The sequence below is a fragment of the Pongo pygmaeus genome, chromosome 4 (genome assembly GCF_028885625.2).
Source record: "Pongo pygmaeus isolate AG05252 chromosome 4, NHGRI_mPonPyg2-v2.0_pri, whole genome shotgun sequence".
NCBI classification, from domain to species: domain Eukaryota; kingdom Metazoa; phylum Chordata; class Mammalia; order Primates; family Hominidae; genus Pongo; species Pongo pygmaeus.
In genome coordinates, this window is record NC_072377.2 from 90,857,869 (window position 1) to 90,929,957 (window position 72,089).

Consider the following 72,089-nt stretch of genomic DNA (forward strand, 5'->3'; position numbering starts at 1 on the left):
AGAAGAGTAAAAGAACATATCAAAAGTGACTCCAACAATCCTTTCAAAATAAGGATGCCTACAGAATACTACTAGAACCTACTGAGAGAAATGGAGAGGTTGAGAAATGTGGCCTTGGATAAGAATGGGGTGGGACTTTATTTTTTTATTTACTATAATTCAAAGCAATGACTATGAGCACTCAACCCTTCCCTAAATTGCCATCAATGAAAAAAAAAAAAAAAAAATTATTCTAGTTCTGAGGAGCTTTTAATGTAGTTTGACAAAAATGCAATACAGACTGTTAAATGAAATGAAAAGAAACAAAACTAAATGTGAAAACTGTGATAATGAATTAAATGCTGTTTTTTTTAATCACTGATATAACCTAAAATAAAGGACTAACACAGGAAATGGGGGCAGTGGATTAAAATGTCACAAATGGAAAGCAGGATGCTGAATGTTGAGTTATGCATTGAGAGATTAGAGATAGAGAAGGAAGAACTGAGGTGGAGCCAGCCATAGCAGAATCTGCTGAGCTATCACAGTGGGCCATGTGGCTAGGGAAGCTACACAAGTAAATGTGATCTTAAGTGGAAGGAACAAGCAGTGGAAAAAAGCCTGCCTTAAAGTGAGATTTGCAACACACAATCCTAGAATCACAAACTAGCGAATAATCTAGAGGCAACCTTACAGTACTACTTTCCTTGTTTGCTAACACAGTATTATCTTATACTTACTATGTGCTTACTCTAGTACTATTCTCCATAGAGATGGAGGTCTTGTCAACACTTTCTGTACTATTTTTTAAAATAATTACTGTATTCAACACTTTCCCTTGAAAAATGCCACTTGTTTGAGTTGCTATAGAAAGTTGTACACTTAAGAAAAAAATTTAGTAAACTATAAGTGAGTAGAATTCTACTTTGAAACCTACACAGTTCTCTAAGTGGGGTGAGAGGAATAAAGGTAGTGGAGAACAAAGTACTTTCAAAAATTTGACCTACTGCCTGTAATCTCAGCATTTTGGGAGGCCAAGGCAGGCGGATCATTTGAGGTCAGGAGTTCAAGACTAGCCTGGCCAACATGGTAAAACCCTATTTCTACTAAAAATACAAAAAGTATCCAGGTGGTAGTGGCACACACCTGTAATCCCAGCTACTCAGGAGGCTGAGGCAGGAGAATCACTTGAGCTTGGGAGGCAGAAGTTGCAGTGAGCCAAGATCGTGCCACTGCACTCACTCCAGCTTGGGCGACAGAGTGAGACTCCATCTCAAAAAAAAAAAAGAAAAGGAAAAGAAAACATTTAAGCTACTATGCAAACAAGCACAGAAATAGAATTCTACAAAGTGAAGGGAATGAGCACATAGTTAATCAATAAAGGTGATGAGTTTTGCAAAGCATAGAGTAGAGCTTCAGTACTAATATTTCAGGTTTGACAATAGCTAGTAACAATGTGGTCTCCACTGGAATACACAGTTAACTTTTTTAGTATTGTAGAGTGTATCACAATGTTTATGTTTGGAAAGTGCCTGAGTTCAAATCCTGGCTTCTCTACTCATTACTTTAAAGACAAGAAATTTATGTAATTGCTCTGTTTTCATCTGTGAAATGGAGGAAATATTATTATCTGCCTCATCCAGTTATTTTTAGGATTAAGATACTATTTGTGAATCACTTAGCACATTGACTGGCCCGTAGCAAGAGCTTATTAAGTACAATATAATTGCTATTAGGAGAATTTTTTCTTCCCTGCCTAAATAAGGACTACTGGCAAATACCCAATTAATATTATTTCTGAAATGTAAATGATATGTATAGTAATAAGTCCTTTGATTATTGGATTGCCAGTCACTGATATTTTGAGGTTCTTTCTAATTTCCTCTTTCAATCCCTTAGAAAGACTTTTTAGGCCTTATAGAGATTTAACATTTCCTTCAAACCATGAGTTGTTTGGCTATAATATATTCCACAAGTTTAACTGAGCACCTGCCATATTCCAGGAACTAAAGCAGTAATATTGTTTTACATATAATTTTTCTACATGTACCAAAACAATAAATTCCTTGGTAATAACCAAAAAGTTAATTTAAAATTAAAATGAATGGTTTAAAGAATGCAACTAAAAACTATAAAACTTTGTAAGAGATTAACTATTCTCTCTTTCATTGTCAAGACACCAATTTACCTATTTAGATTTCTTTTAATAATATGTATGGAATTTCAGGTTATAACATCATAGCACCAACAGGTAGATTATTACAGTCATATGTGTCTTAAGCAGTAAGACTGTATTGCATCAAGGAATTTCGCATATGTGGAAATATAAGCCACATAGATCCATAATTTAAGAAATACCAAGACATTTATCAGTGCCTCCTTTCACCAGTATAACATTGTGCTATTGTTTGCATGTAAAATTATCACCCACCAACAGTTTGAAAAACCCTTTCAGTTGTATCCAACAAAGTATTCCGTTGGAAAAGAAATGACATGCAAAGAATGTTCAGTATATATTGGATAGTAAGATGTAGGAATGAGAAAGTGTGGAAATGCATGAACTGTGATATATTTCCTTATTTATTCCTGTCACTTAAATTCCCCAACTATTCTCTCAAACTTAATCACAAAACATATCCTGACCTTTAGCAACTTTCAAGGCTGAAATGTTAACCAACATTTTGCAAAATTCTTTAAACACTTCCTCTGGAAAACACACAGCTCAAAGTGCTAAAACTGTCTTCTATAATAACCACAACAGGATCGTAACAAACCTGCTTTTAAAAACCAAATAAAGTCTTCCGTGGGGGCGGTTCACCACTTCCCCTTTTTTAACATGCAGGAACTAATTTAGCTGAGAAGATAAAAGCAAGAGCTGCCTACATATGTACAAGGAAACTAGATCCTAGAACATAAAATGCCTCGGGGGCAGGGTGGTCTGGGCAGTTTTCAGTAAAAAGAGCTTTCTCTGACTTAGAATGTCACAAATGGAAGGCAAGGAGTCAGAAACATGTATGTATTTGAATTGAAGCAGACAGAAGAAGGGACAGAGGCACCCAAAATTACTTTCAATTGTAACTGTTTATGTGTTTTCCAATTATGTAATTTTATGCCTATTTTCAATTTAATGTCAATATAAAGATACTTAAGAATTCAAGACTAAGATGAAGGGCTACTCTCAAACCACCACAGTATCAGAAAAGTAAAGAGCCTAGAGTTTCTGTCAGAGGACCATACCCTCCCCTCGTTTCATAGGAAGAACTCATGAAATACTATCTCTTCCATAAACCCTTCACTCTTTCAGAATGGTAGTCATTTATTACCATCCTAGGAGGTCTAAACATGCATGTAGGATATGGCCTTCTCACCAGAAATCCCATAAAGTACATTCAGTTTGTTACTCATGTATAACTTCCCAACTTCATTTTTGTACTTATTCAACTTACTGGGTATCTACTTGATTATACGTCTGTGGGATATATTCAATTGACTCTGGTATATTATAAACTGCAAGAGTATAGGGCACAAGCCTCATTAGCTCAACATGTATATTTGCTAACAGTATCTTCATGTAATAAATGTTCTGTAGTTTTTAATATAATGACAAGAATAGAGGGATATACAAATACATAAAGGGTAGACTCTGGCCATCCATCCTTCGCTCTTACTGAGAGGTTTTATGAGATTATCACCCAACAGAGTGTGTCCCATCAGTTTTTCCATAGACTTTAAAATTTTTTTTTGCAAATATATGAGAGTCAAAAGCAATAAGTACTATTATCCTTTAAATACAAGAAAAAAATGTGGTCAAAATGTGTCTTCATTTGTGATGCTTACGTGTTTGAATACTATTTGGTGACATTATTTACTCCTCTATTACTGTCACGCAAATTATTTTTGAAAGGTGAAATTTAAGTACCAAATTAGGAGAAAATGTACATGCAAAATTTGATCATGTGAGAACATACATGCCTAGGCAGAAATAGGAAGTCAATTACATATATTGTCCGAATTTTCCCCTTTCTTAAAATTCCATATATATTCAGAACCCATGACTTCTTATTGACATATCAATGTAATATATCATCATGTTTTCCTTCTATCTTCTTCATAAAATTTTTTCTGTATGGGATTCCATTGTATCAAATCATTGGGTTTTTAATCTATATATTTAATTTCCTCAGTACTCACTCTATAGAAATACATTTGTCTTTTAATTGGTGTTTTAGGGCATAATTTCTTAACCCAGGAAATTTTGGAATCTTTCAAACTGTGTCAGCTTTCTGTTATTGATATATCTATTTGGCTTTAGATATGAGTCTATGGCTTGCCTAAGTATTTTTGAACAGGTAAAAAAGTGAAGGAAAAAAACGCAATCAATTGGTTGTTTTATGCAGCTAAACAGCCACTTTAACTCTCCCGTTCTGATAAAGGGGGTCATAAATTGTGACCCTCCACAATTTAAAACATGACAAAATCAGACTATTTTATTTGGTCTTAACATTTTTATTGTCTTGGCTACATCAATATCAATGACAATGAGAAAAATTGGGCAATTCTTTTCTTTCCCCAGTCTCATTCCTTCCCTGTTGTTGGAGGGAGACTTCTAGAGAAGTAAAGAACTGTCAACTTGGGCACCTTCCAGGGCTATAAAAGGGACCACCCATTAAAGAATAATGTTCTCCCTCTCTCATTCTGGTAAATTCTAAGCAAGAGAAAACAATTTCTACTCTGCACAAAAACAGGTCTTGCTGTTTTTTTAAATGGCCACAAATTCTCCCTCTCCCCACATCCATGTTTTTTTCCCGTAACTTTGTAGATCCTCCCATTAATAGAGGTAGCCTTTTTCTCCACTTCTTAAATCTAGGTTGGCCATGTGACTTGCGTTACTCAAGGATACTTACTTCAGCAAGTGACACAAGGAGAGGGTTGAAAATTGCTTTGCACTTTGGGACTTACCTTCTGGTTGTTCTGGGAACCCATCAGCTGCCATGTATATAAGTCCTTCTGAATAAGCATGCTGGAGGCTGAGAATAGGCTTGCTGGAGGATGGGATGTGAACAGTTGTGCTAGCTGATGAGAGACATGTCACCTAGGCTGTCCTATCACCCCACATAACAAGGAGCTAACTACCTGACATGTGAAACTGTGCCCCAATCAAGCTGACAACTGACATCAGACACAGAAGTGAGAACCCATAAGCTGCAATCAGGAGCAAAGTGACCAGATAATCCCAGCCCAAATCACCAACACAGAATCATAAGCTAAATAAACAGCTGTTTTAAGCCACTAAGTTTTGTTCTAGTTTGTAATTCAGTAAAAGCCTACTGGTACACTGACTCCACATGAAGGAAACTAGGATTTGTTTATTAAAGAAAATTTATTTTTCAATATGGGTTTGAACTTTGCTACTCCTGATCATTAATATTTGTCTTTGGGAGAGGTACATATGTTTGCTCTTAGGATGTTATAGTTTAATAAATGTCTGTAGTTCACATTTCTTTAATTGTCCAAAAGAAAATTCAGCATGGAAGAGGGCGGTTCCAAGATGGCCAAATAGGAACAGCTCCACTCTAGAGCTCCCAGCGTGAGCAACACAGAAGACGTGTGATTTCTGCATTTCCAATTGAGGTACCAGGTTCATCTCACTGGGGCTTGTCAGACAGAGGGTGTAGGACAGTGGGTGCAGCACAGTGAGTGTAAGCCAAAGCAGGACGAGGCATCGCCTCACCTGGGATGTGCAAGTGGTCAGGGAATTTCCTTTCCTAGCCATGGGAAGCTGTGACAGATGGCACCTGGAAAATCAGGTCACTCCCACCCTCATACTGCGCTTTTCCAACAGTCTTAGCAAACAGCACACCAGGACATTATATCCTGCGCCTGACTCAGAGGGTCCCATGCCCACGGAGCCTCACTCATTGCTAGCACAGCAGTCTGAAATCAAACTGCAAGGCGGCAGCAAGGCTGGGTGAGGGGCGCCTGCCATTGCTGAGGCTTGAGTAGGTAAACAAAGCGTCCAGGAAGCTTGAACTGGGTGGAGCCCACCGCAGCTCAAGGAGGACTGCCTGCCTCTGTAGACTCCACCTCTGGGGGCAGGGCATAGCCAAACAAATGGCAGCAAAAACCTCTGCAGACTTAAATGTCCCTGTCTGACAGCTTTGAGGAGAGCAGTGGTTCTCCCAGCACAGAGTTTGAGATCTGAGAACAGTCAGACTGCCTCCTCAAGTGGGTCCCTGACCCCCGAGGAGCCTAACTGGGAGGCACCCTCCAGTAGGGGCAGACTGACACCTCACATGGCCAGGTACCCCTCTGAGATGAAGCTTCCAGAGGAACGATCAGGCAGCAACATTTGATGTTCAGCAATATTCGCTGTTCTGCAGCCTCCGCTGCTGGTACCCAGGCAAACAGGGTCTGGAGTGGACCTCCAGCAAACTCCAACAGATCTGCAGCTGAGGGTCCTGACTGTTAGAAAGAAAACTAACAAAAGAAAAGGACATCCACACCAAAACCCCATCTGTACATCACCATCATCAAAGACCAAAAGTAGATAAAACCACAAAGATGGGGAGAAAACAGAGCAGAAAAGCTGAAAATTCTAAAAATCAGAGTGCCTCTCCCCCTCCAAAGGAATGCAGCTCCTCGCCAGCAGCAGAACAAAGCTGGATGGAGAATGACTTTGACGAGTTGAGAGAAGAAGACTTCAGTCGATCAAACTTCTCCGAGCTAAAGGAGGAAGTTCGAACCTGTCACAAAGAAGCTAAAAACCTTGCAAAAAGATTAGATGAATGGCTAACTAGAATAACCAGTGTAGAGAAGTCCTTAAATGACCTGATAGAGCTGAAAACCATGGCATGAGAACTACATGATGAATGCACAAGCTTCAGTAGCCGATACGATCAACTGGAAGAAAGGGTTATCAGTGATTGAAGATCAAATGAATAAAATGAACCAAGAAGAGAAGTTTAGAGAAAAATGAGTAAAAAGAAATGAACAAAGCCTCCAAGAAATATGGGACTATGTGAAAAGACCAAATCTACATCTGATTGGTGTACCTGAAAGTGACGGGGAGAAGGGAACCAAGTTGGAAAACACTGCAGGATATTATCCACGAGTACTTCCCCAAACTAGCAAGGCAGGCCAACATTCAAATTCAAGAAATACAGAGAACACCACAAAGATACTCTCAAGAAGAGCAACTCCAAGACACATAATTGTCAGGTTCACCAAAGTTGAAATGAAAGAAAAAATGTTAAGGGCAGTCAGAGAGAAAGGTCAGTTTACCCACAAAGGGAAGCCCATCAGACTAACAGTGGATCTCTCGGCAGGAACTCTACAAGCCAGAAGAGAGTGGGGGCCAATATTCAACATTCTTAAAGAAAAGAATTTTCAACCCAGAATTTCATCTCCAGCCAAACTAAGCTTCATAAGTGAAGGAGAAATAAAATCCTTTACAGACAAGCAAATGCTGAAAGATTTTGTCACTACCAGGCCTGCTCTGCAAGAGCTCCTGAAGGAAGCATTAAACATGGAAAGGAACAACTGGTACCAACCACTGCAAAAACATGCCAAACTGTAAAGATCTTCGATGCTAGGAAGAAACTGCATCAACTAACGAGCAAAATAACCAGCTAACATCATGACAGGATCAAATTCATACATAACAATATTAACCGCAAATGTAAATGGGCTAAATGCTCCAATTAAAAGACACAGACTGGCAAACTGGATAAAGAGTCAAGAGCCATCAGTGTTCTGTATTCAGGAGACCCATCTCAGGTGCAGAGACACACTGAGGCTCAAAATAAAGGGATGGAGGAAGATCTACCAAGCAAATGGAAAACAAAAAAAGGCAGGGGTTACAATCCTAGTCTCTGATAAAATAGACTTTAAACCAACAAAGATCAAAATAGACAAAGAAGGCCATTACATAATGGTAAAGGGATCAATTCAACAAGAAGAGCTAACTATCCTAAATATATATGCACCCAATACAGGAGTACCCAGATTCATAAAGCAAGTCCTTAGAGACCTACAAAGAGACTTAGACTCCCACATAATAATAATGGGAGACTTTAACACCCCACTGTCAACATTAGACAGATCGATGAAACAGAAAGTTAACAAGGATATCCAGGAATTGAACTCAGCTCTGCACCAAGTGGACCTAATAGACATCTACAGAACTCTCCACCCCAAATCAACAAAATATAGATTCTTCTTAGCACCACATCACACTTATTCCAAAATTGACCACACAATTGGAAGTAAAGCACTCCTCAGTTTATGTAAAAGAACAGAAATTATAACAAACTGTCTCTCAGACCACAGTGCAATCAAACTAGAACTCAGGATTAAGAAACTCACTCAAAACTGCTCAACTACATGGAAACTGAACAACCTGCTCCCGAATGACTACTGGGTACATAACAAAATGAAGGCAGAAATAAAGATGTTCTTTGAAATCAATGAGAACAAAGACACAACATACCAGAATCTCTGGGACACATTTAAAGCAGTGTGTAGAGGGAAATTTTAGCACTAAATTCTCATAAGAGAAAGCAGGAAAGATCTAAAATTGACACTCTAACATCACAATGAAAAGAACTAGAGAAGCAAGCGCAAACACATTCAAAGCTAGCAGAAGACAAGAAATAACTAAGATCAGAGCAGAACTGAAGGAGATAGAGACACAAAAATCCTTCAAAAAATCAATGAATCCAGGAGCTGGTTTTTTGAAAAGATGAACAAAATTGATAGACCGCTAGCAAGACTAATAAAGAAGAAAAGAGAGAAGAATCAAATAGATGCAATAAAAAATGATAAAAGGTATATCACCACCGATCCCACAGAAATACAAACTACCATCAGAGAATACTATAAACACGTCTATGCAAATAAACTAGAAAATCTAGAAGAAATGGATAAATTCCTGGACACATACACCCTCCCAAGACTAAACCAGGAAGAAGTGGAATCCCTGAATAGACCAATAACAGGCTCTGAAAGTGAGGCCATAATTAATAGCCTACCAACCAAAAAAAGTCCAGGACCAGATAGATTTACAGCCGAATTCTACTAGAGGTACAAGGAGGAGCTGGTACCATTCCTTCTGAAACTATTCCAATAAATAGAAAAAGAAGGAATCCTCCCTAACTCATTTTATGAGGCCAGCATCATCCTGATATGAAAGCCTAGCAGAGACACAACAAAAAAAGAGAATTTTAGACTGGTATCCCTGATGAACATTGATGGAAAAATCCTCAATGAAATACTGGCAAACTGAATCCAGCAGCACATCAAAAAGCTTATCCACCACAATCAGGTGGGCTTCATCCCTGGGATGCAAGGCTGGTTCAACATATGCAAATCAATAAACGTAATCCAGCATATAAACAGAACCAAAGACAAAAACGATATGATTATCTCAATAGATACAGAAAAGGCCTTTGACAAAATTCAACAGTCCTTCATGCTAAAAACTCCCAATAAATTAGGTATTGATGGGATGTATCTCAAAATAATAAGAGCTATTTATGACAAACCCACAGCCAATATCATACTGAATGGACAAAAACTGGAAGCATTCCCTTTGAAAACTGGCACAAGACAGGGTTGCCCTCTCTCACCACTCCTATTTAACATAGTGTTGGAAGTTCTGGCCAGGGCAATCAGGCAGGAGAAAGAAATAAAGAGTATTCAATTAGGAAAAGAGGAAGTCAAATTGTCCCTGTTCACAGATGACATGATTGTATATTTAGGAAACCCCATCGTCTCAGCCCGAAATCTCCTTAAGCTGATAAGCAACTTCAGCAAAGTCTCAGGATACAAAATCAATGTGCAAAAATCACACGCATTCTTATACACCAATAACAGACTAACAGAGAGCCAAATCCTGAGTGAACTCCCATTCACAATTGCTTCAAAGTGAATAAAATACCTAGGAATCCAACTTACAAGGGATGTGAAGGACCTCTTCAAGGAGAATTACAAACAACTGCTCAATGAAATAAAAGAGGACACAAGCAGATGGAAGAACATTCCATGCTCATGGGTAGGAAGAATTAATATTGTGAAAAATGGCCATACTGCCCAAGGTAATTTACAGATTCAATGCCATGCCCATCAAGCTACCAATGACTTTCTTCACAGAATTGGAAAAAACTACTTTAAAGTTCATATGGAACCAAAAAAGAGCCCACATTGCCAAGACAATCCTAAGCCAAAAGAACAAAGCTGGAGGCATCACACTACCTGACTTCAAACTATACTACAAGGCTACCATAACAAAAACATCATGGTACTGGTACCAAAACAGAGATATAGACCAATGGAACAGAACAGAGCCCTCAGAAATAATACCACACACCTACTACCATCTGATCTTTGACAAACGTGACAACAACAAGAAATGGGGAAAGGATTCCCTATTTAATAAATGGTGCTGGGAAAACTGGCTAGCCATATGTAGAAAGCTGAAACTGGATCCCTTCCTTACACCTTATACAAAAATTAATTCAAGATGGATTAAAGACTTACATGTTAGACCTAAAACCATAAAAACCCTAGAAGAAAACCTAGGCAATACCATTCAGGACATAGGCATGGGCAAGAACTTCATGTCTAAAATGCCAAAAGCAATGGGAACAAAAGCCAAAATTGACAAATGGGATCTAATTAAACTAAAGAGCTTCTGCACAGCAAAAAAAACTACCATCAGAGTGAACAGGCAGCCTACAGAATGGGAGAAAATTTTTGCAATCTACTCATCTGACAAAGGGCTAATATCCAGAATCTACAAAGAACTCAAACTTACAAGAAAAAAATAAACAACCCCATCAGAAAGTGGGCAAAGGATATGAACAAACACTTCTTAAAAGAAGACATTTATGCAGCCAACAGACACATGAAAAAATGCTCATCATCGCTGGCCATCAGAGAAAAGCAAATCAAAACCACAATGAGATACCATCTCACACCAGTTAGAATGGCAATCATTAAAAAGTCAGGAAACAACAGGTGCTGGAGAGGATGTGGAGAAATAAGAACACTTTTACACTGTTGGTGGGACTGTAAACTAGTTCAACCATTGTGGAAGACAGTATGGCGATCCCTCAAGGATCTAGAACTAGAAATACCATTTGATCCAGCCATCCCATTACTGGGTATATACCCAAAGGATTATAAATCATGCTGCTATAAAGACACATGCACACGTATGTTCATTGCAGCACTATTCACAATAACGAATACTTGGAACCAACCCAAATGTCCATCAATGATAGACTGAATTAAGAAAATGTGGCACATATACACCATGGAATACTATGCAGCCATAAAAAAGGATGAGTTCTTGTCCTTTGCAGGGACACAGATGAAGCTGGGAACCGTCATTCTCAGCAAACTATCGCAAGGACAAAAAACAAAACACCGCATGTTCTCACTCATAGGTGGGAATTGAGCAATGAGAACACTTGGACATAGGAATGGGAGCATCACACACCGGGGCCTGTTGTGGGGTGGGGGTAGAGGGAGGGATAGCATTAGGAGATATACCTAATGCTAAATGACGAGTTAATGGGTGCAGCACACCAACATGGCACATGTATACATGTGTAACAAACCAGCACGTTGTGCACATGTACCCTAGAACTTAAAGTATAATAATAATAATAAAAAAAAGAAAATTCAGCATGGAAAATGCATCTACCTTGGACCAAAGAATAAGAAAACTGGTGGCCACAATACAGGCTTAGGTTTCAACTATCTCTGACCATCCTAAGGACCCTAGAAGCTCTTCTCCAGATGTGCTCTTCTCAGACTGCACAAATGTAGGAAGAAGGAGTTGGACACAGAACAGGAGCCTTCCTGCAAGTGGGATGGCAATTCATGAGAGAGGTGGTTGGAGATGATCACAAAGAGAATTGAAGGAGATGCTGGAAAGAGGGCAAGTAGAATCAACTAGGACTTGGGAAATTCTTATTAAATTTACCTTGTGAATTACTTAGGTACATTTTCTCTGGTTCTCTGGGAAAAGTCCTATTTAACATGGTTTTAAACATTTCCTCTTCTACCTTATAATTCCCTTTTGAAATTATTATAAACATGGTGTGATAACCATGAAAGGACTGCTAAGAGAAGCTGGAAAATAATGCATGTCCCTGAAGAAGACTCAGGAGAGACAGCTAGCTAGACAACTCTCTTCACTCCTCCTCCACCAAACAATAGAGGAGGCTGACTTCTAAAAGAAGCAGGACGATATTCGGGTTTCAAAACCTAGAAATATACAAAGGTGCCTGGAGTCAAGAATTATTCAGAAGATACTTCATAAACAAAATCTCTTTTAAGCAAGCTCCAGTTGTACTCCTGAAATAATCACTTTGAAAGGATTCCTGGTTGCAAGTTGGAGATGTTAGTGGAAATGAAATACTAAACCACTATGTAGCTAATTTCATCTTTTGAAGTTCCTTAAATAAGGGTCCCCTTTTCTCCTGAAACACTATTTTCCTTCTAGTCTTATTGGTATTTCTAAACACACACCTTCTGGTAGACTGCAAGCCATCCAAATGAAAGAGTTATGTGCCAGCCATTAATGAATACCCCAAGCACCCAAAACTACACATTACTTTGATTAGTTGTTCAATATTCTTTTGATTTATTTTAATAAAGTGATGGGTAAATTCTTGAATATTTACACAATCAACAGATAATTAAATTAGATGAATTAAATTAATAAGAAAATGGATTTTACTTCGAGAGTAGAGAGAACTATTAAGAGGTTTCAGATATAGTGAGTAAAATCTAGAAAAAAATGAAGTAAGAGGTGGCTTGTTAAAATAAGCCTCAAACCACTATCTTAGTTGAGGTGTCATTAGTTCAGAAAAGGATCACACAAACACTTAGCTTAATAGCTTATAGGCTTATGAACTTTATTCACTTTAGTAAGAAAAAAAAATCTACCTTTGAAAACAATTTTTAACTATTTCCCCAATGTTAATTTAAAGGCTTTCATGTACAGTTAATTTTCTACACTAATATAATATATCCAAGACAAAGAAGAACCAGGAGGCACTAAGCTGAAAAAGACAATTCTCAACTATTTCAAAGGGAGACCAAAGGGATAGTTTCTACATAAACATTAATTTCATTCAGTTGATCGCAATATGATATTTTACCTCTCACTTTTCCTCCTCCTTGGAATTTTTGCTCCATCCTTCTTCATGCTTTGGGTAGAATCCGAGCCTATCACAAGATTATTAGGAAGGGTTTTGAAAATTCATGCCTCTAGATGAGAGGGGGAGAGAATCTTTCAAAGTCTCAATATTAATTCAGAATCTTATTAATTCTGAATCTGAATTAAGTCGTTTAAAAATACTTATATACGTAGCAATCATTTCAGGTTCTTAACAATAAAAACAAAGGCTAAATTATCTTTCTCAAACAATCTGTAAGATACAGAAACTGATTGGTGCTTATGCATTTTCCTGTCTCTCTAAAATTATAACTTCCCAAACCTTCTGATTTTGTCCCAGAAAGGTAAATTCAAAGGCCTAGTCTCTTGCCCTTGGCATTAATTTGGGAGATGATGCAGACATCTTCTCAAACATATATTCCTTTCTAACATGGCACAAGGCAGATTTAAATGGGTACAACTTCAAAGCTGAGCAAAAAAATTAAACGTTCATACTACAGATTGAACATCTAAAGAGATTTTAGGGAAAGTTCCCTTTGAAAATTCTGCCCTTGAGAGATAGTTCGCTTTTCATCACACATTTAGATTTTCATATTTGCTACTTTCACAGAGCATTCTGAAACTATTTCTCCTCTTGTGGTTGTACTTTAACACTAGATCTAATAGCAGAAACCACTTTTTTAAGCTTATCTTAAGCAAGAGCGCAATCTGAATAAGTTAATTTTATTTCTCTCCTGTTGGGGAAGTTCAGTCCAAATATCTATAAACAGATTTCTAAGTTACCTCTCTCATATTTAGATTCAAACAGTTCATCCATCACAAATACAGATTTGAAAATTATGTCCACAAATCCTTTAAAGAAGTTTATTACATTCCATTTTGAATGGCTGCAATTTGTTGGAACAGGAAGCAGGAAAACTAAACATGTTTGCATATACACTGAAAAATTACATAATCTGAAAGTTCTATTTTACTGGCAGTTTAATAACACATTATACCACATTGCTTCTGCAGGAACTATGAAATGTAGCATTTCATAAAATGCTGAAGTTTTCTGAAATAATAACTTTAGATAATAGCTTTAACATTTTGAATAACACTAGCCATAGTCTAGCACCTTGCCCTCTGCTATGTTAGTTAAAGACCACAATTTCTCCTAAAGTGGCTTTAATGACATCAGCTGAAATTGTGGTGAAAAAAGAGAAAAGGAAACAAGAAGAAAGGAAAGAAGAAAAGCAAATAACAGTGAAATAAATAAATAAATAAATAATTCCTGGTTTAACGATGTAAGAACAGTTCTGAATTTCCAACTGAAGCGTCTCCAAAGTTAACATAGAACAAAGAAACAAAACTCTGTTACATAGAAACATCTTTTATATTGATGCTATGAAGTAAAAACTAGAAGCCACATGAAGGTAAACTATAACCAATCGCAGAATCACCAACTGCCTCTACTACATTAAAAAGCATTTATTAAATACACTATAGATGACATGGAATGGTCTTAAGAGACATCTGTGAAAGACAGTATCACTTCAGGATGGTTTGCGATAAGCAAATTCCAGTTAGCTGATATGAGTTATTTCAGACAGGAAAAACATATTGAAAAGCTGTAGCATTAAGAGTCAACAGTATTATCTACAAGAAAGATGCTCTGAAAAGTCAGATTTTTAAGACTTAGCTCTTGCAGTTTATGAAATGGTAAGAAAGGATTTAATTTAAAAAAAAAAATGTTTATGACAGCTTGAAAGTCAATTGAAAGAACTAGAATTTATGTAGAGTTCCCCGAAGGGTATTTTGTTTATCTATTTCTGGGATACATGACCTTCAAACTTGTTTTTAGCCATGGAGCCACTTATTCAAATGAAAAAAATTAGCTCTGATCTCTAGAGCTGCCTTACTGTTGCATAATCTTCCAGTTTCAGACCATGTGCATCCTTAAAATCCCTAATTAAAATTCTCGTCAGAATAGTGGGAGAAAAAAATGACGTGAGGAAAAAGAGAGAGGTCATGGCAATCTTGACTGTCATTGTTGCTGACAATCTTAAATGTCTCTGGCGACAATCTAACCCAAACCCCACTTTCAATTCCTTGTTCCACTTCTCCACTCCATTCTAGCTAATCACACCTGAGGCTGCAACCAAGATTTTTTTATTTTCTGGAATGGCAAAATCTCAGAAGTCTTTATTTTTCTTATCATTTTCTCTGGCCACAGCACCCTTTCCAGATAACTCTGCCATTCCCCACACTAGTGTTTCTGCCTTATGGATACAATTATTTCTTCAATGTCTAAACTTCCCTGATGCATCACTGCTATCCATAACCTAAATAGACCTCATAAATCACTTAAACCAGTGCTTTTGAATCATTTGCATAGCATGATAGAGAAAATAATATTTTAATTAATTTTAACATTTTATTTTAATATTTTAAATGCTCAAGGCTACTTATGCCAGTGGAGGTAACTAGCCTGAGAGTTCTGGCTCCTCTTGCCATGCTCAGCCCTTAGAGGGCTAAGAGGAGCTTTATCTCAGTATCTCAGTGTGCTACAGCTACAAAAGACATTGTGAGTTTTTGTGGAGGAAAATTTTGGGAAGCTCTGACTTAAACTACTTTTTACTAGGACCCCCAACTCCCTTGCCTCCTTATTCTCCCAAACAACCTGCCCTCAGTGCTAGAGCAACATATTCAACTATGGATTTCTTCTGCTCTTCAACATAAATTCTTGAGCATTATGGGGAAAAGTCACATGGTAAGGGGGACTGGTATCAACACAAGGTCTTGGTCTCTAACTTTGGATAGGTTCTGAAGATCAGCTGGCAATCTTTTGGTGAGCTCCTAAGCAACTCCATCTCCAATGCCATGTAACAGCCTTTTAACCTTCACCATTCTCTTGAAGATCTTAATCCTAAACCCTCAAAGACTCTTAGGCCCCCCCCTTCACAAAAAAATAGAGGGTATTAGGTAAGTGTTCTTTCAGCTCTTGCTCTCTCCCAGAAAGGCTTGTACCTGAATCCAGGAACTCCATCTTCTCTCAGGATTCAGTGAAGGCTTACCCAAATGCAGGCTAATTCCTCCTACATGCTCTCTAGATCCTACTTTTCTCTGAATTCCTTGAGGAAGCCTTCCCATAAATTATCACTTCATTTACTGAATTTAAACCCAGCCTGTCTATAAGCTGTTTCTTAGTCTGATAATTATGTTAAAATCTTTCTTAATTCTACATTTCCCTATTTCTCTTCATCCCACCATAGCCAAGCTTTGTGAAAGGAGCAGGTGACATTCATTATCCTCTTCACCTCCTATTTACTCCTGAAATGGAAATGTTTTGCCTCCCTTCAGTTCACTGAATCTGCTCCTGTCAAAATCACTAATAACCTCCTAATTTCTCAACCCATTGGACGCCTTCCAGTCTTTAGCCTCCCGAACCCAACTTTGGCCTTCAAGACTTTTGACTCACTTTTCAAACTCTCACCCTGCTTGCTTTCTGTGCTGTGGTTCTTTTCTAATTTTCCTTCTATTTCTCCAGATGCTCCTTTTCAAAATCTGTTGTGAGTCCCTCTTTTTCTACCACCACTCTTTTTTTAAAACTTAATATGCTCCAGATTTTATTATAAGCCATGTCTTCTCACTTTAAATACTTTCTCTGCAGTTCTTATCTAACCTCCTAGTTGCAAATGCCCACTATAGGCAGGTTAAAACTTTTACTTCTCTGTCTCTATCATTAGAATGTAAACATGTTGAGGGTAGGGAATTTTTCTTATCCCTCATTGTATTTTTAGCATCTAGCACATATTATGTGATCAGTATATATTTGTGGAATGAGTGAAGGAATTTTACATCTATATTTTTATCCCAGATGTTACTTTTAAGCTCCAGGATAGTTATCACATTGCCTACTTTCTGTTTCCATTCATATGTTCCTCACATGTCTCAAGTACATATTTCAGCCCAACCTCATCACACTTCTATATGTTCCTTATGGTGTTCAGATAACAGTCACAAAGTGGGTGAGTAAGACACAGTGATCACCCAGCATTCTTACCGTGATGTAGTTTGTGGTTCTCTGCTATAAGAATTAACAGCTTGAAATGGAAAGTATAATGCAAGAATAATATTTCAGAATTTATTGATTCATACAAGGATACAAACATAACTCTTGAAAATATATCTAGGGCTTATTAATCTTGTAGTTTGGCCATACACTCACATCTTCCTCTATTTGAACCTCTTGAAACTAATTTCAGCCTTCTGATTTGATTTTTAATCTGTTTAGAAGAACTGTCATATTTTCTCAACTCCTTCTGTTCCTTTACAAAAAATAGATGAGCTGCCAGTTCCTTCTGGAGGCCTTGGGTTTTGTCTTCCTCTCCCGTGTCTGGAGTGAATCCGCATACTACCTGTTCAAAGCTCTGAAGGCCTGCCTGGCTCATAGAATGTATCACCTACTGTAGGAACTACCTGTTGGTTTCTTTGTTTCCTGTACTACTTAATGAGCTTCTAGAGGACCAGAAGGTTATTCTGTTCTTATATTCCGTATGCCCAGAGACAAGGATAGTGGCTGGCACAGAGTAAGTCCTTAATTAATAAATTTGGGTAAATAATGCTGGCAAGATGAGGGTTTTGATAATGGGATTGAGTAGAAAGAATAAAATTATACACAGTTGAATGGATCATTAGGTTAAATCATATGTTTTAATTTAGAATATAACTTATTTGCCACCGGGCGTGTGGCTCACACCTGTAATCCCAGCACTTTGGAAGGCCGAGGCAGATGGTGATCACTGAGGTCAGGAGTTCGAGACCAGCCTGACCAACATGGTGAAACTGCATCTCTACTAAAAATACAAAAATTAGCCAGGCGTGGTGGCGGGCTCCTGTAATCACAGCTACTTGGGAGGTTAAGGCAGGAGAATCCTTGAACCCAGGAAGCAGAGGTTGCAGTGAGCTGATATTGTCCCACTGCACTCCAGCCTGGACAACAAGAGCAAAACTCCATCTCAAAAAAATAAATAAATAAATATATATATAAAAAAATATATTTTATATATATAATATATATAATATATTATATAATAAGATATATATCTTATTTGCTTATATTTGCTGATCTTCCAAAGGGATCAATAAACTCATCATCTATAAGCTTAATAAGGATAAGAATAATGAAGGAGAGTTCTTTAATCCAGCCAGTATCATAGCCACCTCAGATTTGGCCACTGTTCTGCACAGCTCCTGAATGTGACAGAGTAGGTCTTCACCTGCATTTTCCTTAGCACTCTCCTTTCTGCATTTCCATGTTTTCTAAGGCTTTTTGCCTGAAATGTGGTCCCGATGACTAGAATTCTGGTGGCCGTTGCGGAGCTTTAAGAAAAAGGTGAACAGAATCACAGGAACTTCTGCACTAACATTTTTAAGCCATGAAAAAGCAACTACCTACCTCTACACTTCTCATTACAGGAGAAAAATAAGTACTGATGTGCTTAAGTCACTATGACTAACAATAGTCATATTCTTAGCTAATAGAATAGCCAACTACATAATATTATTTTAAATGTTTTGAGACATTCCTATCACCTGCACTCCTACCTCCCCACATTCTTACTGGATCCCCTTAACACACACACTGACACAGCACAGCACACATACCCACCCATATACACATATTCCATTCATCAGTTGGCCAAGGCCTGAAATTCCACAAGTCGAGATTCATTTTCTTAATTTTAGTCTTCGATCTGCTTCAAAATATGAATGACCTTTGAATTAGTAGCACTTAACTTCAGACATTCATCCTTCCACAAACTTTTATAGCTTGTTTATTGTGTTGCCTGGCACTCTGCCATGTAACTGAAAGTAAAGAAGATACAGTCACTGCCCTGAGGAGACTATACTCCAATGACAAAGTTATTCCCAGGCCGGACACAGTGGCTTATACCTGTAATTCCAGCACTTTGGGGGGCCAAGGCAGGTGGATTGGTTAAGGTCATGAGGTTAAGGCTGCAGTGAGCTGTATTCTGGCCACTGCACTCCAGCCTGGGTGACAGAACAAGACCCTGCTTCAAAAAAATATTAATACAATAAAAATAAAAAGTTGTTCTCAAAAACTAACATTAAAATGGAGTCTATGTGCTTGGAAAGAAGCATGAGCTTGTATTATTGAGGCACAAGAAAGGCATATCAAATTCATTATGGTGGGCAAAGGAAGATTTCCCAGAGGAACTTTCATTTTACTTGAATGATCAGGACAAATAAAAGCTGCAGAGCTATTTGTTCAGTGGGAGTGGCAGTGTGCAGGGAAAGCATAAGAGGGATGAGATCAGCAGGGGGGAATTCTGGGCATGCTAAGTGTGGAAAACAACACATTTCAGCCTGACTGACCCATAGGGTGTACCCACAAGTGTGTTGTAGGAGAGAAAAAGGAGGAGTCTTATATAAAATTTTATGACTTTAAACTTTATGCCGGAACTTAAAGAAAACCATGAAGTATTCTAATATATGTTACAACATGATTAGATTTGCATTTTTGAAAGAGTCTACTTTTCAGTAATGTGCAGAAAGAAATACAGAGGGTTAAGTCAGGAGACAATGAGTACAAAGTGGTTTATCTCAGAAATCCAAGTAAACAGTGATCAAAACCTATAGAAGTAGCAGAAACCATGACAGTATAGTTGGTAAGGGGGCAATTATTAGGAAATACTTATGAGATCAGATGGACAGGACTTGGTAAACAACCAGACTGAAAAGTATAACAGCAGAGGAGTTGGGAATGCTACCTAAGCTTCTCACTTGAGCAATAATAATATTTATAACTACCCATACTAAAGCTTGATTTTTTATTTGAAACAGGGTCTCACTCTGCTGCCCAGGCTGGAATGCAGTGGCACAATCATAGCTCACTGTGACCTCCAACCCCTGGGCTCAAACAATCCTCCTGATCAGGCTCCCAAAGTGCTGGAATTACAGGCATGAGCCACTGTGGCTGGCCTAAAATTTTAACAGGTGCCGAACAAGTAGAAAAGGTGACATTTGAACACAAGCCTCTATAACTCCAAAGCCTGACAGATAAGTCAGCATTGCCTCTCAATGCCAGGCCACTGACGTTGCCATATATCAAAATTACGAAAAAGCATTTTGGTGATAACAACAGAGAGGACAGTTTCACCTTATTCACTTTTTTCACTTTTGCATGTTCTTTATGAAGACAAAATCTTAACATAAAATTTCTCACTGTATTTCCAAAATCTCAACTCACTATGGGTGCAAACACTTTTTGATGGAGACATTAGAGGCTTATAAATAGTATATGTCCAGCTCAATTGTGTAAAATCCCATAACAGAGACTTAGATATGCCTGGATGGGGTTAAATGTAAGTGATCAGTTTCAAAAGGCTCTTCTGAAAAATAACAAATATGCTGGTGCCAATGATATTTCATTGTGTTCTCACTTCTTCCCTTGACTCATCAGGTCTGAATTTCCAGTCATTAGTTACTATGGAATGTGGACTTCTCTCAAATGAGGTTTCAACCTGACACCATCACTATTTCACCTTTCCATAGCTGCAATAATTTCAGGCATTCATATAATAACCAACACTAGAGATGTGTAAATAATCTGCCACAGTCCGTCAGTGATTAGGATTGTTTGTCTAAAAATGTCCTTAGGTCAGCTAGCAGGATGCTGTTCTTCTAACCTCTTCCCATTCTGGTTTTTGTTTTTGTGTCATTTGCTCACTTCTCACAGGATGTGAATTTGACTGCAATGTCACAGAACCGTAAAGAACTTTGTAGAATTAAGACCGTACAGCACAGCCCATATTTCATTCATACTTAATCCTCAAATGAAGTCTGTTAATATTTATAAAAGATGTCTACATTAATGATTCCTTCTTCTTCAAAAGGCAACTTCTCAGTCATAAACACTTGGTTTACTTTTTTTTCTTTATTTTTCCTCAGAGTGACACTATTTATAAGAAAAGAAAAGCTGGTTCATACCAAGAAGAATGGAGGGAATCCTTGGCTGTCTAAATTTGCTAATCTCATGAAATAGCAAATATTTGAAACCGCTTCAGCTGATCCCCAATTTATCACACCCATGCAGACAAAATCACTGACATTGAAAATTATAATCCTGCACAATCTTATAATGCATATTTTGTTCACTAGACTGATAATGAGTTCTTTTTTAAAGTATCACTGATTCAGCCACAAGTCACTGGCTGTCAAAAAATGGCAGATTGCTCTTCTGATAAAGTGACACCATATGCAATACATCTTTGAACATAGGCTGCTTTTTAAATTGTAGAGCTCACACCTAAGGAAGCAATACCATTAATTGGAAAATGTCTTAAGATCACAATGTGTTGCAACAATGGAGTATCCAGTTGTGGGTTTTGGACAACAGGAATAAAAGAAAACAATGTTAATTTTCTATTCAGTCCAAACAAACCATTAAGTACTTTGTTAATGTGTTTAATTTTTCTTTCCCCAGTCCAGCAGTAGCACAAATGCTGCCACTCTGAAACTTTCTCTATTGTAGTAAGATTCTTGTTATGCAGTTCTCTGGCTTCAGTTCTAACACATTATTATATTGTTATATTGAGTTACTTAAATATAATCATTACAACTCTTCCAAAACTGCCATGAGGGCTGCACTGCTTGGAAGGAGAATGAGGGTTTGATTTCCTTTGGGCAGGAGAGGGAAACTGGAGAAATCCTATTTTCTCCAGTTAGACTCACCAACTTGCATGTCCTATAAGACAGACTCCTGCTGTAAGGGTCTAGATTCAGACTCTTTCCCCCACATTGCTTGTTTGGGATCTTCATCAGTCCCAAAAGAGGCACACTAAATGTTTTATCCTGCATGTAAAATTTAAGGAGAAGCAAAGAGAAACGAGAAGGATGGTATCACCTACCTCACCAGCCAGACCAGTTGAATATACCCTGGAAATGAATGAAGGGTTAGTGTTGTAGCCAAATCACTTCATATCTCTCTATTTAATCATTTCCAAATGCAATGCTTTAGGATTTACCAATTCTAATTTGAAAACAGCCTTATTCTCCCATCAAAGGTATCTAACTGGAAAATCAGTTTTGGTGAGGATTGCTAAATAGCACAGTTTGTGTATTTATCACAGGGCAATAGTACTAAAACTCATGCACATAAATTGAAATATAGCCATTCTCATTTTTAAAAATACAAGTATTCGGCTGGGCACAGTGACTCACACCTATAATGCCAGCACTTTGGGAGGCCAAGGCAGGCAGATCACTTGAGGTCAGGAGTCCAAGACCAGCCTGGGCAAAATGGTGAAACCCCAACAACTAAAAATACAAAAATTAGCCAGCATGGTGGTATGCACCTGTAATACCAGCTACTTGGGCGGCTGAGGCAAGAGAGTTGCTTGAATTCGGGGGGCGGAGGTTACAGAGAGCAGAGATAGTGCTACTGCACTCCAGCCCGGGTGACAGAGGGAGACTGTGTCTCAAAAATTAAAAATACAAGTATTAAATGTGTTCTAGTTATAATAATTTCTATGTTTCAACATTTCTAACTTATCTTTCCTAATTTTATGGTAAAATCCTCTAGACCTTCATAAAGACAAAGATTACCCATGGAATTCCCTCCCAATGTTTTCCTGGGGGACTGAAAATGAAAATAAGCAGAATTAAAGTTCATATCTCATGATTTTCATCTTTTGATGAAGACCCAGCCAGCCGCAAACATGGCTTCTCCCCTCACCCCCATCCCAGTGCCTCCTGATCAGTCAAGGGCTCAGTTCAAAGTGTCTAGTTCAAGACAAAAGGGAGTTTGAAACATTTATTCAGAACCAAAATGAATGTATCAAGTTTAGTTTTTGCTAATTGTGCAAATCCTTTTCAGTGCTTGCAACATTTATACTGAACCAGCCTAACAGGCAAGGTCCCATGTCAGATCCTGTAGAGGTAATACAATTGAATGTGTAGACAGGAACCTAGATTCAGCAGGGGAATACCCAAGTATGCAAATAACTGCAATAAAATGATATGCAACCTTCAGCTCTCAGGTTAAATATTACTTCTTCAGAAAGGCTCATCTCTTCCTAAATCTAAATGGATCTTCTTTGTTAGCATTTCTCTTATACTTTTGTTTTTCTTCATAACAATTGCCACCATACGTTATTATACATTTACTTCATATTAGTTTGTTTCATATGTCTTCCCCAGTTAAGGATAAGTTCAAGAAGGCACATTTTTTTCTCCTTTTTGTCACTGTTACTCAGATTAACACAATGACTGTCACTGTCAAAAGAAAAAATAAGCAAATAAGTGCAAAAACTTGATTCAATTAGTGAGAGTGAAGTATAAATAAAATGCAGTTAATTGATTTGGGAAGCCTTAGGAAGATTTCATAAAGGAAGGGAAATTTCTATAACTAGGATTTCAATATTTGAAAGGAAAGGAAAGGAAAAGAATGTATCCCCACTGGCTAAAAGAAAACCAAAAACAAAAGCAGAAAAGGGGAAAGTGCAAGGCTAGATTCGTAAATGAGCTAATAAATATCACATGCCAGATTTGCTTTTCTATAGCTACTTACCAAAAAGTACATTTTAATTTTAAGATATTTGGGTCTTGATTGTTCTACAAAATCTATACAAGACTCTAAAAGCAGCATTGTTTTTAGCGACTGAAAACACCTTGAATAGTAAAATCATTAAAAATAATGCCATCAAAGGAAAAAAATTTCTGATATTTATTAGGACATCATTTAGGACACAAAATGCTATGTCAATTTTGCCTGCAAAGTAAGAAATTTCCTGCGTTTTTGGTTGATGGCAGGTAACCTGAAAGAAATCACAGCATTGGCAAAATAATTGAACATCCATGTGGTATTAAGATTATAATCTAAAAGTATATACACACCAATATATAAAAGAATATTTTGTTAAGAATGGGGACACCTTAGCTTCATAAGAATAATCCATTTGAATTTGTAAGTCTTGATCCAGCTTAGAACTCTGAATCTTATTATCAAACTTCTTAGATGCTTTTTTTCACCCTCTTCTAAAAGAAATTAAAATACCCTATTTCCATCTGGATTACAAAAACAAAAATTATGGCCTTTTCACTAGGTTTAGTGTTAAAATAACTAATTAGTATAAGAACACCATGTGCCATTACTACTAATGTATTTGAAAGCTTCAGAAATTTATCCAGACATATTTACTAAAAAACCATTTATTAAGCAACTACCATGTGCTACATACTGTGCTAGAGCTGGGCATATAGTCATAAATAAGACGAGTCTTGTCCTCTTGGATATTACATTCTACTCACGTAAAACAGTAGCAGTACAGCACAACACAGATAGTACAGGCAGTAACAAAAATAATTACAGATAGTGATAAAGATCCTAAAGAAAATAAGACAGTAATAAAATTATATTAGACCATGTACAATCAAGGGAATCATCTAAGTATTTGAAACAAAGATAATGAATTAGTGGAAGAGCTTAAGAGTCAATTAGCGCAGTGAAACTTCCCAGAGATTAACAAAAGCAGAATATCCTTACTACTTTTAGGTTGGAGGAACAAAGGAAGGAGGTCATGTTACCAGTTTCTAAGGCTTGGAGTCATCTGGAAGAAGCTGGAATCACAGTACAGGTGGGATGGAAGTGCAATGGAAGAAGTGGAACCACAGTGAAGGTGGGAACTGGAGGCATGAAGAAAACACAGGTAGTGCTGGAGGCACCATTAATAACTATGGATAGCATTTTCTCCTTACAAATGTATGGGGTAATCAATACACACATACCAAACAACAAGAAAAAAATCTGTTTTAATTATAAAAAGTTTCAGGGAGCACTAAATGAACATTTAAATTATCATATATCATATATTCATTTTTTCAGGAAGTGGTTCATAAGAATCTGCCATGTGCCTATACACCATGGAATACTATGCAGCCATAAAAAAGGATGAGTTCTTGTCCTTTGCAGGCACATGGATGAAGCTGGAAACCATCATTCTGAGCAAACTTATCACAAGGACAGAAAACCAAACACGGCATGTTCTCACTCACAGGTGGGAACTGAACAATGAGAAAACTTGGACACAGGAAGGGGGACATCACACACCAGGGCCTGTCATGGGGCGGGGGGAGGGGAGAGGGATAGCATTAGGAGATATACCTAATGTAAATGACGAGTTAATGGGTGCAGCAAACCAACATGGCACATGTATACATATGTAACAAACCTGCACGTTGTGCACATGTACCCTAGTACTTAAAGTATAATAATAAAAAATAATAATAAAAAAAAGAAAGAAACAAACAAAAAGAAACTGCCATGTGCCAAGCATCATAGCAAGTATTGAGGATCCAACTGGGATACGGTACTAGTCATGCACCTTGACCACCTAAAAGTTAGTAATTGGTGATAATATCATTGTAATTTCTGGGACAGCTATATCAACGCTTTGTATATAGTAGGTGCTCAATAACTGTCAAATGAATGAACAGTGATTTCGTTTATTTATTTCATCAAAATGAATAAATTCCAGTTATTGGTAACTTTCAATAACTAAAAAAGTATATTAGAGTATTCGACTGGGCGTGACGGCTCACACCTGTAATCTCAGCACTTTGGGAGGCCGAGGCAGGCAGATCACCTGAGGTCGGGAGGTCAAGACCAGACTAAACAACATAGACAAACCCCATCCCTACTAAAAATACAAAAAATTAGTCGGGCGTGGTGGTACATGCCTGTATTCTCAGCTACTCAGGAGGCTGTGGTAGGAGAATCGCTTGAACCCCAGAGGCGGAGGTTGTGGTGAGCCAAGATCGCACCATTGTACTCCAGCCTGGGCAACAAGAGTGAAACTCCATCTAAAAAAAAAAAAAAAAAAAAAAAAAAATTCAGCAAGCAGGTTTAAACAGAAAACTGACTTTATTCCCTTAAGGTATAATTGTTAAAAGAGTTGAAATGGTTCCCGAAAAATGGTACATCACTGAAAAAAAGACAGAAACATTTAAAAATTAAACCTTTGAGCAGATTTGGAAAAGAAAAAGCAAAACTAAACAAAACAAAACCTAACTGGCTTCTTCAGTAATAGGGAAGTATTGGCTATTACTGGGGGAAAACAGTACAACCAACAATCCGATAATCAAGTACTTGCTAAGACCCTTATATAAAATGCTATCATTTTAAACAGTGTGATTTAATGTGGAAGCAAATTAGCAGAACATATAGAATAGAAAGGATATTGTCAGTTATTTTCAACATGTCTCTGCAAATTATACCCAAAATTCACTTAATAAGAACTTTTAAGACATTTAAATATGCCAAAGATCTAGTGTTTTCTATGAGATTATATACTTTTTTTTCTCATTTACCATACTCTCATGGCCTTTCATACATGTAAACATTGTCTAGCATCACGTATTGATCGGCATATAGTTGCGGATAAAGTGACAATCTCGTCTTATTAGCTATGGTATGATCAGTAAGCTAATTATCCAACAATAATGCTTACTATAGTAATGTATGAATGTCTTGAAACCTGAAATTCTCTAAATGTTTGGTGATCGAAATATTAAAACATTATATTTTTTGAAGAACCAAGCCAAGATTAATGAAAGAATAACCAAATAAATGGGTTTATATGCCAGTCTTGTGCTAGATACTGGAGAATACTATATAGAAACACTATCTAAAAACCATGATGAAAATTTTAATTTTCATAATTGTACATAATCGTATGCTAAAATTATTTTTTTAACTCACAAGAGAGAAATATTCAACCAAATCTGGTCAAATATCTGCTTATCTGAGGAAATAAAAAGAGTTCATTGTATCCAGATTTAGGATAAATCTGTTACTGCAAGCAGAGGCATCTGTTGTTACTAGCATTGTGTGTGTGTATGTGTGAATATGAAGTGAATATGAATTTTACTTTCATACGCTTTTTTTTTTCATCTAATTTCCAAATTCACAGTTGTGGTGAGATTTAAAGGGAATGAGTTCTCCCAAAACTCTAAAGAATGTAGCATTTATTTTAACTAAAAAGAACTGTAAATGCTGAGAAACAATGTGCTTCTGTGCTTATTCAGCCCAGTAACTCTGAGTTTTAATACAGTAATATAGCAGTCTTATATTTATGAGAAACCGAAGACCACTACAACTCTTTGAGGGCAGGAATATACCAAGTAATTCTGAAGCATTTGCAGGCATACCAGGATGAAATGGAGTCAGGAATCAAGAAAGCAGGAAATATATTTTTTCCCTTAAAATTAAATATACCCAAAGGAAGTGGCTGCCGTGATGGTAGATTATCGCAGTCGACATCCAAGCATTTAACCTGGACTTAGTTTCCCTCATTGTCAGTACAAGGATTTGCACACACACACTACAAGGTTGCATCTATATAGCTAAGTCTTTAGCAGAGTAGTCAGGAGTGCTGATTCTGGAGGTACTCAGGACCTGGCTCCATCCCGGCTCCACCCCTTTCCAGCTATGGGAACCTGAGTAGGTGGTTCACCTTTGCAAATGTGGTCACTTTCTTGAAATGGTGAGGGGAGTGGAGGATGAAGCTTATCTCCCCACTACTGAGGGTTTTTTCAAGGTCCAGAGATCCCCTGTACTGGCATCTCTCCATGTTCTACTCACTCTACTCCACCTCTTGGGAAATATTTCTCTGATTAGTAAATTTTGAAAGAATAACTGTTCATACTCAACTCCAAGAAGCAAGCATGTGCATAGAAATCAGAGAACAAAGATATGTTCTGCACTTCCATGTCCTAAATCTTACCTAGGGAGGCTGTCCCAGTTCAGCATTGTCATAATTGGTGGGTAGGACTTAAAGCCACATCTTCTAACATGTCCTCTATTTTTTTTTTTTTTTTTTTTGGAAAAAAAATCTACTCAGGAGGCTGAGGCGGGAGGATTGCTTGAGCCGAGGAGTTTGAGGCTGCAGTGTGCCATGATTGCATCACTGCACTCCAGCCTCGAACTCCTGGGCTCAAGTGAATCTCCGACCTCAGCCTCCTGAGTAACTGGGACTACAGGCATGCACCACCATGCCCAGCTAATTTGTTTATACAAAAAATTAATATCCCCACATTACTTATTCCTCGAAGTCCATGTTTCTCACGTAGTGGTGTTCGGACTACCGGCATTAGAATCTCCAAATGCCCTTATAACAAATAAAGATTCCCAAATTCACTCGAACTAATGAATCAAAATCTGTACGAATGTAGCTCAGGACTCCGTATTTTTAACAAACACATCATGTGATTCTTATGATTCATAAAGTTTGTTGTATTTTAACACATTGGAGTCTAGTGTAAGATGCCAATAAAAAGTGGAAGAGGAAACATGTTAACTCAGTTATTTTTATCTGCTAGCAATTCAATTTGTTGAATTACACTGAATTGTACTTACTGTCAGATTATTGAGATTTATTTTTCTTTTTTGTATCTCAGTTCTTTTATCCTGTATTTTAATATAAAGTAGTTGCTGGTAAGATATAACTTTAAAGAAAAAAATATAGGAAAATCTACTTCCAGAACTTCTCTGTATGTGGAAACAAGAAGCAGTTATTCCAATGTGCCTTTTAGTTACCAGATGTAAGGTGAATATGCACCCCCTGTCATGGACACTAGCATAACCGAGCCTTTTTTAACTTTGAGTAGTTCAACATAAGGATAAAAATCCTACCTCCTGATCTTCAAGGGTCTTCGGATGAAACAAAGTTTCTACAGACTTTTGAGAAAAAACTGATTCTGTCATATACATGCACAAAACAAAAGTGGGCCTGACAAAGATTTCCCAGCCCGGTAATTCACAAAGGGTTGTCCCCAGACCAGCCATATCAGCATCATCTGGGGACTTGTTAGAAAGGAAAATTCTTGAGCCCACCTCAATCCAACTGTATAAGTCTGCTAAGGTTGCCATAACAAAATACAACAGACTGGCTGGCTTAAACAATATAAATTTATTGTCTCACAATTATGGAAGCTAAAAGCCCAAGATCAAGTGTCAGCAAATTCGACTTCTCCTTGGCTTGCAGATGATGAGTGTCCGCCCTGCTGTGTCCTCCCATGGCCTTTGCCCTGTGTGCATGTATCTAGTGGTGTCTCTTCCTCTTCTTATAAGGACATCAGTTATGTAGGATTAGGGCACCACCCTTGTAACCTCATTTAACCTTACTCTTTAAAGGTCCTATCTCCAAATACATTCTAAGGCACCGGGGGTTAGAACTTCAACATATATATGTGGGCAGCACAGTTCAGTTCATAGCAACTATGAGTAAGAAACTCAGAGGTTGGAGCCCAGCAACCTGTGTTTAATACGTCTTTCAGGTGATTTTAATAGGAAGGTAAAGTTTGAGAATTGTGCTGGCTAGTGAGGACCCCAACTCACCGTAATGAAAGGGTAGTCTGAGCTGAAGTGATAGGATTATTGTAAGGATCTATAGACTTTTGAGAAAAAACTGATTATGTCATATACATGCACAAAAAAATTAGTCTAGATGCCCTGAGGACCATCATTGTTTTGACAAACTTGTGAAATAAAGGGAGTTCTAACCAGAAAGTCTAAGTGTGAACCTTGGCCCCTAGACAGGGATCTGGCCACTAAGAGCACAACTGCAAGCATCCATCAACTACTAGTGCCTGCCAGAAGCAAATGGATTAAATTCTCCACTATTCTTCCCAGCTTGCCTTGGGAAGTGGACTGAACCTTTTGGACTGAGTGAATTACTCCACATGGATTCTTAGATAATTCTGGAAGTGGTGGGATCTCAAAAGAGAACTGATGCTATATTTTAACACCTTGGAGTCTATCTTAAAATTCAAATATAAAGTGAAAGAGGTAATACATTGATTAGGTCATTGTTGAGATGATAAATTAATCTCAAGGGAAGGATTACTGTGCCTCCTGCATGAGTTGCAGAGAAAGGGTGATGGAGATATAAAAGAGAAATAAGAACTTTTGGACTCAAAATGCTGGCTGGCTGTCACGCCCATCTGAGGAGCTTATCAAATAATGGATTCCATAGGCATACTCATACCTGATTGAATCAGATTCTCCAATGACAGGGCTCCAGCCTCCTGATCTTCTGAGTAAGTAAATGGACAGTTGGCATGAGATATAGAATTAACCGAATTAGTAGTTCATCATTATTAAGCAATAGAGGCACAAAAATATTACTCACATTTTTGTCATATATTTTATCAGAACTGAAAAAAGATAAAAAGAGAACAAGGGGAGTGAAGCTTATCACAAAATAGTTACACATTATATAGACACTAAGAAATTATAACACTGATATGAGGAACAGAAGCAAAATTACTTCTCCTCTCTCTCTTTTCCCTCACCCTACTGCAGTTCTCTACATGAAGCTGTTCAGGTACCCTTACCTGTTCACTACACACAGGTATGCCACTCACTGATAATATGTTAGGGTGCCATCACTTACACACCTATAGAATCATATCACACTCATTTTATATATACTACTGACTCTCTTTTGCCATGTAATGTTGATATTTTCTCAAGAATATAGATATTACTTCTATCAAAATTCAGACGGAACTTTAAAACTCTGTTTCTTCAGCCAGGCATGGTGGCTCACACTTGTAATCCCAGCACTTTGGGAGCCCGAGGCAGGCAGATCACAATGTCAAGAGTTTGAGACCATCCTGGCCAACATGGTGAAACCACATCTGTACTAAAAATACAAAAAAATAGTTGGGCATGGTGGCGGGCGCCCGTATTCCCAGCTACTTGGGAGGCTGAGGCAGGAGAATCGTTTGAACCTGGGAGGCGGAGGTTGCAGTGCGCCAAGATTGTGCCATTGCACTCCAGCCTGGGCAACAGGGTGAGACTCCGTCTCAAAAAAACAAAAAACAAACAAAAAAAACTGTTTCTTCATAGAATCTAAACAATCACCTATAATTATTTAAAAAGATATCCTGAAAATTAACTCAACCTCCCACTCCCCCAAAATCTGAAATAAATTTAAGCTAATTTTAAAACAAATTAAGTAAAATAATTTCCTTTTGAAATCTTGGGATGCCTTATTATGCTCTCTTCTTATCATGCATCTGTTTCTACAAGTTATTTTCTTTTTATACCAAATTTAGTTTACTTTTATACAAAGATCTCACTTCTCTGATTCATTTTCAAGAAGCCCCTTCCTTCTTTCTTAAAAATCAGCCACTGGTTATATGCAAAATAGAATCATGTGCTTTTTCCTCTTAACATTAACAAAGATGTTTAGAAGTTCTGTTACATGGCTATTAATTCCACCTCTAACTAGGACCCAAACAATCACTTGCCCACAAATCAGGACAGGTTTATTTGATATATGTAGTAAGTCAACAAGATCCTTGCAGGAGTTTTGATTAAACACAAAACTAAGAATTAAATTGCTTTATTTATTTCAAACAGCTTTTTCTATATTATCAAAGTTTTTTTTGTTTTTACTTTTTTTTTTTTTTTTTTTGCAAACTTTTCTGCAATTTTCCACCGTATTAGGCTATTTGACCTATCGGTAACAACTCATTGGCGTAATTTTCTCACTCATCTGTGGATTCAACTATGTGGCAGTTGGCACCCTCAACCCACTGGATACAGTTTCCAAAATATCACAAAAATAATTACCTTTAACTCTCTTCCTTCTGCCCTACCTAACAGTGATGAAGGGGCTTAAAATTAATTGTGGTAGTTGCAGTTAAAAATTGTTAACAAAATTGTTTTTATCACACTTTTCTCCAAAACATGAATGTGGAAACAGTAGAATGTATAGTTACTCTTTGGCATCTACCTCTGTGCCTCCATTTAAATTGTGTACCTGTCCCAGATCTGTCTCTGGAGCTTTGTGATCCCTTAGCAACATCATACAGCTGCCTCTGTTGGGATTAGAGAACCAATGGGACCATTCCATGTGGTTCCTGTGATTTGTCTGAACACAATTCATTGCACTAAAACAAATAGGCTTGTAAGACAAAATGTAGCATTTGGATGCAATTCCTATTGTTTTATAGGAAAATCATTTATTGAGTTACTCTGCAGACTCAGGAGTGTAATAGGTGCTGGGGTTTATGAATGAGATATTCTCTTCTGACCTCAAGGAGCTCACAGTACAAAATAAAAATACATTGTGTCACAAAACAATTTGGTCCTTTGAGCACCAATGTTAAGTAAGACCTTATACAGGAAATTAGTGAAATGAACATGAAACTTGTCTTTTAGGAGTACATAATCAAATAGGAGAGAGTAAGCAAAAAGGTAAATAAAGCTGAAAATGACAAGTAACACCAGTGAGGCATAAAGTGCACTAACGTTGAGAGCAGGAAATCTCGGAGCTAAACTGCTATTTTAATAAATAATAATTGTAAAAGGTTATCAGAAAATTTTAATGAGAAGATTCATGTAGAAAGAAATATTCTAAGATAAGTAATCAAATGATTTTCCAATGTGTGTCAAAATAACAGGATACTTGGTGTACGTGAAATTGAAACACATTTGCATATCATCTGATCTGCAGTTTTTTGCAGGCTTTTGTTGAAAGTTGACAGAAGCCTTCCAGGTGTCAGTGTTTTCCCCAGATATATTTTCCATTCCCACATCTCCACACACAGTGAGCATGACATTATATGCTAAAATGACATTGTCAAATTTTAGTTTAAAAAGGATCCTTATGAATCTGCCAAATATTTTTTAACTCCAGATATAACTTCCATCAGCAAATGTAACATGAAAAATAAATATGGGACTGGCTTTTACAGGCCATGTGTTGAGCATTTGGGAATATTCATCTTCCAGAGAGTTTCATGTTAGTGCTCTTCTGTGGTTAAAACATGGATGTTGTGCTCTAAAATAATGTGTGGTACCTTTCTAAAGAACAGAATTTAGTTAATAATTAAATCACAATGTGAAAAGGAGGGTTGGTATTACATGGTAAAGCTATTTGCGTTTTAAAGCAATTCATGGTTTATATTTTGCTTTTCTTTTGCTCTCTTATGCAGTTAAAGTTTATTTTCTCAGTGTTTGTTTTACTTTATCCAACAAGAATTCAGACCCTTCCAGTTTAGTACAGTAGTCCCCCCTTATCTGTGGTTTCAGTTTCCATGGTTTCAGTTACCTGTGGTCAACCACAGTCCGAAAATATTAAATGGAAAATTCCAGAAATAAATGATTCCAAAGTTTTAAATTGTGTGCGATTCTGAGTAGCATGATTAAATCCTGTGCCATCCCACTCTGTCTCACCCGGGATGTGAATCATCCTTTGTCCAGTGTATCCATGCTGTATATACTACTCGCCCCTTAGTCACTTAGTAGCCATCTTTGTTATCAAATCAACTATCACACTATCACTGCACTTGTGTTCAAGTAACCCTTATTTTACTTAATAGTGGCCCCAACCCACAAGAGTAGTGATGCTGGCATATTGTTATAATTGTTCTATTATATTACTAGTTATTGTTAATCTCTTACTCTGACTAATTATAAATTAAACTTTATCATGGGGTATGTGTGTATAGGAAAAAAACATAGTATATAGACGGTTTGATACTATCCTCAGTTTTAGACATTTACTGGGGGTCTTGGAACATATCACCTCTTGGATAAGGAGGGAATACTGTATTGGATTGTCTTTGACTTCTCTACTGAAAGGTCTTCCTCCCCACCCTTTGAACCCATGTAATTCCTACTTAAGACTGAACAAAAATGAAACTCAAAGGAATACAGAGTCAATACCAAATATTTTATGAGCAAAACATGGGTGCAGGCTATGGAAGAATAGACTTGGGGCTACATATTAAAAGCTGCTAATCATTCTCAAGACAGACCCTGAAAATCTGTCAACAAGGAAATTGAAAAGCTGTCATCCTGGGAGGTATCCAAAATTGGAATCAGGAAATTCACACAGGTATCCGGAGACAAGAACCAGGGTTCAGACCTAGGGCAACATAAATATTAATCTTATTAATATTAGTCATTGTACTAAAAGATTTCCATTGTTTCAGCAACTTAGCTTTTACCCTAAGCAAAACATCCACCAATATTTATCCAGGACTCATAAAAAAATTATCTCCTTCTGCCTTATCTTAGCTCCAACCCAACTGTCTGAAAGTGTCCAAACACTCCTCCCTACTGGTGATGGAGAACCAGCTCTGGCTATATTAACTGGGGTGAGAAAACCAATATAGTTTTCCCTGTATCTAAGCTTAAGTTCCCAAGACAACTAGAGGTCATCAACTTTCAACAACATATCAGTTATTGTCCTAGTCAGGACTCTTCTCATGACAAAAACAAAACAGTGACCCCACTTATAGGATATAAGGTGAGGAAGCTTCAAACAATGCTAGAGATTCACAGAAACCATAGCATGGTACCAACATGAGTCATGGGAACTGAAATCATTGAAGAACTGAGACAACTCAGTTATCTCTCAAGATTCATGTGCTTTCTAGCTTCTACTTCTCTCTGCACAATTTTTCTTTCCTCTTCCTTCTCTTTGCAGACCAGTTTTCTTGTAAGGGCGTCACCAGTTACATACGGTTGCCCACTACCAGTGCTACACAGGGAATAGGATCTCAAAGAAAAGGATTATGGGCAAGGATGGTCCAAAGCACGTCGTCCAAAGATGTTAAGCTCTTAAATCTCTTTGCTTTGTTCTTAGCAGGACTCTCCTTGACACTTTTCCTTTGCCACGGTGAAAATTCAATCTTCCTATGGGAAGATCTTTCTAGGTCTCTTGGTTCTCTGCTTCCCTGATTCTGTGAAACCCAAAGAAGTCAAGCTCTGTGCCCAGGCCTTGAGCTAACAAGAGCACCATCTCCAAAAACTATCTCAGTCTTTCTCCAGCATTCTACCCGGGTAGCTTCTCATCCTCCTGTGATCACCCTCATTTTTCATCCATCTAATGTTTTGGTGACTGATTTTTATCTGTACCTGATACTACTGCCCACACAGGATGTATCATGGGGGCCAAAGGACCATTCACCCTGGATCTTACTCAATAGACGGCAAAATAAACTTCCCATTATCTCTCCATATTAGTTTATACATGCAGTCTCTGGTATACATTTAAGATCTTATTTATAATAAAACTTTAATAGCTCATTATCAGATACCGTATTGCATATCACAAATTACTTTTTAAATATAACCCCATATAATCTTATAAATAACACAATTATATTGCATTGTAATTTATGTACAGTAGACCTCTGTTAGCCATGGTTTTGCTTTCCGCGGTTTCAGTGTCACAGTCCAAGAGTCTTAAATAGAAAATTCCAGAAATAAACAATTAATACATTTAAAATTGCACACCATTCTGAATAGTGTGATGAAATCACATGCCGGCCTGTTCTGTCCCACCCAGGACATGAATCATCCATTAGCCAGTGTATCCACACTGTATATGCTACCTGCCTGTTAGTTACTTAGTAGCTGTCTGGGTTATTATATCAAAACTACGGGCCAGGTTCGGTGGCTTATGCCTGTAATCCCAGCACTTTGGGAGGCTGAGGTGGGCAGATCACAAGGTCAAGAGATCGAGACCATCCTGGCCAAAATGGTGAAACCTCGTCTCTACAGAAAATACAAAAATTAGTTGGGCATGGTAGCGCACGCCTGTAGTCCCAGCTACTTGGGAGGCTGAGGCAGGAGAATCGCTTGAACCTGGGAGGCAGAGGTTGCAGTGAGCCGAGATCATGCCACTGCACTCCAGCCTGGGCAACAGAGTGAGACTCCGTCTAAAAAACAACAACAACAATCAGTATATATATTGGGCTTTGTACTATCTTTGATTTCAGGCATCCACTGGGAGTCTTAGAACATATCCCCTGCAGGTTCCCACTATATTAAGAGGTTACTACTTTATTAAAAGTACTTGTTTTTTTTTTTTTTTTTTTTGAGAAGGAGTCTCGCTCTGTCACCCAGGCTGGAGTGCAGTGACGCAGTCTCAGCTCACTGCAAGCTCCGCCTCCCGGGTTCACGCCATTCTCCTGCCTCAGCGTCCCCAGTAGCTGGGACTACAGGCGCCCACCACCACACCCGGCTAATTTTTTGTATTTTTAGTAGAGATGGGGTTTCACTGTGTTAGCCAGGATGTTCTCTATCTCCTGACCTCATGATCCACCCACCTCGAAAAGTACTCTTTCTTATGTTATAATATTAACACCTGATTTGGGCTTTAAAAAAAAAAAAGTGTTCCAGAAAAGGAAGGAGAGAAGGGAGAAGAGGAAAGCTGAAGGAGATCCAGGTTTTGCTGGACCTCTGAAAGGCCCTGACCTGGCTTCAGTTCCCACCTTCCCACCTGGGTTTTATCTCAAATGAAGTTTGTGAATGCAGAGAAATGAGGGAAAGATAACCAGTAAGTGGACAACACTGGAAAGACTGGCCAGAGAGGTAGAGGGGAGGGAGATTTCTTTCAAGTGGAAGGGGAAGGAGTGGTTTCGAGGAGGATGTGGTACTTAAGTTGGCTTCACTATATATTATATTTTATGTAATGTGAGTGACACAAGCGTGGGAAAGTGAGAAATAGGAAAGAAAAAAAGAGAGAAAGTGAGGAACATGGAAAAGCATGGGGAAGAGAAGAAAGTCGTTTTACAGCCTATGTTCAATAAACAAACGACACAGTGATCACAGTCAGACACAGCAGCTTCTCTGAAGCCCTCTCCTCTCTCAAATATTCCACAAATTACAATCTTCTATTTCTACAGATTCATTTCTAGGGAACTAAGCAAAGCTCTCAATAGGGGTATATATTTGGTCTATACCAGTTACTAGAAACTCAGTATCAGTTGACTTACATGACTGAGAAGGCAGGGACTAAGATACAAAGTATGCAGGTGAGTGTGGATAGGGCAGCAACTTGTGCAGAGAAGACCCACAGGGGAGGCACTGCTGGGAAAGACATCCTAGGTGGGGAAGTTGAGCATGGGTGGAGCTTGGTGGGCAAGGGTGGGCAACACGGACACTAGCTTATATGGTTTGGTGCTGCGTCCCCACCCAAATTTCATCTTGTAGCTCCCATAATTCCCACGTGTTGTGGGAAGGACCCAGTAGGAGATAACTGAATCATGGGGTGGGTCTTCCCTTGCTGTTCTCGTAAGTCTCACGAGATCTGACGGTTTTAAAAATGGGAGAGAGAGCACAAGTCCTCTCTCTCTTTTCCTGCTGCCATCCACCTAAGATGTGACTTGCTCCTTGCCTTCCACCATGATTGTGAGGCCTCCCCAGCCATGTGGAAATGTAAGTCCCTTAAACCTCTTTCTTTTGTAAATTGCCCAGTATCTGGTATGTCTTTATCAGCACCATGAAAATGGACTAATACACTAGCTGCGTCACACACAAGGGTAAGAATATGATAAAGTGCCCATTTTTTGCTACATGACTATTTTGCTCAGCGCCATCCTGGAAAGAAAGAAAATAAGACAGGGAGTTGAGGTTATGGAATGCCAAAATAAAAAGACCATGAAGGCAGGAATTTTGTCTAATTTGTGCTTGCTTTATCCCAGAGCTCAGAACAGTGCCTGGCACTCAAATAGGTTTTAAGCATATGAACAAATGCCTACCTGGTGATAGGCCTTGTGCTTGGGACTTTACCTGCATTAGCTCATTTAAGTCTCACACATAAACACAGATGAGGAAATTGAGATACAAAGAGTAAGTGTCTTGCCCTAGGTCATCCAGCCAATGAACAGCAGTGCCAGAATTTAAATCCTAGCCTAATTGATTGAAGCCAGTGCTATTAACCACCATGAAATGCTTCTTCACTAGACAGGAAACCAGACGATGACTATAGCATACAGTAATCTGAGTTTGGCACAAGTCACTGTGATGATAGCATCATTCAGATACAAACTGGAGGAACCAGTTTTAAAGAAGGGTGAGGGGATGCAGAATATTAAGGGAAGCTGAGCGGTCAGGCTGACTCTATTTTATGGTATCAAATTTGGCTTGCCTGAATTTTAATTAAGACAAGAAATATTTCAAAGCACAAATGAGAAGTTATTTTCATCTCTGCTTCTCTCTTTAATTCAGAATTCTCTAGAAGAAAAACAGGAAATGTTCCTATATGAAGCAAGTGGTATCAAAATCTATCATATCAGTATTGAAAAACACCAGGTAATTTCTTAGATTCAGAAACCTCAATTTATCCCTAATGAAATTCTAAGAAAGCTGCAATAACAAATTACTCAGAAACATTTTGGTGTTTCTTTGGCTGACTTAAACTGAATTATTTCTATATCCAACTGTTTCTATTAGTCATCACAAAGTCAAAGACATTAGTTTATTCTGGTACTTTAAAAAATAATACACGATAGAAGAATAAAAACATAGGATGAATAAGTGGGAGGAAATATATATCAATTAGTACCATTCAGTTTTTATTCATTACTGTGGTATTGAAGGACTTTGGCAGGTGACATTGTATATCCAGGCTACTAAGTCTATTTCTGAATGTTTCTACTGCATACCAGAGAAGAGTGAGGCAACAGAGACCAAACTGCCAGCCTTGGACCAGCTAGTAAAGAACGGAAATGAGTCATCCATTTTTCACCCACACTCTTGAAACTAAACCTGAAAGGGAAAAAAAGTTTGATACAAAATAGAACTTGTTTATTCCCCTATCCACATTTGCTAGAACAGTGCCTAGCATAAATGTTTATGGAATAGATGGTTTAATAAATATTTGTTGAATGAATAAATAAGTGAATATTTTTTTCTATTTTTCCCTCAAGCTAGGAATATGCAGGAAGGCAAGTAAAAGAGAATAATGCTGATAGCCCACAGAACTCGTTTGCTGAGACTACAGACAGTTTTGTAGTCAAGATCCACTTAGACAAGTAATAGGCATTTTAAACTTAACATACCTGGAATAGAACTTCTAATTTCCTCCCTTATAAATTGTTCTCCCCCAGTCTTCTCTCAGTAAATGCATTTCCACTTGACGAGCAGCTCAAGGCAAAATCCTAGGGGAGATGCTTGATTCCTCTCTTCCCCTTGTTCTCTATATCCAAACCCTCAATATGTAGACCCTGCTCCCAAAATGTATCCAGAATCTAATTACTATTTCCAGTACTACCATGCTAATCCCACCACCATTGTCAAACACCTGCACTACCACAAAAACCTCTAACTTGTATCTCCTCTTCTAAGTTTGCCCCTCTGCAATTTAATCTTCATCCAGATGAAAATGTGATCATTTTGAATCATGCATATTCTTTCCTTTCTCTCCTTATAATGCTGAAATCTCTTCCTGTTGTACTCAGAACAAAAGTCCAATCTGTCTCCTCTCTATCACTCTGACCTCATCTTCTGCAACACTGTCCCTTCTGTTGTCACCATGCTGGTGTTCTTTTTTCTTTTTGAACATACCATCTTTCCCATCCCAAGGATTTTGCACTTGCTGTTTCTCTGTATGGAATGCCTTTTCTCCAAATCTTGACATGGTGGAGTCCTCATCATTCAGGTTTTAGCACAAATACCTCCTTATCTAGGATGTCTTCCCTGACTAAAGCTGACCTTCCCTGCAACACCCACACACAAGGTACACTCTATCACATCACCCTGTTTTATTTTCGTCTTAGAACTTAACACTATCTGAAATTAGTTGATAAATATGTGTGCTTACTTCATTCATCTGTGTCTCCCCATGAGGATGTAATTTTGAAAAAAGTAAGAATCTTATTAGTCTTGTTCTTCATTACATCTCTTGGACTACAGTGAATATTTATTGAATGAATGAATGTTTTCTGAAAGTCCTTGAGCAGTTTTTGTGGTTGGTTTTGATACTTTGTTGAGTGTTAATTGTTCATTATGTCATTATGTTAAAGGTCTCTGCAATTAGGATACAAAGTATAATTGAGACTGAGTCATTTTCTATTGGTTTTAGAGCAGAATCTGACAGTCCTCTCTTGAGAAAACACTTTTAAACTGCCACTATATCACAGAACCAATTCTGACATATCTATATCAAAAACTAATTTCCTCAATTCTGTGTGTATGGCATCCAAATTTTTTTTCCAAATATTACCCACATTTGGCATGGTCATCATAGCTAAATCATTATTTCAACCACACTTTTTCTGCTGCTTCTCTACCTTCCTTTTCATTTTTACATATATTAGTGATTTCCTAAATGTAAATGGTTGAGTTTAAATGCCAGCAGGGGGGAAAAAAAGAAATTATTCTTTGCAAAGGCAGAGAGATTTGTTACTCAGCCAAGTGCTCCTTCAGTAGCTAAGTTCTCATTAGAAAGCTAACTTTTCAGAGTAGCTCAGAGGTGTCATTTAGAATTATTTCCTTTTACCAAGCTAGCATGAAATCTCATGACACCCTGAGGCTACTTGTCCTGGAGTGTCACAAAATGACACTCTGTCCCAATCACCACTAAATAATATTAACTCATAAGCCTGATCTTCAAAGTCTAAGAATACAGCCCGCATCTATCCAAGGAGAGATTTTTTTTCCTAAAAATGATTTTAAATGGTTTTTTAGCTTATTGCAATAACCTAGCCTTCATATTTAAATTAGTTGCATTAGAGAGCTATTTGTCATTGCAAACAAAGCTGCATTTATAGCTTTGGATTCACTTTACAGTACCCATCATTTGTCCACTTGGCCTTCTACTTGTACACCAATCACAGCAGAACTCTGACAAGATATGGTTGTTTTATTTGATTGTTTTAAGTTTTTAAGTTGGAAAGAAGGATCATAATATAACCTAAAAAGGAAGTATATAAATCCTAAAGAAGAAAAATTAAAAGATTTAGATATCCAAGAAAAAATAAAAATTAAAAAGAATCACAGCTATTCAAAAAACAATTCTTCAAAAATAAGAGTTAATAAAATAAGAATTTAAAAGAAATATCATATGTGATATGGAAAACTTGACTATATTATTCATTTTCCAATTCTGTTCAAATGCTAAGTTTTGCAATAACTTACTAATATGAGAAACAAATTGGCACTAAAACAACACTGAGATTATTCATTTATACTAGATAATGAAGTAGCAATGTCAAAAATTTCAAGTTACCAGTTAGAGGAGTCTTAAATGGCACTTGCTCCAAGACATGTCTTATTACTTAACATGAGAAACATGAAGACAGAAGACAATACAGCAGCTTCAAGAACTTTTAAATCTATTTTGAAAAAACAAATGTAAAGTCATCTAGCCTAAGTGACAAATTAGTGCAAGAGATACTAAATTTTTGAGAGTGTGAACAAAAACTTTATATTACTTTTCCAACCTAAAATATTATTCAATAAAAACTCTATATGAAGTGTACCTTGCTCAATGTCTATCAATATTAATATTTTTAAAAATTAAAAACAGCAACCTTTATTTAGGAATTTATCCTATAAATATGCATCCACCTGGGTACAAAGATAAATAGTTTTAAATGCTGACTGCTGAAAATGTTCATTGCTGAAAAGCATGGAAACAGCCTAGATTTCTGACAATAACGTACTCAGTACACTAAATATATTGTATCCACATAATGTAATACTCTGTAGTAATTTCTAAAGTGAATTAGAATTATAATTTATTGTTATCAAATGTCTAAGAAATACTAAGTTTAAAAGTAAGTTGTCAAACTAAGTATAATTTATTAATCTAAGGATATGTAAAGGTAAATGTTGTTTATACATAATGGATCATTAAATTTGGCTTATTTTACTGTGAATGCATAGGATGTTTCTGGAATACACATCTGAAATTAATGTCAGTTATATCCGGGGAGGAACCTATGAGACAAGCAATCAAGGGAGAAAAAAAGTTATTTTCATCATATCACTTTTTTGAATAATTTAGACTTTTGATCGGGGCATGCATTTGTTTATCAAAAGAAAATGTAAAATATAATGGATAGAAAATTTTAAAATACTGTCTATATCTTCCTCGTTCATTAAAAAACCCCGATTTCAGTATGATCCAAACTGAGTAACTGTGACAACTTCTCATTTGAGAATAGAAGTTTATTTGATGGCTTCTTAAAAATTTACTAAACTTTGAAAAAAGTAATTATTGTAACAATGTCTCCCTAAGCCGTGCTTTTTCCTGAGCATGCCCAGTTTTGTTTTATTGAATTTTGTACATGCATACAGATGTGGTGATATAATGGAATTTATTTTACTTGGAAAGAAACATATATTGAAACAAGGTCATTGTTGATAATGTCTTAGCATTAATTGATTTTTTTCTTATGGTTTCTAACCATATCCTCTACCAAAATATTTTCTACAGTTTCTGTATCTTATAAGTTTCCTTTTAAGGGGGTAATGATTTTCAAACACTCAAATATTATTTATAATAATCAAATAGTTATATGTTAAGAAAGCAAAAATTAAAACCTAAAGAAGTGTTAGCCGTTATTATGATACATTGAATAATATTTTTTCATGTTATTATGGCTGAGTTCTGGCTGTGAGAATAAGCCACAGCTGCTTTCTTCAGACACTAAAGAAAAAAAAATATCTAAAGAAAAAAATGTAGTGATTACACATTGATTCAGAGTTTAGTTAATGAAGTGGTTGAAAGGAAACGTCATCGGAGAAATATTCTACTTTAATAATATTTTCACAAACAATAAATACCGTATTTATTTGCAGACATTAAAAGCAAAGCTAAAGGGAAAAATAAAAAAATTGAACTAATCTAGGCAACTGACTTTCAGACAAATATTTTTAATAACATTTCCTGAGGCTGTACCTATTTAAACTAAATTATTCAGTGTTGGTGGTATAGTGGCCTTCCAATAAATTATTCAAACAATTCAAGTATTTTTAAAATCTCTCTTTTTTTGAATAGCCAGTGAATAAAATCTAAAGCATTTGAGCTTGGTTAACAGGATATATTCCATACATTTCTTTGACAAATGGAGACAAAAAAAAAAGCAAGCAACAATAAAATGCTCAGTTTTCAGTCCGTTAATACTTCAAAGTATGAACTGGAAAATAATACAAATCAGCACTTATTGTGGGAATGCAGTTCTGTTTAAAATAATTACTCTTGAATTTTTGTGGTAAAGAGTGAATCTGGACACTAAAAATTCACAATCCAATAAATGAAATATACTTGACAATCCCTCTGGGAGAGTATATTAGGCAAACTCTGACTTCTGTACTTGCCTTAGGCTCCTATTAAAGGTCAAACAAGTATAGAATTAGGTTGGTGGTTCAAAACTATAGAAACTTTTCTAAGTACCATGATTAGAAAAGAGCAAACAAATTTTCTCTAAATTGGAAGTTGCTATTTTGTGTCACTGTCACCCGAATTCTTAGAGCAAATCCTACTGGAAGATGAGGGTGATTATTTAATATGTTGTATTAGCCAGGTGCCGTGACTCATGTCTGTAATCCCAACACTTTGGGAGGCTGAGGCAGTAGGATTACTTGAGCCCAGAAGTTCAAGACCAGCCTGGGCAACATGAGACCCTGTCTCTACAAAACATTAAAAAATTAGCTGGGCACGGTGATGTGCACCTGTCCCAGCTATTCAGGAGGCTGCGGCAGGAGGACCACTTAAGCCCAGGAGTTTGAGGCTGCAGTGAGCCGTGATTGCACCACTGCACTCCAGCATGGGCAATAGAGCAAGACCCTGTCTCAAAATAACAATAACAATAATAATAAAATTTTGTATGAAATATTTTTGGAAGGAATGAAAGAAGGGAAGGAGTTACTTTATAAGCCTCATAGTTCCTCTAAGACACAAGAATATTTATCCTAACACATAAAATAACTACAATCAGAATCTTCATAAAAAGGGCCTGTCCTAGGCAACATTGCTAAGTCACAAATTTACCTTCTAACACTCTTTACCACCCTCTCTACACACACTTCATCAGTGGCCTTTCCCCTACCAGGATCTTTTCCCTGGAAAATATGATTTCTACCACATGTCAACTAAGATGATAAGTAAAATGTCTATTAATATAGCTTGGTGGTTACTTAGGCATTGACATTTTATTTTTGGACACTTGAATACAAAATGGCCCCCAGATCCGAAGGCAGGAAGCTGTAACTCGCTCACACACTATAGCAGACATTGTCAGTGCCCTACTCATGGCCCCTCAGCACTTGCTGGTTTTATACAGTCTACAGCTTCTCACTGCAAACACCTCAGACTGTCTGCCTAAAGGCTTCCTGTCCTATATGAGGATGCTCAGGAAGGAAGTAGTAGACAGTTGACTGTCCTCAGCAGCAGCCTTCACCCAATAAAATATGGGAGTTCAATATCATTGTTCAGAGATCCCCAGTAGAAATTAGCCCCATTGGCCCACAGTGGTAAACTACTCATTAGGGTCCCCTTTTCTGTATTCCTTTCTCCTTTTTTCTTGTCTCACTCCTCCACTCTTCTAATGGGGCTTCCTGGGCTTACCTTCCAAATACACTACTTGTACTTGAACCCTTATTTTAGGGTCTGCTTTCAATGGAACACAACCTAAGATATTCATTCTTTACATAAGAACATTTATTTAGCTTATTGTAGGGACTAAGAAATGTAACTGGCAATGAGAATCAAATATGGATCTTAAGAACAAGTAAGTGAATATTGTCAACCAGGGAGCTGTGTTTTGCATTCCTCAAACTTACCTCATACAAAAGACCACATCCTCCATCACCTTCTATAACTAGCTCTGTTCATTATTGCTCATGCTTTTCTTCAGTCAAAATTAGTCATATACTAAAGATTACTTTGAGCTGCAAGAATTGTTTTTAAATCAAGTCATGTTTGGTTCTCATCTCTCTCAGCACCTTTAACACTTCAACCCACTCATTTGATTTGACCATTTTAATTCTTATTTTCTCTTTCACCTCTGCAACATTCTTTTGGCTGTTCTTAATGCAAAGCAATGTATCACATCACAGTAGCCAGTGTGACTCTGTCCCTGTTTTCTCATATCCAAAAATTCCTTTATTCATCTTTATGCTTTCCCCAAGGAAGTAAAAAGCAATTTCCCAATATTTAGCCACCTTTAAATGTTTCATGCCAGTTCCAGCATATCATAATATTACAATTTAATACACAAACAGTCTTGAGTTAGAGATTATTATCTTTTGTTTCACAGATTAGAAAACTGTGGCTTTTTGCCTCTAAAGTTATGACATTTCTACGTATTCTACTGTACTCATCCCATGATCATACACAAAGAACTTAAATGTGTTTTTTTTCATGCTCTTCTTGCTCATTCTTGAGAGTCTGTAAAATGCTCAGCATCCAAATATTTATACTGGCATTTGAAGAATCATATGCTTATATTTGATTAACACTGACCAATTGTTAAGAATATCTTCAAATGATATTTTTATTGATGAGCTATATTTCTTGTGAGTCAGACTTATTAAAGAAGTCTCTTTTCTAAATTCAGGTAATAATTCATGCAAAAAATACCTTTCTTTAAACAAAATACTTTTTACCTGGGAAATATTCCAATGGCTCATCTGCCAGTTAACATCTCTGTTTCCGCCACTAAAATTTCCCTTCAAGTATCTGCATTCTTGGCATCCTGACAAGGCCACCTCCTCCATCTGTGAGTTCATGCATCACACTGGTACCTGAGGAAATGCTTATGTAGTAATTTTTTCTTTGAGAAAAACACTTTGCTTTTAGATTGTACTTTTGCAGGTTGTTTATTTTCAGAGATTCTCCAAAATAGTACATATTTTAACCTTTCTACTTGTAAGGATGTTACCCACTGGCAAGCCAGTGGTACCAAAAGAAAAAGACACTAAGGGAATGTGCTAAGCCTGTCAGGTATGGGATATCTAGCACATTCCAAGGAGGAAAGGCTAGTGGACATCTTGTTTCAGGTCCAAATCTTGTCTCTGTAAGTAGTAGTCATTTTGCCAAAATGATTATTTGAAAATATTCCAGTTCAATTCACTAGTAACAAACCCATCATATTGTGTAGATTTAAGTACATGCTTTATTTCAGCTGTGTGAAGATACTGCAACAGCTTTGAAAAAGCAAATAGCCAAAGTAAAAATGGAGGAGAAAATGGAAAGAATAGGCACTTAAGTATTTCTCTGTTACTTTGTTTTTCATAAATCTAAAAGGACCCCAGATAATGAAGAATTTGATTTATTTGCTTCCTAGATTTGGTGCTCAAAATGACTGGAAACAGGAGAACATCTGTCTGTGATTCAGTAGTTCCAGATTAAAGGAAGGCACTTCCTTTAGAAATGATCATTCAAAATGATTCAGAAAAGAATGGAATATTTTTAGTAAGTCATTTACTCAAAACACTTTGGTGGGACTGCTGGAAGAGCAAATATCAATTTATTCCCAGAGGACATGTCTAAATAGTCAGGAATGAAATAAAGGCTATGCCATTTGAGACTAAATATGAAAACAAGAGCAAGGAGTAAAATAAGAACATGTTTGTGCCTCACAAATAAAAACTATCCAAAGAGAAGCCAGGATTGAACAGTAGAGTAAATGTAAGAAATAAGTAAGAACTGAGAGCAGGCATATATGGTCACTAACCTACTAAGGGAAGACTCTCTATTATTGCTATATAGGGTAGACATACGACCTTTAAATTTTTATTAACAGAATAAGAAGAGAGCCTCGTGCAGGAAATACACACCGTAGGCCATATCCAACTTTCCTTTCTCCCAGTACCATTTTAGCAAGTCGCTAAGATGTTTTTACTTTAAAAGTCCTTTTTTGTTCGTTCGTTTGTTTGTTTGTGACAGAGTCTTGCTCTGTCGCCAGGGCTGGAGTGCAGTGGTGCGATCTTGGCTCACTGCAACCTCCGCCTCTCAGGTTCAAGCAATTCTCCTGCCTCAGCCTCCCAAGTAGCTGGAACTACAGGCGTACGCCGCTATGCCTAACTGATTTTTTTTGTATTTTTAGTAGAGACGGGGTTTCACCATGTGGGTTGGCCAGGATGGTCTCGATCTCTTGGCCTCGTGATCTACCCGCCTCGGCCTCCCAAAGTGCTGGGATTACAGGTGTGAGCCACCATGCCTGCGGTGGCTTAAGCCTTCTTAATGGCTCAGTATTATTTAGGATAATGGCTAGTGTTGTTATGAAGTGAAGGACCCTCCACAAAATCAATAGCTATCAACACAAGCAAACGCTGTTATAACTTGGAATAAACAGAGAAAATGGGAAATAGTGAGACCTTGTTTCTAAAAATCATTTTTCAATAGGAGAAATTTCTGTCAGCAAAAATAATGACTCATGCCTCTAGAACTCTGAGAAAATGCTAAAATCAATGGCATAATTTTCAAAGTTAATAAATTTCCAATTATAAAAATAATATAAACAGATGCTGGCAAAGCTGCAGAAAAAAGGGAATGCTTATGCACTGTTGGTGGGAATGTAAATTAGTTCAGCCACTATGGAAAGCAGTTTCAAGATTTCTCAAAGAACTTAAAACATAGCTACCATTTGACCCAGCAATATCACCACTGGGTATATATCCAAAAGAAAAATCGTCTACCAAAAAGACACGTTCACTCATAGGTTCATCGCAGCACTATTCACAATAACAAAGACATGGAATCAACCTAGATTCCCATCAACAGTGGATTGGATAAAGAAAATGTGGCACATATATATCATGGGATACTACATAGCCATAAAAAAGAATGAAATCACATCCTTTGAAGCAAAATGGATGCAGCTGGAGGCCATCATCCTAAGCAAATTAACACAGGAACCAAAAAACAACTATCACATGTTCTCACTTATAAGTGGAAGCTAAACATTGAGTACTCATGTACATAAAGAGGAAAATAATAAACACTGGGGATACTAGATTCGGGAAGGAGGAAGGGAAGTAAGGATTGTAAAATTAACTATTGGGTACTATGCTCAGTAGTTGTGTGATGGGATCATCATACCCTAAACCTAAGCATCACACCCAGGTAACAAACCTGCACATGTACCCCCTGAATTGAAAATAAAAGTTGAAATTATTTTTAAAAATAGTAATATATATAAACTAGAAAACAGTGAACAAATGTTTAAAAAGTTTACATTTCAGCAACAGTCACCATTCATGTTGTGGGGTGGGGGGAGGGGGGAGGGATAGCTTTAGGAGATATACCTAATGCTAAATGACAAGTTAATGGGTGCAGCACACCAGCATGGCACATGTATACATATATAACTAACCTGCACATTGTGCACATGTACCCTAAAACTTAAAGTATAATAATAATAAAATAAAATAAACATTCATATTTTGAAAAATTTTCTTCTAGTTTTCCTCACCATATTTTGATACCATAACTGAGATTTCATTGTAAGCATAGTTTTGCATCCCGTCTTTTTCTACTATTATAAGACCAATGTTCTGCCTTGTTATTGTAAATTTTTAATGGCAGGAAAATATTACATTGAACAGGTAAACCATGTTTTCTTAACTAACATTTTATTGATGATTTTTTATCTTTTGAATTTCAGTGTTGTGATAAATATGTTTGTTAATGAAGCTTTTTTAATATGTCTGATTTATTTTTTTAAGAGAAGCTCCCAGAATTGTAAATACTAGGTCATACATTATGAACAATTTGAAGAATCTTAAAACATGAAGCTAAATTGTTTTCAAGTATGTTTTCTAATCCATATCCCCACAACTGTGCATACAAATTCAGACACTTTTCAAAAAAGTCTAAGTCTACTTCACACCAATTCCAAAATAAATTATCCTAAGGAAACAAAAATGACATATTAAATGTTTTGTTAATGCCTAATATTACTTCAATTTTAAGTACAGAATTGTCAAATTTTTATCGTAAAGGTCCTGCTGCTATGTGTTTTCCAAGCAGCCTTAAATCCATTTTAGAAGATTAAGCAAAATTAATTAATGTCCAATTTTATGCAATATTAAATGATAAATATATCTAGAACATGTATATCCTATCTTATAGAACTTAAAACATAAAGTTGTAGTTTAGTAATTAAAGTTTATAATTGTTATAAACTTATGATTGTTATATAATTGTTATATCTTTGCTTTTCCCATGTGGTCGAAGCTATGATTTACCTTTTTCTATACAAAGGCCCCCCAATTAGAGCATTATTTCTGTGGAGAAAACTGACCCTAATGGCATGATCCTCTTTTCTAGTCATTTCCATAAAGACTATGTGGTGGATATAGAGCCTTTTTGTACACTTTTCAGTAGTTCTATGAGAACATAACCCACTTCATTCTCTGTATTCACTTAAAAGCTATTGAGTCCCTCTGCCATGAAGGCATGACACTAGGCAATGAGTAGTCAAATATGGAAAGGCATTGATTTGGTGAGGAGACATACCTGGGGCTGTGAAGAGTATGTCATGGGAGCACAGAAGGCACATTTAATTAACTCACCAAGAGATAAGATATTATTTGAGCTACAACTTTTAAAATGAAAGCTTTGTCAGAGAATATTGGAGAAAGCATTACAGATAGTGAGAACAACACATGCAAAGACATAAGTCCAATACATTCTGGGAGACAGAGTTAATTCCATGTGAGTGAGTAAAACAGGGTTGTGCTTAGAACACTGGGGAGAGACATAATGTAGAACAGGTCTGAGGGGGCTACATCATGCATTGTATACTGACGTGTTAGAAAGCAGTTTAGATTGTATTTTGTAGATAATGGGAAACTATTGAATACATTTGCCAGGAAAAGATTTTTGTGTCATAATTATAACTCTGACATCTATGTAATAAATAGTTTGAGGTAGAAACAGTCTATGCATAAAAACACTTGGGAAGTTATTACATGAGCTCAGGAGAAACATTAGTGTATAAATTAGGGTAGTGAAAGCTAGAAGGGAAATAAGGTAGTAAAATACCATATTTTAAGAAAGGTAGTAAAACAATGAGACTTAGGAAATGATTGAATATGGAGAATGTACTCCTAGAACTGATTTTGTAAAAATTATCTCAGTGGTGGGTTATTCAGTAAGCTCTCATTTATTTATTACAATTGGGAGGAAAAGTCTATTTGATTTGTCCCAAGTCTAAATTATAGAATATTTGTCATTAAAGGATACTTTAATATATAGTTAAGCATCACTCAACAATAGGAATACGTCCTGAGAAATGAGTCATTAGGCAATTTCATCATGTGTGAACATCAGAGAGTACATTTACACAAACCTAGATAGTATAGCCTACTACACACCTAGGCTCTGTGGTATAGCCTATTGTTCCTAGGCTATAAACCTGTACAGCATGTTACTGTACTAAATACTGTAGGCAATTGTAACACAATGGTATTTATGTATCTAAACATATCTAAACAAAAAAAAATGTGGAGTAAAAACACAGTATAAAAGATAAAACAAACAAAAAAAAAGATACGCCTATATAGGGCACTTACCATGAATGAAACTTGCAGTACTGGAAGTTGCTCTGGGTGAGTCTGTGAGTGAGTGGTGAGTGAATGGCCTAGGACATTATTGTACACTATTATAGACTATTAACTCTGTGTACCTAGGTTACACTACATTTATCTTTTAAAATTTGTTCCTCAATAATAAATTAATCTTAGTTGACTGTAACATTTTACTTTATAAACTTTTTAATTTTGTAACTTTTTGGCACTTTTATAATAACAGCTAGCTTAAAACACAAACACATTGTACAGCTGTACAAAAACATTTTCTTTCTTTCTTTGGTTTTGTTTTGTTTTGTTTTTGTAGAGACAGGGTCTTGTCATGTTGACCACACTGGTCGTGAAGTTCTGGGCTCAAACAATCCTCCTGTCTCGGCCTTTCAAAGTGCTGAGATTACAGGTGTGAGCCATTATTCTACAGGTTTTTATCTATTAAAAAAATTCTTTTTATTACTTTTTAAACGTTTTTGTTAAAAATGAAGTGACAAACACATTAGCCGAGGCCTATATAGGGTCAGAATCATCAAGACATCACTAGGCAACAGGAATTGTTGGGTTCCATTATCATCTTATGTGCCCACTGTCACATATGCAGTCGACAGAAATGTCATTATGCACAAAGCTGACAACAACAAGCAATGGGGAAAGGACTCCCTATTCAATAAATGGCACTGGGAGAACTGGCTAGCCATATGCAGAAGGTTGAAATTAGACCCCTTCCTTATACTATAAACAAAACTCAAGTCAAGATGAATAAAAGACTTACATTTAAAACCTAAAACTTATAAAAACCCGGGAAATAGCCTAGGTGATACCGTTGTAGACGTAGGAACTGGCAAAGATTTCATGACAAAGATGCCAAAAGTAATTGCAAAAAAGCAAAAATTGACAAATGGGACCTAATTAAACTTAAGAGCTTCTGCACAGCAAAAGAAACTATCAACAGAGTAGACAGACAACCTACAGAATAGGAGAAAATATTTGCAAACTATGCATCTGAAAAAGGTCTAACATCCAGAATCTGTAAGGAATTTAAACAAATTTACAAGAAAAAAAAACAAACAATCCCATTAATTAGTGGGCAAAGGACATGAACAGGCACTTCTCAAAAGAAGAAATACATGTGGCCAGCAAGCATATGACAAAAAGCTTGATATCACTGATCATTAGAGAAATGCAAATCAAAACCACAATGAGATACCATCTCACACCAGTTACAATGGCTGTTATTAAAAAGTCAAAAGATAACAGATGTTGGCGAGGTTTTGGAGAAAAGGCAACTCTTTTAGTTCAACCATCGTGAAAAGCAGTGTGGCAATTCCTCAAAGAGCTAAAAACAGAAATAACATTAGACCCAGCAATCCTATTACTGGATATATACCCAAAAGAATGTAAATCATTCTACCATAAAGACACATGCATATGTATGTTCATTGCAGCACTATTCACAATAGCAAAGACATGGAGTCAACCTAAATGCCTATCAACAGTAGACTAGATAAAGAAAATATGGTACATATTCACCTTAGAATACTATACAGCCATAAAAAAGAAAAAGATCATGTCCTTTGCAAGAACATGGTTGGAGCTGGAGGCCATCATCCTTAATGAACTAATACAGGAACAGAAAACCAAGTACTGCATGTTCTCACTTATAAGTGGGAGATAAATGATGAGAACACATGGACATGTAGAGGGGAACAACAGACACTGGGGCCTACTTGAGGGTGGAGGGTGGGAAGAGGGAGAGAATCGGAAAAAATAACTATTAGGTATTAGGGTTAGCACCTGGGTAATGAAATAATCTGTACCACAAACCCCTGCAACGTGATTTTACCTATATAACAAACTTGCACATGTACTCCTGAACCTAAAATAAAAGTTAAAGAAATCTCATTATGATTATGCAGTTCATGACTGTCTTTATGCACAGAAAGTTTGCCAGTCACACTTTCGTAGCATTTAAAAATGAATAAAGGAAATTTTGGCAAAAGGAAGGACCCACATGGGAAACCTTTAGTCTATCAGACAACACTATGACCACATTTAAGATATTGTATTAGATTGCTAGGGCTGCCATAATAAAGCACCATAGACTGGGTGGTTTAAACAATTAAAATTTATTTTCTCAAAATTCTGTAAGCTAGAAGTCTGAGATCAAGGTATCAGCAGGCTTCATTTCCTCTGAGGCCACTCCCCTTGTTTTGTAGATGTCTGTCTTCTCCCTATGTCCTCACATGGTGTTCCCTCTGTGCCTATCTGTGTCCTAATCTCCTATAAAGAGACCAGTCATGTTGGGTTAGCACCTACCCTAATGGGTTCTACCTTAATTAGTTTCTAGAGACCCTGTCTCTAAAATGGTCACATTCTGAGCTATTGGGGTATTTCAACATATGAATTTGGATGAGGGGAGGGGGCGCACAATTCAGTCCATAAGAGATATGGGTGGGTTAATGGTCTCTAAAGGTATTTTCATTTCTACACCATTAAAGTTTGCGGGGGGAGAGGGGAGGGAGGAGGGATACCATTAGGAGATATACCTAATGTTAAATGACAAGTTAATGGGTGCAGCACACCAACATGGCACATGTATACATATGTAACTAACCTGCACGTTGTGTACATGTACCCTAAAACTTAAAGTATAATAAAAAAATTAAGAATAAATGTAATATGAAGGAGGTTATAAAAGTTAAGAAAATTTTAGCAAAATGATTTTCTAAAATTAAAGCACCCACATTCAATTACTATTCTCAGCTAATGAATGAATGCCTTCTCAATACTGACTAATGTGGTATATTTATTCACAAGGAAGACCTAGGAATGGCATAAAACAAATCGTGAAGATATTTCATTACAATTCAACAATGTTTATCAAAAAAACTTGTCAAGTTCACTGTATACTTTATTTTACATTTGCTTGTAAGTGAAATTGGATTATTTGATTCAGAAATGAGCATCTGGGCTGGGTGCTGTGGTTCATACCTGTAATCCCAGCACTTTGGAAAGCCAAGGCAGGAAGATCACTTGATCCCAGGAGTTCCAGACCAGACTGGCAACAGCAAGAGACTCGCTATCTCTACAAAAAGAAGCGTAAAAATTAGCCAGGCATGGAGGTGCACGCTAGCAATCTCAGCTATTTGGGAGGGTGAGGTGGAAGAGGCACTTGAGTGCAGAAGTTGAAAGTTACAGCGAACTATGATGTAGTCACTGCACTCCAGCCAGGACGACAAAGCAAGACTCTGTCTCTAAAAACTAAAAAGAAAAGAAATTTAAATGAAAAGCCAATTAAAGAAGCTTTTGTTATTGTTTAGATGGGCTCACACCCAGACTTTAAAAAACTGAGACTTTCATGAACAAAATTAAAATTTGTAAAGGACTGAAAATTACCAGTAGTCAGGGAATGTGTTCTGTATGGTGCAAAACCAGCATATTAAATGAAACTTCTCTGTAGAATTTCAGACCGAAAAGATCTAATGTCAGGTTTTATGTTTTAATCAATTTGGGAACCTGTTTATTTAACTGGGGTTTTTTGGTGGTGGTTGTTTTAATTTCTATGTTGGAACACAACATACTGTGCTCCAAAATCTAAGAGCCTATAATTTTCTGGATTTTATTTTTCTTAAAAAAATGAAATGTTAAACCATCTCTCTGGACACTTTTGATAAAATATGTATTACAAAAAGCAATAAGACATTCAGAGCAAAGAACAGGATCTAATAATGCTTATCATAGCACTATGAAAAGCAAGAATTTCAGGTCCTCCTCCCACCTCCTTCATTTCCTCTCTGTAGCCCCAAATGTGACAACTTCTTAGTTCCAGCTCTCCCTTTGTAAAAAACAGTGCATAAAAGTAGCTATTTGTTTCACATTTTGTTAGCATGCGTGTGAGCAGGTGGGTGTAGCATCCAGTAAGAATTCTGAAATTCTTAAGAGTATATCTTGCTATTAATATATTATTACAGTCATGAAAATCAAGTTACCCAGTTGCCAAGCTGTAATAACAACAAATAATAACAAAAAGACCTAAGTGAGGAACTGAGGATAGAAAGTAATATTTATTGTATTCCTACTATGAATTAGTGTGTTAGATTATTTGCATACATTATTAAATTTTTTCTTAAAGTAGATTAGGAAACTAAGATTTGAGAAGGTTAAATGATTTTCCCAGATTACTAGAGTGAGCCAACAGCAGAAGTGGTATTTGATAATAAGTCTGGACTCCATCTCAATAAAAAAAAAAAAAAAAAAGAAAAAAAGAAAAGAAAAGAAGTCTGACTTTCAAATCATGCTCATTTCCCCACAGCATGTTCCAGAAGGCCAGGGTGGTCGGTTCTGCTGCACAAATGAGGTCAGAGCAATCAAGAGAGCCAAGGAAGTCCTACTTATCTGGATTAAATAACTCAATCTACAAACTACTTAACTTTAATACAAGGTGGAAAATAGGATTTCAGAAGAAAAGAAGAAGGAGAAGAACAAGGACACGAAACTGAGTTTTGGCAGAAGGCAAGTGAGCGATTAAAAATAAATCTTTCATGATTTGCTCCCACAGGCAAAAAATATAATAATATTTTTCAATCCTGCTTAACCCAAAGTAATCTGAGATATTTAAAGTATTACAAACACTGGTGACAAACCAGGGAGTTTATTAAGTTCTTTCACAAGCAGAGACGTCTCAGGAGTCGGGTAGTACATATGACAAGGAACCAAGTTACCCACATAACAGTGTGCAGCTTTCTGTCACGTATGAAAAGGCTACTGTGTCTGCACCTCACGGCAGTTGGGAATTCCATTTTACACAAACTAGGCCAGAAAATCTACTCTCCATTCTGGCTGAGAAACCAGGATATTTTTTAATCCTAGTAGGCATTCAGACACAAATGGAGTCAAAGCCAGAGAGAAGTTTGCACATCTTCCAAACCGATACTTCACTACAAATAGGGGTCAGTGTCTTTAGGCACACCAGTAGTTAATAGCAGAATCCCATATTAGAAAGCTCAACATTTCAGAAACCCAACCAATACTCCAAAATAAATGCATCATTTTATTTGCAAAGTAGGGCATCATTACCTAAAGATAACAGCATCTGCAGAAATACTTACTTAGCAACTAAATCACAAGGTCTTCCTTAGAGCTTCCTTTAGGCTAGAAATAGTCCCTGCTTAGCCAGCTGGCCTGAAAAACTAACGACAAACATAAAAATCAAAAGAATTCCAGAGCTCATCCTATCCCTCATCTGCTCAAAATGTTGTCTGTAGCACTTTTTTGAGATTGAGGGTTATAAAGCTAGTGGTAGGGGGAAATGCCTGGATTTTCTTCCTTTGTGGAATGTTTTTATACCTGGAAATATCTACTGTTCTAGTTAATCAAATGTACAACTTTTTCTTCAACTGTTACTTAAACTTAAGGTTGAAACTATTGCCAACAGTTGAAACAAGCCAAGGCAGATTTTAGACACTGGACTGTGTCAGCACTGGCCATAACTGCAGCGTATCTAGGTCCATGAGAACACTGAGTAATGCTTGTTTCCAGGCAGCCAAAGAGATCTTAAAGGAAGATACTTTACTGTTCTGTTTCTAGAAACACATTTTAGAAGCTCCCATTGCTGCTATCCTAATTTTGTTGTGATTTCCAAATGTATTTTATTTGCAAAGAAAGCAAACACTTCCATATTAATGAAAAGCTGATTATAAAGAAAAATAAACTTGTGTCATATTTTATCCCTTTAATTTACAATGAAGTATATTTTAAATTCACACATGAGCATGTGGAAAGAAAGAGATAATAATTCCACAATGAATTATCTGTAGAAAATGTTATTTCTAATTTACTTTTGACCTAAACATAAGGGCAGAGAGATTCATAGATGACTATTCTAACAGAGCTTGCTTGAATCACTCATATCATTTTATTTTCATTGAGCCCTAGTTATCCAAAAGATACTGTGGTAAGTGCTGAGGAAATAGGAAGAACTATGAGATGAACTCCAGCTTTCTTTAAATCTGATCTGAGTAAAGTTAATAAACACACAATTAAAATGCAGTGCAGGTCAGTATATAAAAAGTGTCCTACACACCAAGTGCATAGTTCAAGTGACTTCCCATCAGGAATGATGAGGGAAACTTCTGCCTCAATCAGGAGGCTGCAAACTACAGCCCACAGGCCAAATCTACCTGTCACCTGTTTTTAGATGGCCCATGAGCTGAGACTAGTTTTTAACATTTTTAAATGGTTAAACAAAACTGATTGAACAAAACTAAACAGGAGAATAGTATATCATGACACATGAAAAATATTTAAAACTGAATGTTCAATGTCAGCAAGTAAAGGGTTTGTTGTTGTTGTCTATTTGTTTGTCTGTTTTAAGGGACGTGGTCTCTTTCTGTCACACAGGCTAGAATACAGTGGTGTGGGCCTACTTTACTGCAGCCCGTAACTCCTGGGCTCAAGTAATCCTCCCACCTCAGCCTCTCGAGTAGCTGGGACTACAAGCACATGCCCAGCTATATTTTTTATTTTGTTGTATGGACAGGATCTTCCTATGCTGACCGGGTTGGTACAAATGAAGTTTTATTGGAACACAGCTACACCCATTCCTTTACATATTATCTATGTCTGCTTTCATGCTACAACAGAGTTGAATGATTACCACAATTACTGTATGGCTCAGAAAGCCTAGAATATTTGCTGTCTGGCCCTTCACAGGAAAAAAAAAGTCAATTCCTGTTCTAGAGGATTGAGAGAAGCTTTATGATTGACCTGTATTTTGAAGGAAAGAACTTTGTACTGGCAAAGTCATAAGTGAGGGGTGATTTTGGGGGAAAGGAATGCACCAGCATAGCACTGGAAATACACCTGGCTTACTCAGAAGTAGTGAACACATCAGTGCCACTGGGGTGAAAAGCTTATGAAGAAACTTAAGATGAATGATGCATACTGAAAAGATAGGTGGGGCTCATCTTGAGGACAGTCTTGAATGCTTGGCTTGAGGATGGGGAGGAAAGAAGTACTTCCCATGCCCCTACACCACTTCTATTTTCCTGTGGAAAATAAAGACCAAGTAAACATTTTTTTAAAAAACTGAAGAGTGACCTATTCAAAGGAAATTTGATGGAAAAACCTTCCATCAACTAATTTGGCAACAATTGTGTAGAATGGAAGGTTGGTAGGAAGAGAATAAGAAAAAGATAAAGGATACTAAAAACAAAGATTTAGTTAGAAGACTCTTAAATTGTTCTATCAGTAAAAAAGCAAGATAAAGAGAGAACTGTGTGGCTGCCTTATGGATATCTGTATACCCAAAGATCTACATAGAGAACACACTTAATATACAATGGGCAAATAAAGGCACAAATGGATAAAAGGGTGGTAGGAAAGAAGGAAGTGGAGATGAGCAGGACCGAAGGAAATGGGGAAAGGAAAACATTGATGGATTTTGGCAACTGACTGCGTGAAGAAAACAAAAAATAGATACATGAGTAGATTAAGGTAAGCAAGGAAACCATGTTTAACATTTAGCTTTACCCATGCAGAATTTTAGGCAACAAAAGGTCATTCACAAGAAACTGTCTAGCAGCAATTGGAAATGTGAGATGCTGGCTCTGGAGCAAGATCAGTCAAGATAGGGATGAGAAGCACCCATCTATTCTTCAGAGATAAGTCTAACAATCCCAATGTGCTTCTCATGAATAATTGGCAGGAGCTTACTATGCCTAGATTTATTTTAGGATGGGTATGCAACTTTCTAAACCTTCCAGAGCGAGTTATATAGACAGAATTTCTCACTGTGCAGCAGTTTGCATCGTATATTAAAGATGAACTTATTAACATAACATTCATTGTCCTCAGAGATTCCACAATCACATCACAATTTGCACTAATAAAAAGAGGAAGGAAAGGAGATAGGGAGAGAGGGAAAGAAGGAGAGAGAAAGCAAGGGAGGGAGAGAGGGAGGGAGGAGGGGAGGACAGAAGGAAGGAAGAAAGGAAGGGAGGGAGGGAGGAAGGGAGGGAGAGAGAGCAGGCGAATGGAAGGGAGGAATGAAGTGAGAGAGAAAGAGAAGCATTAAGGCACCATTCTGTTACTGGCAAACAATTGCTTGCTTCTGGAAAATTTTGACACAGACTAAATGAATAGTAGAAAATACTGATTTCATTTTATCCGTCTTCCCTCACCTGGATATTTCTTAAATGGGGTCTAGAAAATAGGTTTTTCAAAGTGTGCTTATAAATATTATGTATTTATTTGCAAAGCTGCTCTGGAATACTTCCCCGATCATGCCCATTTCCAGCAATTATCATTTTAAATTATGTTTTAACAACTAAATGATCCCAGGAGCACAGAAAGGGGCATATAACAATTTCACGGTGTGATACCCTTTCTATGAACTGTACTGATGCCAGTGGATTACAATAAATAAGGCAGCTTTTACCTCCAGCAAACTTACCCAAAACCATACACATATATCCGCAAAAACCTGTAGGCACTTCCACATTTTCTTGATGAACACTGGGCTTTCTTGAAATGTATACTTAGCCATGGAAGCTAGAAAATATCTCTCTGTGTTTTATAAGCATCATTATCAGAACAATGGTATGCAGGGCATGAAAAATATCTCCACTGGGATTTATGTTCACAAAGAATTCAGAAAGCACAGAATCTGCACCTGCTACAAGATAATATTGGGCATGGAATTAAAAATAAAATTTCAACACAAAGCTAAAGATATTTACACTAATTGGGATATTTACTCAACTGAGTTATGAGAAAATTAAGTTAACCTCTTATAAAGGCACCCAAAGTCCAGAATATTAAGATACTATAAAATACAAAGAATTTAGATTTGTACTGGAAAACAATAAAAAAGATACTACAGATCAGATTACAACGCAAGGAAGGGAAGGGCGGACCAGGTCCTGCCAGTTCTTTTTTTTTTTTTTTTTTTGAGACCGAGTCTCGCTCTGTCGCCCAGGCTGGAGTGCAGTGGCGCGATCTCAGCTCACTGCAAGCTCCGCCTCCCGGGTTCACGCCATTCTCCTGCCTCAGCCTCCCGAGTAGCTGGGACTACAGGCGCCCGCCACCACACCCGGCTAATTTTTTGTATTTTTAGTAGAGACGGGGTTTCACCATGTTAGCCAGGATGGTCTCGATCTCCTGACCTCATGATCCACTGGCCTCGGCCTCCCAAAGTGCTGGGATTACAGGCGTGAGCCACCGCGCCCAGCCCTGCCAATTCTTACTATTAATTCTAACCGCATACACATCTTATACTAAGTTTTCTACTTTTAATTGAGTTAGAGAATGCCCCAGACTCTACACTCTGGTCGTCCTGTCAGAAGTAACACCGAGACTGTCAAGGATGGGAACAAGACCTCAAATGCTTTTCTAGGTCTTTATTTGCAGCCTGTTACACATATTGACCATCCTGTCCACCTCTACTCTGTAACTGAGGGCCCTCTTGTCACTTTATGACTGTGGGACAGTGAAATGAACAGGAATACTTAAAGCTGCCTACTAATGCCCATGACCAGTCTGCCATGCTGACTAATTTTGAGAAAAAAAAAATTAAACCTTTGAGAAAAACTAAGGATGTTTTCTTAAGGATTTTATTTATTACTCCTGTTCCTCTATGCATCCCTTTTTCTCTTGAACTAAAATACTCATTTACTAAAAGAGGAGAGCGTGAAACAAACATTCACATGTTATACCTATTACTCACTTCTCACAAGAACGTGAAGGGCAACACTGTCCATGTAATAGTGAGCAGAGAGGTAGTTAAGAATTTCTCATACCAGAGTGAGTTCCAAGATTTATACTCCACCCCAGCCCACCTTTCTTTATATCAATTATAGAACCAAATAGCCTCTCTCTCTCTCTTTCTCTCTCTCTCTCTCTCACACACACACACACACTCCAAACCCCCCAGTAAGTTAAGAACATTCATGGATATACATCACGTGCAAATCTATGTAGTAGAAACTGTGACCAGCTCTGTACCTTATTTGGTTTTGTCCCTGCTGGGTTCAGCTGCCTGCACCCTAGCACTGGCATAATTTTGCCATCAATGGAAAGAGCATATTCATATCAATCCCCTATCAGTCAACAGAATAATTAGCTGTCATCAAAAAATAACTCAGTCAGCTGGACATGGTGGCTCATGCCTGTAATCCCAGCACTTTGGGAGGCTGAGGCAGGCAGATTGCTTGAGGTCAGGAGTTCAAGATCAGCCTGGCCAACATGGTGAAACCCTGTCTCTACTAAAAATACAAAAATTAGCTGGGCGTGGTGGTGCACGCCTGTAATCCCAGCTACTTAGGATGTTGAAGCACGAGAATCGCTTGAACCTGGGAGGCGGAGGTTTCAGTGAGCTGAGATCGAGATCGTGCCACTGCACTCCAGCCTGGGTGACAGAGCGAGACTCTGTCTCAAAAAACAAACAACAAAAAAGTAACTCTGTTAGTAAAATCTGTAACACTCTCTAATTTAGTAAGTATAGCCTGCAAAGGTAATCCATACTTGCTTTCTTCCCCTGCTTCATTTCCCACTCCTCTCTTCTCATATCCTACTGTAACATCATCTGCATAGAATTATCTTTCTAATCCATAATACACCACACTCTTTCATGATTCTGGGTCTTTGAAAATATTATTCTTTTTTTCTCTTCAACTTTTAAGTTCCAGGATAGATGTTCAGGATGTGTAGGTTTGTTACATAGGTAAATGTGTGCCATGATGGCTTGCTGCACAGATCAACCCATCACCTGAGTATTAAGCCCAGCATCCATTACTACTCTTCATGATGCTCCCCCTCCCCCTAGCCCCACTCCTGATGGGCCCCAGTGTGTGTTGTTCCCCCTCATTTGTCCATGTTTTCTCATCGTTCAGCTCCCGCTTGTAAGTGAGAACATGCGGTGTTTGGCTTTCTGTTCCTGCATTAATTTGCTGAGGATAATGGCTTCAGCTCCATCCATGTCCCTGCAAAGGACATGATCTCCTTCCTTTTTATGGCTGCATAGTATTCCATGGTGTATACGTACCATATTTTCTTTATCCAGTGTATCATTGACGGTCATTTAGGTTGATTCCATGTCTTTGCTATTGTGAATAGTGCTGCAATGAACATACGTGTGCATGTATCTTATAACAAAATGATTTATATTCCTTTGGGTATACAACCAGTAATGGAATACACTGTCTTCCACAACGGTTGAACTGATTTACACTACCACCAACGGTGTATAAGTGTTCCCTTTTCTCCAAAACCTCACCAACATCTGTTATCTTTTGACTTTTTAATAACAGCCATTTTGACTAGCGTGAGATGGTATCTCATTATGGTTTTGATTTGCATTTCTCTAATGGTCAGTGATATTGAGCTTTGTTCATATGTTTTTGGCCACATGAATGTCTTCTTTCGAAGTGTCTGTTCATGTATGTACTTTGCCCACTTTTTAATGGGATTGTTTGTTTTCTTCTCATAAATTTGTTTAAGTTCCTTGTAGATTCCAGATATGAGACCTTTGTCAGACGGATACATTGAAAAAAATTTCTCCCATTCTGTAGGTTGTCTGTTTACTCTGATGGTTTCTTTTGCTGTGCAGAAGCTATTTAGTTTAATTAGATCTCATTTGTCAATTTTTGCTTTTGTTGCAATTGCTTTTGGGGTTTTCATCATGAAATATTTGCCCATGCCTATGTGCTGAATGGTATTGTCTAGATTTTCTTCCAGGGTGATTATAGTTTGGGGGTTTATATTTAAGTCTTTTTTTTTTTTTTTCTGTGAGAACGAATCTCACCCACGCTAGAGTGCAGTGGCACGATCTTGGCTCACTGCAAGCTCCGCCTTCCAGGTTCATGCCATTCTCCTGCCTCAGCCTCCCGAGTAGCTGGGACTACAGGCGCCCACCACCACACCTGGCTAATTTTTTTGTATTATTAGTAGAGACGGGGTTTCACCGTGTTAGCCAGGATGGTCTCAATCTCCTGACCTCGTGATCTGCCCACCTCGGCCTCCCAAAGTGCTGGAATTACAGGTGTGAGCCACCGTGCCCAGCCCATTTAAATCTTTAATCTATCTGGGGTTAATTTTGTATAAGTTGTAAGGAAGGAGTCCAGTTTCAATTTCCTGCATATGGCTAGCCACTTCTCCCAGCACCATTTATTAAATAGGGAATCCTTTCCCCATTGCTTGTTTTTGTCAGGTTTGTTTAAGATCAGATGATTGTAGGTGTGCAGTTTTATTTCTGAAGTTTTCTGAGTTCTCTATTCTGTTCCATTGGTCTGTGTATCTGTTCTTGTACCAGTACTATGCTGTTTTGGTTACTGCAGTCTTGTAGTATAGTTTGAAGTCAGGTAGCGTGATGCCTCCAGCTTTGTTATTTTTCCATAGGATTGTCTTGGCTATTTGGGCTCTTTTTTGGTTCCATATGAATTTTTTTTAAAGTTTCTTCTAATACTGTGAAGAATGTCAGTGGTAGTTTAATGGGAATGGCGTTGAATCTATAAATTACTTTGGGCAGTATGGCCATTATCATGATATCGAGTCTTCTTATCCATGAGCATGGAATTTTTTTCCATTTGTTTGTGTTGTCTCCGATTTCTTTGATCAGTGGTTTGCAGTTCTTGAAGAGGTCCTTCGCTTCCCTGTTAGCTGTTTTCCTAGGTATTTTATTCTCTTTCTAGCAATTAGGAATGGGAGTTTATTCATGATTTGGCTCTCTGTTGCCTGTGTTGGCATATAGGAATGTTAGCAATGTTTGCACATTGATTTTGTATCCTGAGACTTTGCTGAAGTTTCTTAACAGCTTAAGAAGCTTTTGGGCTGAGACACTGGGATTTTCTAGATACAAGATAATGTCATCTGCAAACAAGGATAATTTGACTTCCTCTCTCCCTATTTGAATATCCTTTATTTCTTTCTCTTGCCTTATTGTCCTGGCCAGAACTTCCAATACTATGTTGAATAAGAGTGGTGAGAGAGAGCATCCTTGTTTTGTGCCAGTTTTCAAGGGGAATGCTTCCAGCTTTTGACCTTTCAGTATAATATTGGCTATGGGTTTGTCATAAATGGCTCTTATTATTTTGAGATATGTCCCTTCAACACCTAGTTTATTGAGAGTTTTTAATATGAAGGGAGGTGGAATTTTATCGAAGGCCTTTTCTGCATCTATTGAGATAATCATGTGGTTTTTGTCTTTAGTTCTGTTTATGTGATGAATTACATTTATTGACTCATGTATGTTGAAAGCCAGCCTTGCATCCTGGATATGAAGCCAACTTAATCGTGTTGGATAAACTTTTTGATATGCTGCTGGATTTGCCAGTATTTCATTGAGGATTTTTGCATCGATGTTCATCAGGGATATTGGCCTGAAGTTTTCTTTTTTTGTTGTATCTCTGCCAGGTTTTGGTATCAGAATGACACTGGCCTCATAAAATAAGTTAGGGAGAAGTCCATCCTTTTCAATTGTTTGGAATAGTTTCAGAGGAAACTATTGGCCTCGGCCAGCTCTTCTTTTTACCATGTTAGAATTCAGCTGTCAATCTGTCTGGTCGTGGGTTTTTTTTGGTTGGTAAGCTATTTACTACTGCCTCAATTTCAGAATTCATTATTAGTCTATTCAGCGATTCAATTTCTTCCTGGTTCAGTCTTCGAAGGGTTTATGTGTCCAGGAATTTATCCATTTCTTCTAGATTTTCTGGTTTATGTGTATAGAAGTATTCTCTCAGAGTTGTTTGTATTTCTGTGGGATCAGTGATACTATCGCCCTTGTCATTTCTGACTGTGTCTGATTTGATTCTTCTCTCTTTTCTTCTTTATTAGTTTAGCAAGCAGGCTATCTATTTTATTACTTTTTTTGAAAAAAGCTCCTGAATTCATTGATTTTTTGAAGGGTTTTTCATGTCTCTGTCTCCTCCAGTTTTGCTCTCATCTTGGTTATTTCTTGTCTTCTGCTAGGTATAGGGTTTGTTTGCCCTCAGTTCACTAGTTATTTTATTTACGTTGTTAATTTGATATCTTTCTAGCTTTTTGTTATGGGCATTTAGTGCTATAAATTTCACTCTTAACACTGCTTCAGCTGTGTCCCAGAGATTCTTGCTAAAAGAAGCACTAAACATGGAAAGGAAAAACCATTACCAGCCATTACAGAAATACACTGAATTACACAAACCAGTGACACTATGAAGCAACCATATAAACAAGTCTGCAAAATAACCAGCAAGCATCATGATGACAGGTTCAAATGCACACAGAACAATATAACTTTAAATGTATTTAAATGGACTAAATAAATGCCCCAATTAAAAGACACAGAATGGAAACTGGATAAACAGTCAGGACCCATACCAATGGTAACAGTTTTTCCTTTCCGTATTTAGTGCTTCCTTCAGGAGCTCTTGCAAGGCAGGCCTGGTGGTGACAAATTCCCTAAGCATTCACTTGTCTGAAAAGGATTTTATTTCTTCTTCACTTGTGAAGCTTAGTTTGGCCAGATATGAAATTCTGGGTTGGAAAATCTTTACTTTAAGAATGTAGAATATTGGCCCCCAATCTCTTCTGGCTTGTAGGGTTTCTGTTGAGAGGTCTGCTGTTAGTCTGATGGGCTTCCCTTTGTAGGTGACCTGGCCTTCCTCTCTGGCTACCCTTAACATTTTTTTCTTTCATTTCAACCTTGGAGAATCTGATGATTATATGTCTTTGGGTTGATCTTTTCATGAAGTATCTTACTGGGGTTCTCAGGATTTCCTGAATTTGAATGTTGGCCTGTCTTGCTAGGTTGGGGAAGTTCTCCGGGAATGATATCCTTTTTCTTTGTTTGTTTGTTTGTTTGAGACAGAGTCTCACTCTGTCACCTAGGCTGGAGTGCAGTGGTGTAATCTCAGCTCACTGCAGCCTCCCAGGTTCAAGCAATTCTTGTGCCTCAGCCTCCTGAGTACCTAGGACTACAGGTGCATACCACCACACCCAGCTAACTTTTTGTATTTTAGCAGAGACAGGGTTTCACCATGTTGTCCAGGCTGGTCTTGAACTCCTGAGCTCAGGCAATCCACCTGCCTCAGCCTCCCACAGTACTGGAATTACAGGCATGAGCCACTGTGCCCAGCTCTCCTGGAATGGCATCCTGAAGTATATTTTCCAACTTGGTTCCATTCTCCCCATCTCTTTAAGTTACCCCAATCAGTCATAGGTTTGGTCTTTTTACATAGTCCCATATTTCTCAGAGTTCATTATTTTTCATTCTTTTTTCTCTATTCTTGTCTGCCTGTCTTATTTCAAAAAGACAGTCTTCAAGCTATAAGACTGTTTCCTCTGCCTGGTGTATTCTGCTTTTGATACTTGTGATCGCACTGTGAAATTTCTCATGTTGTGTTTTTCAGCTCCATCAGGTCGGTTATGCTCCTCTCTAAATTATTCTGCCTCTCAGCTCCTGTATTGTTTTATCATGATTCTTAATTTCTTTGCATTGGGTTACAACATGCTCCTTTAGCTCAGTGAAGTTCGTTATTACCCATCTTCTGAAGCCTACTTTTGTCAATTCAGCCATCTCAGCCTCAGCCCAGCTCTGTGCCCTTGTTGCAGAGGTGTTGCAATCATTTGGAGGACAAAAGGTACTCTGGCTTTTTGAGTTTTCAGTGTTTTTGCCTTGATTCTCTTGTGGACTCATTTACCTTTGATATTTGAGGTTGCTGACCTTTGAATAAGGTTTTTGTGGGGTCTTTTTTATTGATGTTGTTGTTTTCTGTATGTTTGTTTTTCTTTTAATAGTCAGGCCACTCTTCTCTAGGGCTGCTGTGGTTTGCTGGTGGATTGCTCCAGACCCTAGTTGCCTCAGTTTTTCCCTTACCTGGAGGTATCACCAGTGAAGGCTGCTAAACAGCAAAGATGGCAGCCTGCTCCTTCCTCTGGGAACTCCCGTCCTAGAGGGGTACTGACCCAGCCTGGATGCTCCTGTAGGAGGTTTCTAGAGACCCTCGTTGGGAGTCTCACCCAGTCAGGAGAAACAGGATCAGGAGCCTGCTTAAAGAAGCAGTCTGGCTGCTTTTTGATAGAGCAGGTGTGCTGCATCAGGGTGACCTCGCCTGGACTCTTCAGAACCAGCATGCTGGAAAGGCTGAGGTGACTGTACTGCAGAGACATCAGCTTCCCCCCTCCCCCCTGGGGGGCTCCATCGTAGGGAAAGATTAGAGTTCTGTTTGTATAACTCTGGCTGGAGTTGCTGAAATTCCCACAGGGAGGCCCTGCCCAGTGAGGAGGGATGGATTCAGGTCCCACTTAAAGAAGTCTGGCCACGATCTGGTATAACAGCTGTGCTATTTTGTTGGGGACTCCTCCTTGTCTGACTACCTGGACTCCCAGGAGCCAGCAGGCTAGAACAGCTGAATTGACCTAACTGCAGAAATGGTGGCCGCCCCTCCCCCTGGCCACTCGTCCATTTCAGGCAGTCTCCAGCCCGCTGCATTGTCGAACCTGAATTCCAAGCCAATTGGTCTTAACTTGAGAGGTGCCACGGAAGTGGGGCCCACAGAAGGATGCTGATTGGCTCCCTGGATTCAGCCTCCTTCCTAGAGGAATGTATGGATGGAACTCCCACCTTGCCAGAAATCCCAGGGCTAGAGACTGTAAAACTCCTGGGTCTCGGCCGAGTACGGTGGCTCACGCCTGTAATTCCAGCACTTTGGGAGGCCGAGGTTGGCGGATCACGAGGTCAGGAGATTGAGACCATCTTGGCCAACATGGTGAAACCTCGTCTCTACTAAACTACAGAAAAAAAAAAAAAATTAGCGGGCGTGGTGGCAGCTGCCTGTAGTCCCAGCCACTCGGGAGGCTGAGGCAGGAGAATAGCTTGAACCCTGAGGGTGGAGGTTGCAGCGAGCCCAGACCACGCCACTGCACTCCAGCCTGGTGACAGAGCAAGACTCCGTCAAAAAAAAAAAAAAAAAAAAAAAAAAAAAAAAAAATATATATATATATATATATATATATATATATATATATAAACCTGGGTCTCTATGTTAGCCTGAATGACAGCTCTGCGGAGACTCCACACAGCTCTGTGTATCGAACACAAGGCCCTGGTGGTGTGGGTTCATGAGGGGATCTCCTGATCTAGGGTTTGTAAAGATCTGTAGAAGAAGCATGGTTTCCCGGATGGAGTCACACAATCACTCACTGCTTTCCTTGGCTGGGGGTGAGGGTTTCTTTGGCTCCGTGCCGCTCCCACGTGGACCGTCACCCCACCCTGCTTTTCTCCGTTTTCTGTGGGTCGAGTTGATTGCCTGGTCAGTGCCAGTGCAAGAACCTGGATATTTCAGTTGAAGACGCCAGATTTACTTGCCGTTTTCATTCTTCTCTGTGAGAGCCGTGGAACACAGCTGCTTCTTATCATCCGTCTTGGCCCCTCCCCCCAAAATATTAATATTATTCTTTTTTTCCTAGCTGCCTTTTCCTTTCTGAATCAGCTGGCAAACTTCCTAACATCCTTCAAGATCCAGTTTCAAGGTCCCTTTTAACAGTGGCTCAAACCTGTAATTCCAACACTTTGAAGGCCAAGGTGAAAGGATCACTTGCACCCAGGAGTTCAAGACCAACCTAGGGAACATAGTGAGACCCTGTCTCTAAAAGCATAAAAATTAGCCAGGCATGGTGGCATGTGCCTGTAGTCTCAACTACTCAGGAGGCTGAGGCAGGAGGATCATGTGAGCTCAGGGGGTTGAGGCTGCAGTGAGCCATGACTGCACCACTGCACCCCAGCCTGGGCAACAGAGCAAGACCCTGTCTCTAAGTAAATAAATAAATATAAATAAATAATAAAATCTCCATCTCTAGAAATTCTCCTTTATTTTGTCTATTGCCTTCTCCTGTCTGTGCTCTCCTGGAACTTTAGCAATGCCTCTAACACCTATCATACTACACATAGAATTTATTTATATGTCTGTCTGTCCAGCTAGTCTGCAAATTCTAGCACCGAGAGCAATACCCAACTTTCAGTAAACAACAGATGTTGACTGGATGGTCTGTGACTGAATGAAGGAATTAGCATAAGAACCTATGCTTTTCCTCAAATGCTTTACAGTTTTAGTTCAGACTTGTGAGTTTATGCATATACTTTGTGTAACTGATGTAACTGTTCTTCATGAAGTCAAATAAAGCTGAAAACCTTAATATGTATCTAACAGGGAAAAAAATCTATTTGGGGTTACTGGGACTGTAGAATTGTTGAGTTCCTAGGACTGAAGGTCAGAAACCACAAAGAGGTAGAGGAACGGGAAGGAAGTGACTAAGAAGGGCAGCATACTAACTGGTTAACTGTTATCATCACAGAAACCAACAGCAGCTCTGATTTACATTAAGTTGCTTCAACTCTAGGAGTAGTCTTGATTCCTTGGCAGATTTTCTTCTTAGATGACAGTGCTTGGCTTTCTGGCCCTTGACATTAGTAAGACCTTCTCCTGCTGAGTCATTTGTTGCAGTTCTCTCTGGCATCGTTCTTCTATGGATTATGTATTTCCCCTTCCTATTCATTAACATTGTTTTCTTGATAGATTCTGCAGCTATTGTCATTACAGTTGTAAGTACCCTTTGCCCTTGGAAATTACATGGTATGGTTAATGAATATTTTAGTTGAAATGTTTTTGTGTTACATTTTCTGATTTATTCTTAAAAATTATCTTAAGAATAAGAAATAAGAATAAAGAGTAAAAAATACATTTCTAAGAGCAAGGACATTTGAAGTGCAAGCTATTAATGTTAATAGACTTTATGTTTACAATAAAGATCTCAACATTTTAAGTGAACAAAATTTACTGAGGGAAAAATAGAGTAATAGAAAACTCTTATTAAGAATGATTCAATAAGCCTTTCAACCAGCGTATTCCTGGCATACCCCTATGTGCAAGAAACAAAGTTAAATAACAAAAATGTTCTAACTTCTACTTCTTCACAATCTACAGGAAATACTCTAATTGTAATGCAAACTAATAAGAGAAAGCATTATAGTCTATGTAATAGGTATGAATCTCACCTTACAAACTTACATGTATAATAAATATATTTATTATTTTCTGTATTCATGCTTAATTATTTTTTTGTACCAATCCCCATCTTCCAGACCAGTAGAAAATTGATTCTGGTAATTATTTGGTCTTTCTCTCTCATCCTCTTACCTGGGTGATTGGAATGGGAGAGAAAGAAGAGTGTTATTGTTCATTGTTTGCCTGTTTGCAGGACTCCATAGGATCGGGATCTGTGTCCTGCAGGGGAAACAAGAAACTTTTAAATGGCTGCAGATGGTTTTCTCAGCCTAAGTTCCCAGTCTACTGGGAACTTAGTGGGTAGAGAGGGTGGCTGGCCATAGAGAGGCAGAGTCGTCAAATGTATGCAGCCCTGGTAAGATGACTTTGGCATTGCTTGGACTCACATCCTAGGCATACCGGATCTGTGTGTGGTCTTGTGCAAATTTTTAAAAATTTCCTAAGCTTTAGGTTTGCATCTGAAAAGTGGAGATATGTATATTACCTACCTCACAAAGTTGTGGTGAGGACGAAATGAGCTAATTTAATATAAATTGCATAACATAATATTTGGCACATAGCAGTACTCAGGGAGAGTTAGCTGCTATCATTATCTTGCTGTTGTTGTTGTTACTGGAAACTGATACCATCATGCTCAAGGCATTACCAGAAAGAGTATATAGGTCCCCTTTGATCTTGGGATCTCCAGAGTTCTTTCTCTTCCTCTTTTCTCCAGCCAGGGAAATCTTTGCAATCTAGGACAAAGGCCCTATGTTGTTTACCACTTTCTTCTAGATTCTCCACCTCCAGTTGCATATCATTTTATCTTGATATTTTTTCCTAGGGTCACATATCAAAATGTCCTCAATAGCTTTAGGTTAGTTGTGTTTTCTTTGTTTGTTTGTGTTTGGTGGAGGAGCTTCTTCTACAAAAACAATGACCCAGGGCCCTCCCCTTTTTTGTTTTGGGGGAGGAAGAAAAAAGGGAAAATACAGAAAGAAAAAAACATTATTTTGTATTTCAAAATGTTATTTAGCCACACTGATGCAAAGTGGTAAGAGACATTAAAACGAAAAAAATTAACTCCCTTTGGGGAAAGAGGAAAGAAATCTCTCTGAAGGAAAAGAAAAATTCATTTGTTCTCCAATGTATCTGTAATCTTGCTAAGTGCCCGGTACACTGTAGGCATATAATACATTTTTGTTGGATAAATGAAATAAATTCCTGTAAGAAGAAATAGCATGGACAAAATTATGAGCCTTAAGAATATTTAAGTGTTCAGAGAATTAACAAGTAGATGGAAGCACAGCTTTAGAGGATGAAGGGAGAGAAAGAACGCATGCAAAAATAATAGATTTTTTTTTTTTGAGACAGGGTCTCACTCTGTTGCCCAGGCTGGAGTGCAGTGGTACCATCTCGGCTCACTGCAACCTCTGCCTCCCAGGTTCAAGCGATTCTCCTGCCTCAGCCTCCCGAGTAGCTGAGATTACAGGCGCACACCCCCACACCCAGCTAATTTTTGTGTTTTTCATAGAGATAGGATTTCACCATTTTGGCCAGGCTGGTCTCAATCTCCTGACCTCAACTGATCTGCCTGTCGTGGCCTCCCAAAGTGCTAACTTACAAGTGTGAGCCACTGTGCCCAGCCTAGAAATTTTTAAATGCTTTAAAACTAACCAGTATGAACTCAGTGGTCTCCCTAAAATGCTTAATTTTTTCCTGTAACAGAAGTATAGATTTAAGCAAGGGAGTGACAATATCAGTTATAAATAATGGGGATTATGGTACAAGACTAGATGCAAGAGAGAATAGAGAGCTAGCAAGTTCTGCAGTGGTCCAGAAAAGAAGATTGAATAATTGGATATAATCACCTGCTCCTCTGTAATAGAATTATATATCCACACTCTTGCCACAGCCTTGCAGAGAGGAGGACTAAGTGAACTTCCCCGCCCCTTTGCACTGGGCTCTGCCATGTCTTCCTTTGACCACGGATGCTAATGCACATGACTCAGGCATAAGCTTGAGATGTGCTTGTGCCGTTGGGCTAGCACTTTGAGCTCTGGGGATCTACCTTGGGGAGAACATGCCCCAGTAAGCCACTGCCCTCAAGCCTAGGCCCCAGAATGAGACACATGCTACAGGCCTGAATCCAAAATGCAGCCTGTAGCTCAGGGACTCAACTCTAGAGTCAAGCCTCACCCAACTGAGACTCATGAGAATGAAAAGATGTTGTTCTAAGGTAGCCACTGAATTTTAGTTTCCTATAGGGTACTCTGGATTCCAAAACTTGAGATCTTTAAAACTCAATACCCATCTCTTCACACTGCTGTCTCTGCCATTGACAGTGCTTACAAGACCATTCAAAGTTTTGAGAAAGTTCTACTTTGTTGGGTGGAATCCTTGAGGAAGCCTGTTACTTTGTTCCTAGAAAAAAAATAGAATAATACCAACCAATTATTTGAAAGAAAAACCTGAACTCAGTGAAATAACTGCTATGCAAATGCTTACAAAATGAAAAGGTAAGGTTTTGTAATATAAATTAGGAAATTTATCA

At 37.9% G+C, this 72,089-nt stretch overlaps 1 long non-coding RNA gene across 1 annotated transcript; it reads right to left on the minus strand.

Annotated features, from left to right (window-relative positions):
• Positions 1-33,920: 33,920 nt before the first annotated feature.
• On the minus strand, positions 33,921-39,623 carry LOC129037517 (uncharacterized). The gene is made up of 3 exons (XR_008502830.1): positions 39,549-39,623; positions 39,044-39,142; positions 33,921-34,116 (listed from the first exon to the last, which is right to left on the minus strand). It is a non-coding gene; the product is annotated as an uncharacterized LOC129037517 (long non-coding RNA).
• Between the last annotated feature and the right edge of the window lie 32,466 nt (positions 39,624-72,089).